At 43.7% G+C, this 72,089-nt stretch overlaps 2 protein-coding genes and 1 long non-coding RNA gene across 3 annotated transcripts; 2 read left to right on the top strand and 1 right to left on the bottom strand.

Annotated features, from left to right (window-relative positions):
* The first annotated feature begins 20,861 nt into the window (after nt 1-20,861).
* Nucleotides 20,862-23,409, top strand: LOC124648912 (serine/threonine protein phosphatase 2A 57 kDa regulatory subunit B' kappa isoform-like). The gene is made up of 2 exons (XM_047188595.1): nt 20,862-22,293; nt 22,836-23,409. The coding sequence occupies exons 1-2, from the start codon at nt 21,193-21,195 to the stop codon at nt 23,199-23,201; spliced, it is 1,467 nt and encodes a 488-aa protein (XP_047044551.1). The 5' UTR covers nt 20,862-21,192; the 3' UTR covers nt 23,202-23,409.
* Nucleotides 23,410-24,368: 959 nt separating this feature from the next.
* Nucleotides 24,369-26,005, top strand: LOC124708245. The gene is made up of 2 exons (XR_007005072.1): nt 24,369-24,482; nt 25,739-26,005. It is a non-coding gene; the product is annotated as an uncharacterized LOC124708245 (long non-coding RNA).
* An 11,281-nt stretch (nt 26,006-37,286) lies between these two features.
* Nucleotides 37,287-41,876, bottom strand: LOC124647276 (coleoptile phototropism protein 1-like). Its single transcript, XM_047187240.1, has 3 exons — nt 40,920-41,876; nt 37,651-37,980; nt 37,287-37,544 (listed from the first exon to the last, which is right to left on the bottom strand). The coding sequence occupies exons 1-3, from the start codon at nt 41,874-41,876 to the stop codon at nt 37,287-37,289; spliced, it is 1,545 nt and encodes a 514-aa protein (XP_047043196.1).
* Between the last annotated feature and the right edge of the window lie 30,213 nt (nt 41,877-72,089).

Genomic DNA, 72,089 nt, shown 5'->3' with positions numbered 1-72,089 from the left:
TCCGGCACCCCGCCGGAGAGGGGAATCATCTCCCGGAGGACTCTACACCGCCATGGTCGCTCCGGAGTGATGAGTGAGTAGTCTACCCCCGGACTATGGGTCCATAGCAGTAGCTAGATGGTTGTCTTCTCCTCATTGTGCTTCATTGTTGGATCTTGTGAGCTGCCTAACATGATCAAGATCATCTATCCGTAATTCTATATGTTGTGTTTGTCGGGATCCGATGGATAGAGAATACTATGTCATGTTAATTATCAAGTTATTATACATGTGTTGTTTATGATCTTGCATGCTCTCCGTTTCTAGTAGAGGCTCGGCCAAGTTTTTACTTTTAACTCCAAGAGGGAGTACTTATGCTCGATAGTGGGTTCATGCCCGCATTGACACCTGGGACAAGTGACAGAAAGTTCTAAGGTTGTGTTGTGCTCGTTGCCACTAGGGATAAAACATTGGCGCTATGTCCGAGGATGTAGTTGTTGATTACATTACGCACCATACTTAATGCAATTGTCTCGTTGTTAGCAACTTAATACCGGAGGGGGTTCGGATGATAACCCGAAGGTGGACTTTTTAGGCATAGATGCAGCTTGGATGGCGGTCTATGTACTTTGTCGTAATGCCCAATTAAATCTCACTATACTTATCATGTCATGTATGTGCATTGTTATGCCCTCTCTATTTGTCAATTGCCCGACCGTAATTTGTTCACCCAACATGCTTTTATCTTATGGGAGAGACACCTCTAGTGAACTGTGGACCCCGGTCCATTCTTTAATACTCGAAATACAAATCTGTCGCAATACTTGTTTTACTATTTTCTCTGCAAACAATCATCTTCCACACAATACGGTTAATCCTTTGTTACAGACAAGCCGGTGAGATTGACAACCTCACTCGTTTCGTTGGGGCAAAGTACTTTGGTTGTGTTGTGCAGGTTCCACGTTGGCGCCGAAATCTCCGGTGTTGCGCCGCACTACATCCCGCCGCCATCAACCTTCAACGTGCTTCTTGGCTCCTCCCGGTTCGATAAACCTTGGTTTCTTTCTGAGGGAAAATTTGCTGCTGTGCGCATCATACCTTCCTCTTGGGGTTGCCCAACGAACGTGTGAAATACACGCCATCAAGCATATTTTCTGGCGCCGTTGCCGGGGAGATCAAGACACGCTGCAAGGGGAGTCTCCACTTCTCAATCTCTTACTTTGTTTTTGTCTTGCTTAGTTTTATTTACTACTTTGTTTGCTGCATTATATCAAAACACAAAAAAATTAGTTGCTAGTTTTACTTTATTTACTGTCTTGTTTGCTATATCAAAAACACAAAAAAATTAGTTTACTTGCATTTACTTTATCTAGTTTGCTTTATTGTCTTGTACTCAATATTAAAAATACAAAAAAATATATTTAGTTACTTTTGTTACCATGTCTAGCTCTGAACCTGTTACTTCTTCGCCCGAAGAATTAGTTTTCACTTTTAAACAAGGGGATGAGGAGAGTTTTAAGGATGCTTGGTCTAGAATTTTTACTTCTTATCGTGAAACTGAACCTCAAATGACTCTAAGTTTGCTCCTTAGTAATTTTTATTTCGGTCTTATGGTTCGCTATAGATATGCTTTGGATACTTTAGTGGGATGAGATTTCCTCCATTGCAATGGGGATCAAGCTTTTAATGCCATAAAGAAGTTGGTTGCATCACATGATTCAGCTAATAATTTTGATTCAGCCCTTATCAGCATTCATAATAGATTAAATACTCTTGAGACAAGTGCATCTCGCTTAAATGAAAATTATGGATACATTCGTAACCGTCTTGATCAAGTTTTAGTGAACTCTGAACTTTCATTATGGGATCCCGTCGTTAAAATTGTTATCGGGGATCGAACTCTTCATGCCTACCGTGATATTATGTATGAATTTTGCCTTATGCCCGAAAGCATTTATAAATCTTTGAAACTTTGGGGAGTCGATGAAGGAGGAGAAGAGATAACTCTCATTGATAACTCTATTATAATTCCTAAGGGAGTAGCTGCAGGTGTGCATACAACCATTCTTGGAAGAACAATATCCATTGATTATCTTGTTATTGAAACAGGAAAAATCATACTTGGGAGATCCCCGTTGAAACTATTGGGAGCAGTCATTGATGTGGGAAAAGGCACTCTGAAATTCACCTCTATGCCAGGGGGAAATCATATATTCCCTAAACCAAAGGGAAGGAAAAACAATAAGAAAGGTAAGGGTAAAGCCCAAGGTAAGGTTGACGCACCACCCTTCGATAACACTTGAGATACACTTTCTGCGCCTAGCTGAAAGGCGTTAAAGAAAAGCGCTTATGGGAGACAACCCATGTTTTTACTCCAGTATTTTTGTTTTATATTTGTGTCTTGGAAGTTGTTTACTACTGTAGCAACCTCTCCTTATCTTAGTTTTATGTTTTGTTGTGCCAAGTAAAGTCTTTGATAGAAAAGTAAGTACTAGATTTGGATTACTGCGCAGAAACGCATTTCTTTGGCTGTCACGAATCTGGGTCTAATTCTCTGTAGGTAACTCAGAAAATTATGCAAATTTACTTGAGTGATCCTCAGATATGTACGCAACTTTCATTCAATTTGAGCATTTTCATTTGAGCAAGTCTGGTGCCATTTTAAAATTCGTCAATACGAACTGTTCTGTTTTGACAGATTCTGCCTTTTATTTCGCATTGCCTCTTTCGCTATGTTGGATGAATTCTTTGATCCATTAATGTCCAGTAGCTTTATGCAATGTCCAGAAGTGTTAAGAATGATTGTGTCACCTCTGAACATGTGAATTTTTATTATGCACTAACCCTCTAATGAGTTGTTTCGAGTTTGGTGTGGAGGAAGTTTTCAAGGATCAAGAGAGGAGTATGATGCAATATGATTAAGGAGAGTGAAAGCTCTAAGCTTGGGGATGCCCCGGTGGTTCACCCCTGCATATATTAAGAAGACTCAAGCGTCTAAGCTTGGGGATGCCCAAGGCATCCCCTTCTTCATCGACAACATTATCGAGTTCCTCCCCTGAAACTATATTTTTATTCGGCCACATCTTATGTACTTTGCTTGGAGCGTCGGTTTGTTTTTGTTTTTTGTTTTGTTTGAATAAAATGAATCCTAGCATTCACTTTGTAGGAGAGAGACACGCTCCGCTGTTGCATATGGACAAATATGTCCTTAGGTTCTACTCATAGTATTCATGGCGAAGTTTCTCCTTCGTTAAATTGTTATATGGTTGGAATTGGAAAATGCTACATGTAGTAACTCTAAAATGTCTTGGATAATTTGATACTTGGCAATTGTTGTGCTCATGTTTAAGCTCTTGCATCATATACTTTGCACCCATTAATGAAGGAATACTTGGAGCTTGCTAATTTGGTTTGCATATTTGGTTTCTCTAGAGTCTAGATAACATCTAGTATTGAGTTTTGAACAACAAGGAAGACGGTATGGAGTCTTATAATGTTTACCATATGTTTTTTATGTGAGTTTTGTCTGTACCGTTCATCCTTGTGTTTGTTTCAAATAGCCTTGCTAGCCTAAACCTTGTATCGAGAGGGAATACTTCTCATGCATCCAAAATACTTGAGCCAACCACTATGCCATTTGTGTCCACCATACCTACCTACTACATGGTATTTATCCGCCATTCCAAAGTAAATTGCTTGAGTGCTACCTTTAAAATTCCATCATTCAGCTTTGCAATATATAGCTCATGGGACAAATAGCTTAAAAACTATTGTAGTATTGAATATGTACTTATGCACTTTATCTCTTATTAAGTTGCTTGTTGAGCGATAACCATGTTTCTGGGACGCCATCAACTATTCCTTGTTGGATATCATGTGAGTTGCTATGCATGTCCGTCTTGTCTGAAGCAAGAGAGATCTACCACCTTCATGGTTGGAGCATGCATATTGTTAGAGAAGAACTTTGGGCCGCTAACTAAAGCTATGATTCATGGTGGAAGTTTCAGTCTTGGACATATATCCTCAATCTCATATGAGAATAAAAATTGTTGCCACATGCTTATGCATTAAAGAGGAGTCCATTATCTGCTGTCCATGTTGTCCCGGTATGGATGTCTAAGTTGAGAATAATCAAAAGCGAGAAATCCAAAATGCGAGCTTTCTCCTTAGACCTTTGTACAGAGCGGCATGGAGGTACCCCATTGTGACACTTGGTCAAAACATGTGCATTGCAAAGATCCGGTAGTCCAAGTTAATTAGGACAAGGTGCGGGCACTATTAGCATACTATGCATGAGACTTGCAACTTGTAAGATATAACTTTCATAACTCATATGCTTTATTACTACCGTTGACAAAATTGTTTCATGTTTTCAAAATAAAAGCTCTAGCACAAATATAGCAATCGATGCTTTCCTCTTTGAAGGACCATTCTCTTTACTTTTATGTTGAGTCAGCTTCACCTATCTCTCTCCACCTCAAGAAGCAAACACTTGTGTGAACCGTGCATTGATTCCTACATACTTGCATATTGTACTTGTTATATTACTCTATGTTGACAATTATCCATGAGATATACATGTTACAAGTTGAAAGCAACCGCTGAAACTTAATCTTCCTTTGTGTTGCTTCAATACCTTTACTTTGATTTATTGCTTTATGAGTTAACTCTTATGCAAGACTTATTAATACTTGTCTTGAAGTACTATTCATGAAAAGTCTTTGCTTTATGATTCACTTGTTTACTCATGTCATCACCATTGTTTTGATCGCTGCATCCACTACATATGTTTACAAATAGTATGATCAAGGTTATGATGGCATATCACTTCGTAAATTATCTTTGTTATCGTTTTACCTCGCTCGGGACGAGCAGTAACTAAGCTTGGGGATGCTTGATACGTCTCCGACGTATCGATAATTTCTTATGTTCTATGCCATATTATTGATGATACCTACATGTTTTATGCACACTTTATGTCATATTCGTGCATTTTCCGGAACTAACCTATTAACAAGATGCCGAAGTGCCAGCTGCTCGTTTTCTGCTGTTTTTGGTTTCGTAAATCCTAGTAACGAAATATTCTCGGAATTGGACGAAATCAAAGCCCAGGGGCCTATTTTTCCACGAAGCTTCCAGAAGTCCGAAGACGAGACGAAGAGGGTCCACGGGGTGGCCAAACCCTAGGGCGGCGCGGCCCCACCCTTGGCCGCGCCGGCCTATGGTGTGGGCCCCCGTGCCGCCTCTTGACTTGCCCTTCCGCCTACTTAAAGCCTCCGTGACGAAACCCCCGGCACCGAGAGCCACGATACGGAAAACCTTACCGAGACGCCGTCGCCGCCGATCCCATCTCGGGGATCCAGAGATCGCCTCCGGCACCCTGCCGGAGAGGGGAATCATCTCCCGGAGGACTCTACACCGCCATGGTCGCCTCCGGAGTGATGAGTGAGTAGTCTACCCCTGGACTATGGGTCCATAGCAGTAGCTAGATGGTTGTCTTCTCCTCATTGTGCTTCATTGTTGGATCTTGTGAGCTGCCTAACATGATCAAGATCATCTATCCGTAATTCTATATGTTGTGTTTGTCGGGATCCGATGGATAGAGAATACTATGTCATGTTAATTATCAAGTTATTATACATGTGTTGTTTATGATCTTGCATGCTCTCCGTTTCTAGTAGAGGCTCGGCCAAGTTTTTACTTTTAACTCCAAGAGGGAGTACTTATGCTCGATAGTGGGTTCATGCCCGCATTGACACTGGGACAAGTGACGTAAAGTTCTAAGGTTGTGTTGTGCTGTTGCCACTAGGGATAAAACATTGGCGCTATGTCCGAGGATGTAGTTGTTGATTACACTACGCACCATACTTAATGCAATTGTCTGTTGTTTGCAACTTAATACTGGAGGGGGTTCGGATGATAACCTGAAGGTGGACTTTTTAGGCATAGATGCGTTGGATGGCGGTCTATGTACTTTGTCGTAATGCCCAATTAAATCTCACTATACTTATCATGTCATGTATGTGCATTGTTATGCCCTCTCTATTTGTCAATTGCCCGACCGTAATTTGTTCACCCAACATGCTTTTATCTTATGGGAGAGACACCTCTAGTGAACTCGTGGACCCCGGTCCATTCTTTAATACCGAAATACAAATCTGCCGCAATACTTGTTTTACTATTTTCTCTCGCAAACAATCATCTTCCACACAATACGGTTAATTCTTTGTTACAAGCAAGCCGGTGAGATTGACAACCTCACTTGTTTCGTTGGGGCAAAGTACTTTGGTTGTGTTGTGCAGGTTCCACGTTGGCGCCGGAATCTCCGGTGTTGCGCCGCACTACATCCCGCCGCCATCAACCTTCAACGTGCTTCTTGGCTCCTCCTGGTTCGATAAACCTTGGTTTCTTTCTGAGGGAAAACTTGCTGCTGTGCGCATCATACCTTCCTCTTGGGGTTGCCCAACGAACGTGTGAAATACACGCCATCAGGAAGTAAAACCCAAATTTATTGATTCGACACAAGGGGAGGTAAAGAATACTTATAAGCCTTCACAACTGAGTTGTCAATTCAGCTGCACCTGGAAAAGCACTAGCAACAGGGGTGATGTGAAAGTAGCGATGATATGAGAGCAATAGTAACAAGTAACACGGCAAGCGAGTAATAGTAATATGAGAGCAATGGCACCAGAAGACAGTTGATACTACTTCTAATGACATGTAGAACGAGTATATGATGATGAAAGATGGACCGGGGTTCCCAGCTATCTACACTAGTGGTAACTCTCCAATAACAAGTGTTGGGTGAACAAATTACAGTCGGGCAATTGATAGGATTGAAATAGCATTAAGACAGAATATCAAGATCATTAATCATGTAGGCATGTTTTCCATATATAGTCATACGTGCTCGCAATGAGAAACTTGTACAACATCTTTTGTCCTACCAGCCGGTGGCAGCCGGGCCTCTAGGGAATCTACTCGGAAATTAAGGTACTCCTTTTAATAGAGCACCGGAGCAAAGCATTAACACTCCATGAAAACATGTGATCCTCATATCTAAGCCTTCCCCTCCAGTTGTCCCAATTTCTGTCACTTTGGGGCCTTTGGTTCCGGACATAGACATGTGCATACAACTTGTAGATACAATCTAAGCAATAAGTATAGAGATTAAATCTAAGATCATTCCACTCGGGCCCTAGTGACAAGCATTAAACGCAACAAGATTGCAGCAACAATAACTTCACAAACTTTGTAGATAGACAATCATAACGTAACAATCCATCGGATCCCGACAAACACAACACCGATTACATCAGATGAATCTCAATCATGTAAGGCAGCTCATGAGATCATTGTATTGAAGTACATGGGAGAGATAATACCAACTAGCTACAGCTAGAACCCGTAGTCCATGGGGGAACTACTCACGGAGCATGATGGAGGCGATGGCGTCGATGGAGATGGCTTCCGGGGGCACTTCCCCGTCCCGGCAGGGTGCCGGAACAGAGACTTCTGTCCCCCGAATTGGAGTTTCGCGATGGTGGTGGCGCCCCTGGAGTCTTTCTGGAGTTTCGTCAATTGGTACTGCGTTTTTAGGTCGAAAGGGCTTAAATAGGCGAAGAGGCGGCGCAGGAGGGGCGACAGGGTGGCCCCACACCAGGCCGGCGCGGCCAGGGTGTGGCCCGCGCGGCCCACCTGTGTGGTGGCCCCTGGCTCTCCTCCGACTCTCCTTCGGTGTTCTGGATGCTTCCGGGAAAAATAGGATCTTTGGCGTTGATTTCGTCCAATTCCGAGAATATTGCCCGAACAGCCTTTCTGGAACAAAAAACAACAGAAAACAGGAACTGGCACTGTGGCATCTTGTTAATAGGTTAGTTCCGGAAAACGCATAAATCATCATAAAGTGCAAGCAAAACATGTAAGTATTGTCATAAAACAAGCATGGAACATCAGAAATTATGGATACGTTGGAGACGTATCATGACGCCGTCGCCGCCAATCCCATCTCGGGGGATTCTGGAGATCGCCTCCGACACCCTGCCGGAGAGGGGAATCATCACCGGAGGGCTCTACATCATCATGCCCGCCTCCGGATTGATGCGTGAGTAGTTCATCCTTGGACTATGGGTCCATATCAGTAGCTACATGGTTGTCTTCTCCTCTTGTGCTATCATGTTTAGATCTTGTGAGCTGCCTATCATGATCAAGATCGTTTATTTGTAATGCTACATGTTGTGTTTGTTGGGATCCGATGAATATGGAATACTATGTCAAGTTGATTATTGATCTATCATATATGTGTTTTTTATGATCTTGCATGCTCTCTGTTGCTAGTAGAGGCTCTGGCCAAGTTGATACTTGTGACTCCAAGAGGGAGTATTTATGCTCAATAGTGGGTTCATGCTCCATTGAATCTGGGACAGTGACAGAAAGTTCTAAGGTTGTGGATGTGCTGTTGCCACTAGGGATAAAACATCGATGCTTTGTCTAAGGATATTTGTGTTGATTACATTACGCACCATACTTAATGCAATTGTCCGTTGTTTGCAACTTAATGCTGGAAGGGGTGCGGATGCTAACCCGAAGGTGGACTTTTTAGGCATAGATGCATGCTGGATAGCGGTCTATGTACTTTGTCGTAATGCCCTAAGTAAATCTCATAGTAGTCATCATGATATGTATGTGCATTGTTATGCCCTCTCTATTTGTCAATTGCCCAACTGCAATTTGTTCACCCAACATGCTATTTATCTTATTGGAGAGACACCACTAGTGAGCTGTGGACCCCGGTCCATTCTTTTACATCTGAAATACAATCAAGCTGCAATCTCCGATCTCTGTTGTTCTTCACAAGCAAACATCATTCTCCACACCATACGTTTAATCCTTTGTTTACAAGCAAGCCGGTGAGATTGACAACCTCACTCGTTAAGTTGGGGCAAAGTATTTTGATTGTGTTGTGCAGGTTCCACGTTGGCGCCGGAATCCCTGGTGTTGCGATGTACTACACTCCTTCACCAACAACCTTCACGTGGCCTTCATCTCCTACTGGTTCGATAACCTTGGTTTCTTACTGAGGGAAAACTTGCTGCTGTACGCATCACACCTTCCTCCTGGGGTTCCCAACGGACGTGTGCTTCACGCGTTATCAGTGTGTAAGACCAAGGACCAAGAAGGACTAGGAGTGGTGAATCTAAACACTCAGAATAAATGTTTGCTTATGAAGAATTTGCACAAATTTTATAATAAAGCCAATCTTCCTTGGGTGAAGTTGCTATGGGAGGTCTACTATGCCAATGCTCTGCCTCCATCTAAGTCAAGAGATATTTCATTTTCGTAGAGAGATTGCTTGAAGAGTTTATCAGATTATAAAGGTTTGGCTAAATGTTCCATTGGAACGGGTTCTTCAGTTCTGCTGTGGACAGATTCTTGGATTAATGTGCCACTAAATATACAGTTTCCACGTTTGTATTCATTTACAGTTAATAAAGTTGTTTCTCTCCATCAAGCAAAATCCTTAGAGCACCTTTCATATTTGTTCCATCTGCCTTTATCCAATGAAGCATTTGCTCAGTTTCAAGCTCTTCAAGATTTTTTGTTGAATATTCCTGATAGTGCTGATTCTGATTCGTGGAACAATACAAACTTCAAAGTTTCTAAGGCATACAAGCACTTTGTTGGGCAACATCTGGTTTGTCCTGTTATCAAGAAACTCTGTAAAACATGCTATCACTCTAAGCACAAAGTTTTCTTCTGGCTACTTTTGCAAGATAGGCTGAATACAAGACAGCTGTTACAAAGAAAGAATTTTTTTCCTGCCTGACTATTCTTGTGCTATGTGTGGCTCCTTGCAGCTGGAATCAAGAACTCACTTGTTCTTCACATGCCCTTTTGCTCTCATGTGTTGGCAATATATTTGTCCAGGATGGTCTATTCCTATGGATTCAGGGCAGCAATCTTTTCATGTAGAAGTCATTGACTCACTCTTGGCTGTTATTGGGAAGTCTTTCTCCTTAGACATTGTTATCCTTAGTTGCTGGTCCATTTGGAGAGTTCGAAATGATTTCCTATTCAAAGACATCACTCCCAATTTATACAGATGCAAGAAATTATTCAAGGAGGAGTTGGCTCTCCTGGTATACAAGGCAAAAAGGAAATCTTATGCAGGGCTTGCAGATTGGGTGAAATTGTTCATCTAAGATTACATTCGAGATTTGGCTCAGTTAGTTCGTTTTGCTGTTTTTCTGGTTTTTGAGCTGCTTTTCTCTAGCACCTCTCTACCTGTAATCTAGACTTTTTTGTACTCTTTTCTTTTTATATAAAATAAATAAAATACACAGTGGGGAAACCCACTGTTTAACCTCAAAAAAAAAGTGAGCTTGATGGTTTCGAGGCATAACCGGGCCATTAAGTGTCTAGGATTTTGTGGAAAGGCCTATGTGTTGTGAGGCCAACGTAGTATAATCATCAGAACATCATTTGTTCCGTCCCGCCCATCTGATTTAACTTGATGTGTTCTCTCAGTAGACAAGATGTGTTCCTCGAACATAATACTCTTATTCCTTGAGTTGACAAATTTGTTCCTCTGACGCTTTATTCTTGTTCCGAGAGTAGATGAGATATGTTTCTCCCACGTAATATTTTTTATTTCCTAAGTAGACTAGTTTTTTTCTTGGACATAATTTTCTTGTTTCCTTTGAGTAGACAAGAAACTGATAGGTTGGACATCTTGATGCATTTGTGTACCTCTCCACAATTAGATAGCCATGAGCCACAATATAAATGTGTTAACTTTGTATATGGTAACATTATTACTGGCTTATTCTTGTCTTCACATTTCGAGTCAACGCCGAACCCTATTTTGTATAGACATCTTTGTATTTGTTTAGGGCCCCTTCCACTTAAATAACATCTTTCACAAAAGTTAAATTCGTGTCACATTATTACTCTCTTATGTCTGTAGGGGATCTGATTCCCATCTAGGAGTAAGTAACTTAAAGAAACTATATGTTCTGATAATTTTCTAAAGGTTTGACCCGAATATTGTGCTGACCTCATATTATAACCTGCCAAATGTTTGTGGAGACTCGCCACCGTATTTGTCTCACGAAAAGCCCCGAGGCTATCAATCTAGGTACATACCCAGAACTCAGTCTTAGTCCAATGAACCTTGTTTTCCAGACTGTAGGTGTACTTAAGTAGCTTCGACGGTTCAGAGTTTTCACAAGAATATCTCACGGCCGTTGTTAGAATCAGAATTCAGTGTTCTTTCAGTAATGCTCTCATCAAGGCAGAATGTAAAATAGGAAATTAAATCATTCTATGTCTTTTTTTAGATTGCAAGTTGGAGGGATTAAGAATCATCTATTATTTGGAAGGGAATTTGCCATTACCGCCATTTAAACACACTTCCAGACCAATATACTTCCGTATTTTTTGTCGTATGTACATATGCTTGGTCACTCGATCTGAATCAGGCAACGGTCAAGCCCATGATCAGACTGCCGACGTGGCCGTAAGTGAGGTCAAAACCCCGGCTCCGCTGCAGTAGAGAGGCCGGCCACGTCGCCATTGACACATGAGAGATGCCGTCGGACAGAGCTTCAGTGACTTAATGCTTCCAAGTCTTATTGTGACTTGGTGTCACCATCTACCATCCATCTGAGATCCAACATTTTAAATATCTCTGATTTTAAACCTAAAAACAAAAATATTCAGAAAATTCTGATTTTTTTTAGTAAAACTAGATGATTCCCCGCGCGTTGCTGCGGACATCTATGGGAACGAAAAGGCATAAACTAAAACACTTTTATTCATAAGAAGCAATGAAATGTATGGATCGATATGCTTTTATTCATAAGAAGCATAGGTTGAAAAAATATTTATATTTTTCAAAATAAACATACATGCGTATTACTTGGTAGATTTATGGGCATGTTTATCCACGACAATGCATTTCCCACTTGCATATGAAAACAAATTTGTTAAACAAATTTCCTATTATTGCCGGTTATGCAAATAATCGTGGCAAAACCTATAATCTTTGTTTCATGTTCCCGGACATGTAGAAGAAACACTTTGCATATTGAGTTTACCACCTAGGATGCAAAATGAATCTTAAACAATAGTAGAACACATGTTTGTCCAGTATAAATCTGAAGCATGATGATGGTAATATCATCAAATCAATATTTCATATGGATAGCACATTATTGTCATAGAGTACGATCTAAAGTTAACACTAAAATAAGCATGGCAAAACAACATTATTCAAAAGAAAAGGTAGACAACAACATGGGTCTACCTATATATATCCACAATCGAGTATTTCAGCCTGCCAAAATATATAAGTTTTGTATTCAAGACAGCAATAAATAACATCTACTTGAGATAATAATACACATATCATGCAAAATACATTTGGTCCTGTAATTCATACCTGAAGAATATGTGCAGTGTAATGGAGTTAATTTGCTCGTATATGGACAAATTGAGCAAAGATGTACCAAAATTTTGTAGGACAACAGTTTATATTTCCATTACCAACAACTCATCTAGGTAGTTCAGGCGGGAATATCTTATCCTGAATCTCAAAAGGCCCCCAATCAAACAACGTGTTAACCAATTCTTTCATATAGCATGCATCCTCAACCATAGAAATAGCAGATATCAGAGCAAAGCCGAAGTGATTGAGTGTGTCTAAGGAGAATAACAGATAGGCTTTCAGAATGTGGGAATACATGATATATAGCCTTGAGGTGTAAGACAAATACATGCTGACATTTGAAGTTCTGAACTTAATTTCGCCTTCATCTATTGATATATAACAATCAAATAATAGCCCTGCAGAATCCGTTTTGAATTGCTTCAAAGATTCTATTAACATGAGCCGTGCGACACCTCATAAATGACAGGTAGTGATCCTAGAAGGAAGTACCTAAGCTGACTGGGAGAATTAGCTAACCAAAATCCAAATGATCTGCATAAATCATATGAAATAGCTCAGTTACAACATCTTATGGGAACTGCAAATCTCAGTTTCGCACATACAGAATAAAATAACCAGGAATCCAGGAATATGCAGACGGATGGCCGGAGACCTAGATGACAGAGATATATGAACCTGTGAATAAGCAAACCATCGTTGAGACTTTGAGAGTAAATGATTCAGACCCAGTAATCGCTATATGAGGGGAGTGGAAGACATGATGCAGGTAGACAAAAGAGATGTACTCAATCAGGGATGGTGGCGTTGCTACCAGGACTGCCCGCATCCATGAGTCGCTATGTACTCGATCCTAGATCCCTTGAAACCAATCAGGGCTGGTGGCGTCCTGGAGACGACGGCTTCTTCCTGACTAACACATCTGTTGTGTGCTGCCCGACCTATGCGAACCGACAAACGGACTGGTGTTGGGCGCGGCATGGCCTGATTTTTATGATGGTGGTGGTGACGGATGAGTTCCATGGAGCAGTTTCCGATGGTAATTGCTACTCCCTCTCTCACAGTTTATTAGGCGTGCACGTACCCCTAGATCGTAAATTTGATCAAGTTAGCATTAGTTATACGTTATAAAAATTATATCATTAAAAAATTTAGATGTTCTATTTTCTAATGATATAATTTTTGCATTATATAATTTAAATTATATAGGTCGAAATAGCGACCTAGGGATACGGGGACGCCTAGTAAACTGAGACAGAGGGAGTAGGATTTATGAGGCGTTTTCATCGGGATTTAGGTCGTGGATGGAATTTTCGTGGGGAGGAGAAAGGAAGGTCGCGGCCGGTCACTTGCGGAAGAGGAACATCGGTTCTGTTTTTCTTCACACTGCAAGCCCACGAGGATTGGTGCCGAGCAATCCTGCAAGCGAGGTTGCGACCCACGAACTGCCAGCGAGTCAACATCGGTCCAGCCCATCTAAGAAGAATCTTGGGGCGACGCAAGAAGAGCCAGATGCGACGATGCTCTCGGTGATTGCACGGGACGGGAGAAAAGGAGGAGCTACCAGCGAACGTGACGGGCGACAACGCTGCGGGAGGAATTTTTTTTAACCGGTGACGTGGCTCGCTGAGAGATCAGCAAAATGGGGCCATCTATTAAGAAAGAGAAGATATAGATGCCTTGTTCTAAAATCTGTGAATATTTCGTCCCATTCGGACGACTAGTTTGTGATAAATAGCTTTTTACGTATTCGGGCACTTGTTTAAATTAAATATATATTTTCTCACAAACCTTTGATTCAAATGTAATGAAATTTCACCAAAATATAAATCGAAATATGCATGATTTACTATAAGTTTTTCAAAATTTCCTAACCAATTATAATTATTAAGTTTAAATTCTAAATCGATTGGGATATGAGATGGATAGTGGCACCAAGTCAGACTTGGAAGCATCAAATCTATCCGATGCCGTCCATGTTACCATCAGCGCAGCAGTGATGTACGCGTTCGGGGTTAGTCGGAAACGCATCTGGGCGCCCATATCCCAACGCATCGGCTGCTGGCCAATCCTTCAACACCCCCGACATCTAGTGGCAACTCCCACACAAACTTTTTTTATGAATGAATCTCGTATAAAAAGAAAAGTCCGCTGGCATCTCCCACACAAGCTCAATTTTTCAGAATGAATCTCGTAAAAAGAGAAGTCCAGTGGCCTCCCCATGCAACTTGGCGTTCCAAATTTTTAAACTTTGTACTCTCTTCAATATCTAAAAGTATAAAATGAGTAAATAGATACACTAAGCTATATCTAGATACACGCGACAATTATATGGATTCAAGGGAGTAACTATACGGGATCTGAACTATAGCATGATGTGATAGTACAAGTCAACTCCGGCAATTGCAGAAGGAATCATCCAAAAGCCCACCTTCATCCCCACGCTACTCGTATATCTAGAGATTATGAATTTCCTACTGTATCATACGAAATCCTCGATGCATGTGGTCGATGCTCTACTTTTCTACAAAATTACTACTCTCTCGTTTTTTATGAGATGAGCGTAATTTTTCTGGCTGACGGATTAAGGATCACTTGTGTGCGCGAGGTCTAAACTGTTTTGCCCCTGATAAAGCTCTCCAATAGCGCCACACTTAAATGCGTGAAATCGCCGCAAAATCTGTTTACCATTTATTAAAGCTTATTCTCTTTTTTTTGCATTGTTGTCCTCCGGTACCGCTTTTTTTAAAGTATTACACATAGTTTAAAAAGAGCTGGCCATAAGTTTGGTCAATAGAATAAGAATTATACAATATGTTGTAAAAATTATACCATGAGATTCATATTCAAAAGATGTTTACGATGGTATAATTTTTTGTGACATAGAATTCATGTGTTGTTGACTAAATTTATGGTTAATTAATTTATTTCATAAACTATATGTAACCTTTATAAACCGGTACGTATGGAGTAGTTAACTTAGACTAATAGTTTAGATGGTAGAATAATAGTCCGCGTCACCAGTGGGTCGATGTGATTCGGATGTATCTATACATATCTGATGTTTATGTTAATGCAAAGGCTGAATCATTAATCAAACCCATTCGGCAACCAGTTCTAGAGCACCAGCAAAACAATATTCAGTACTGTGGCTAAAAGTTGACGCAAATGTGAAGTGTAACTACTTAAGGAATGGAAAATATTTTTGCAACTTCATTGATATTAATAAAGCTCTCAGATATAGCAATTTTAACTTGTCATTGTTTCAGATGGTGCAGACCTTGACACTAGTAGAAACCGGGCATTTAGTCCTTGGTAAGGGCCTTTAGTCCCGGTTTTTTCAACCGGGACTATGGAATTGGGACTAAAGTCTCACTCTTTAGTCCCGGTTGTGTTATAAACTGATACTAAAGGCCGTTCACGTGGGTTGCGGGCGCGCCGGGACGGAGGACCTTTAGTCCCAGTTTGTAACATCACCAACTGGGACTCCCAGTTTGTAACACCACCAACACTGGGATTAAAGGCCCCCATGTCTATTCTTTATTCAAATTTTTTAATTTTTTACCACTCACTTTTTTCTGTTTTTTTCCAGAATTTCTAGTATTTGAGTTATTTGACAAGTTTAGTCTGTAACTACACTTAATCTCTAGTTAAATTACTTACTTGTGGTCAACTTCCCGCCGGGTCATCCATCATCAAACTACTCAAGCACTAGCACACTTAACTTCTGAGTTCCTTCCGTCCCGCTTCCAAGTGCTTTGAGCACACGTTATTGATATTTGTACGTATCATATCAATCGTATTAACCTATTGGTCACAACGTCACACTTTTTTATTGTTTGAATTCCAAATAATTTTTTTAATAAAGTAATGATGTAATAATAATCTTGAATAAACAAATAGCAATTTTTTGCAAAACACAAAATCTGATTTTTTTTCATATTTTCCTTTGACAGTTTAAGAATCTAAAATTTGGCAAACCAGGCACAGCTGGGTGAAATCGGATTTAACTCTTCGCATAGGTAGATTTCATATATTAAACATTTTTTTCGAGTTCGTATGCAAGAGAAATTGCCATTTTACCAAAAAAATACATTTTTTTTGCAAAAAATCAAAAATCATGTTTATTATTTTCTGTAATAACTAGATCACCTACCCTACCTACATCTAAAAGGATTTAAAAAAATTAATTTTCTATCTTTTTTGTATTTTATAAAGCTAAAAATGACGATCCGGGGGACGGGGGGTGTGGAGCCAAATAAAACCCCAGAAAATCTTCAGTCCGGTTTGGTGTCTCCAACCGGGACTAAAGAGGCTCGCACCAACGGGGCCTGCCGCAACCCCTTCAGTGCCGGTTGGTGTCTCCAACCGGAACTAATACCGTGCGACGTCCTAGCCGTTCGAACCAGGACTAATGCTCACATTAGTCTGGATTCATAACGTGACCGGAACTAATGCTCCGGGCAGCTTCAAACAAAAGACATGTTTTCTACTAGTGTGATCACACGTCTCACTTACTGACATGGCGGTCTAGCTAGGCACCATGAAACGTCGGTGTGTGAAACTTGCAGGCAGCATGAGATCCTAGACGTACGATCCGGATGTGCATGTGATCAAATGGTACTAGGTTATAGGAAGTCAACCGTTTAGGGTGTTAGACACGGCGGTCTGGCCAGACACCATCTCTCTCTATATATGGAGAGGTAGGTCAGGCTCGATGGAGAAGAAGAGCTGTAGCAAGTAGGTTGCAGCTGGTCTGTAGTCCAGCATATTCACATTTATCTCGATCGTTCAGAGGTAGCTGGCTAGCGGCGAACATGGCCACCATGGTGAAGCTGGGCGTCCTTATCTTGGTCGTCGCCGCTGTCGCCGGCACCGGCAACGGCGCCGGTGTCCTCATCCCTGGCAGCGAGGTATGCGACTACAAGTTCGAAATCAAGACAGGAAACGGGGGCACCGACGCGACCGTCACAGTCGGTGCGTACGGCTGGAACAACGCCGGCTGGACGGTAGCGCAGGGCGGCAGCGGCGAGGCGTTCAACCCGGGCAACACCTACACATTCTTCGTCTACGGCAAGGCATGCATGGACCCTTGCCGCCTCACCCTCGCAATTTCCGCAGGATCCCCCTGGTACCCTGAGTACGTCTCAATCTCCGGCATGCCGGCAGGGTATTATCCTGGCGGCAGCGTGGCGGGCGGCGGACAACCGTTCCTGAAATATTTCCGGTCTTTTGGTGTGCGCCAGTGGGTCTATGGTGGCTACCCCGCCATCCAATTCCTCAAGTGTTAGTGGGCCAAGTGCAAGCAGCAGTACCAATGTCTTGTTGCCGCAGCCGCGCGTGGGTCTTTTGCTTTCATTGTTGCTTACTTGTTTGTGGGTGTGTTTTACTTGTTTCTCGTATCATTTTGTTTACCCCATATAGCGATCGAGTCGTCGGTTTTTTTAACCACCACTCGCACATGAATAAAACTACGCGGATGGGCAGTTGTTTATGTGTCTTTCTTCTTGTTGCTCCAAGCTATTTCCTTTATTCCATATTAATTGACTTAGTTTTGTTAGATACACATGCATCACTAAAACTTCATGTATCTGGATAAAGTTAAGTCAATTAATTTAAGAGCGTGAACAGTATTATCACTTTGTTACCTTCAAGATGATAAGACATGACCGGGCACTACTAGAAATTAAATCTTTGCCGAGTGGGCAAAAGATTCAGCAAAACTTCTTCAGAACTCGACAAAGGCTTTGCCGGCAAAAGGAGACGACAACAATCTTGTTGGGAAACAAGGTTTGTTGTTGCCAGGCACATCGTCTCGTTCCGACAAACTATATCATGGGTTAAGGTCCTCATTTGCCTTCAAAGTCATGTATCTTTCGTACGTGCTAGCTTATTTTTGTGAAGGTTATTTGATATAATTGTCATTTTCAAAAAAAAAAATTCCTCGCAATTACGTCACATAAAATGACAATGTGTGAATGTTTTCCTTTCTTTTTTGACTTTTTTGAATTAGCTGTACTCAAATTGGGACTCACATTTAGGACGCAACGCTGGAACTAGCGCCGGGAGGCGCGCCTGAAGGAATATCGCGAAACTAGCATCATATCTCCATTGAATAACACACACCTAAAAATGATTTTATGCAAAAAAAAATATGGAATAATCGAAATATGTCTTGCAGTTCAAATTTGGCCTGGTTCCTACTAAATCCTAAAGTAAGTACGAGAAATTCCAAGAAAGGTTGAGTCATCAGCAAGTATATGAACCGCTGTACAAAAGTGCTCTACTATTTTTTATTGATAGAGTTTGCACAAGTCCGCATTGCACTTCTTGTAGTTGCTTCACAAAAAACCATGTTTTGGCACTTTGAAAATGAAAGAATTATTTTTTATGCAAAGAAATTCAAACTTCCTCCTTCAACATTGTTCGCCATTCCAAGCTACACATGTGTGCACAATATGGGATTGTTCCGACAAAGTACTATGCCATTGTTAAAGCCATGTGTCTTCGTACGTGGTAGATCATTTATGTGAAACGTTTTTTTAAGAATAACCTTCGTATTTTAAGTTTGTTAGTTTATCCTGCAACTAAGTCACGCAAAATGTCAATGTGTGACCTTTTCCATTTTTTTAATTAATTTTGCTCAAATTGGGACTCACATGTAATGACGCAACGCCAGAACGAGTGTTGTGGGGCATACCGGAGGGGGAGGGAATAGTACGAAACTAACATCCTATCTCCGTTGAAATAACATACTGTGCACATAATAATGATTTTAGAGTAAATAGAACAAACGAAAAATGATTGTAGTTTTAATTTGGCCTACTTTAAGTCGGCAAGAAACCGTACAAAATACGAGAAATTCCTAGAAAGCTAGCATCATCAGCGCATATTTGAACCGTCGTATAAAACTGGTCTACTATTTTTCATAATAGGGCTTGCACAAGCTCAGATTAAGCTCCACCCGGTGGCGCTGGAACATGGCGGAGTGGTGGCGGCGGTGGTTCCGTGCACTTGTAGTCACATAATATATTAGGGGCAAAAGAGACTTTTCACCTTCTTATGTAGCACCATTAGGGCATGTACAACGGGGTGACGTCATACTTTCCTTACGGTCACCACGTCGATTTTTGCTTTGTTGAAAGAGAGAGAATGAAGAAAGAGAATGTTGCCTTCCTAATGGATGATACCTTAGAAACTAAGAGACGACTATTTTCTCAATTGAACCATGTCTCTTCCCTTATCATCACAGTGTTTTACTAAAAAATAATTGATTCTCATTAATTACTAGAGATGACAAGTAAGAGATAACACATCGTACTACTTATATTTAGTGTCTCCTCTAAATGACGTGGACTGCTTAGAGAAGAAGATGATATTTATCTACCATTGTACATGCCCTTAGTGCTAAAAATGCACCATATACTATTATATTGGAGTTGGTTATTGGTCACTCAACGTATTTGATTATCGTTATTGGGATCATACAGACCATCCAATCACCTAGCATATCCCCCTCATTGTTTGATTGCTTTTGGCGTTTGGAAGGCACCCTATGTTCCGTCATTAGCGCTAACTAACAATTGTATTAATCAAATAATACTTGCCAATTATTATATGTTTTGTCTCCATTTCCTGCTCTATCTCTTTCCTCACTAGGGCTAATTAAGGGCATGTACAATGGGGTGATGTTAGCCTTCCCTTACGCTTGTCACGTCAGATTTTTTGCTTAATTGGAGGAGAGAGAATGAAGGAAGAGAAGATTGTCTTCCCTTAGCTAAGTGATGATCTCTTATGATATAAGAGAAGACTATTTTCCCCATTGTACGACTTGTCTTCCCTTATTCACATAATTTCCTACTAAAAATAATTAATTATCATTTATTGTAAAGGATGATAATAAGAGATAATGCATTGTACCAATTATATTTATCATCCTTTCTAGATGACATGGACTGCTAAGAAAAGACGCGCCTTCCCTACCATTGTACATGCCCTAAGGACTGCATAAAATCAAATAACATTTGCCAACTATTATCTAATTTGTTTCCTTACTTTGTTATTTTATCCATTTATATTGCACGTGAAAAATAAGGACCTTATTATTTTGAAAATATTATATGGTTATCTATTTCTATACACGTGAATTTTTACATATACTATGTTTATATGTGTGATAAAAAAATAAAAACTATAGCAACACACGGTCATTTAACTAGTAGTGTTAATGTATGAAAAAATATCTAAATTTATATGTTAAGTTGGAAAGAAAAAATTCTAAAATCAAATAGTAGTAGGAAAGATAATTTTAAAGTAGTGTGTCAACCAAGGAATTTTCTCCAAAACCTTCCAACGGCCGATACAATCACAATTGACCCCGCAACCGACGGCCCTGATGCGTCCTTCCACCCCCTTCCTCTTCCGGTGGCCATCTCTCCTCCCCCACTGCGTTTCCGCCCACGCTTTTGTGCTCCCCTCCTCCTGCTCCCCGCCCCCAAGATCCCATCCATGGTGGCGGCCTCGACGCCTCTCTTCCGGATCTGAAATCCTCCGCAGCCATTGCGGGATCTGTACCTAGCGCCCCGACCGCCGCACGGGCTGCGGCGACCAACCCGGTTCGTTCGTTGCCTTGCAAGATTTGCTTTGCCGCTGCGTGTCCTGTGTGGGTGGTAGGTAGTGGGTTACTTCTCCCTGCTCCGTCCTTGCCTCCTTGAAATGGGTGCCTGACGCTCGGGGGTCTGCGCCACGAGGTGTTTGCTGCCGCCATGTGGAAGGGCTTCATTGGCAAGCTCTCGGGGAAGGCGCCCAAATCCGGCGGAGGCGGGGGCGGAGGGTGGGGCTCCCCTCCTTCCAAGTCCCCGACGTCGTACGGCGCCAACGGGGGGCAGTGGGACCCGATGAGGTCGTCGCCGCCGCTCCCGGTTGTCGCCGGGGCAGAGGGGGATACCAGGGAGGACGTGTTCCTCCGGAAGGTGACCGTCTGCTGCGTGCTGTTCGACTTCTCCACTGACCGGGTAGGCCGAGACTCTCCCGAGAGGGAGAGGAAGCGGCAGGTGCTGATGTCGCTCGTTGACTGCGTCGGCGCGGCGGAGGAGCCCCTCACGGAGGCGATGGTCTCGGCATGCGTGGGCATGTTCGCCATCAACCTGTTCAGGGTCTTCCCGCCCAAGGTCCGGCCAGGCGCCGGGGGAGCTGCGGAGGCTGACGAGGACGATCCATTCTTTGACCCCTCATGGTACCACCTACAGGTCTTGTACGAGCTGCTCCTCCGGTTCGTCATGTCTCCGGTTGTCGATGTCAAGGTGGCTCGCAAGTACGTGGACAATTCCTTCATCTCTAGGCTGCTTGATTTGTTAGATTCCGATGATCCTAGAGAAAGGGATTGCTTGAAGACAGTCTTGCATAGGATATATGGGAAATTCATGGGCAATAGGCCGTTCATCCGCAAGGCCGTGAGCAATATCCTATATAGGTTTGTGTCCGAAGACGATCATCACAATGGGATTGCCGAACTCTTGGAGGTGTTTGGGAGCGTGATTAGCGGGTTTGCAAAGCCACTCAAGGAGGAGCACAAGTTATTTCTGTGCAAGGCATTGATTCCTCTTCATAAGCCAAAGGCAGTAGGCATGTATCTGCCGCAGTTGACATACTGCATTACACAGTTTATCGACAAGGAACCAAAGCTCTCAGGTACTGTGATCAGAGGCCTGTTGAAGTACTGGCCAGTGACCAACAGTCAGAAGGAGATGATGTTCTTGGGGGAGTTGGAGGAGGTGCTGGAATTGACAGAAATGCCTGAGTTCCAGAAGTGTATGATTCCATTGTTTCGCAGGGTTGCGCACTGCCTCAATAGCTCTCATTTTCAGGTAAAATTTCGTCCAGATTTATCAATAAGCAATAGTCTATTGTCCAACACAATTTTGTTTCTGCAAGTTTCTATCATAGCTCATAGCTCTCTTTGCTGGTTGTCAAAACACTAATTTAGTTCAGGAAGTTATTCCAATCGAGAATCTGTTGATTCATTACATTTTGTGTGTGACATCTGTATTTGGAAACCTGTACCTCATTTACAGCCAAAGTGATTTTTGAAACTAGTGTTTGATCACAGAATTCCATATGGCCATTTGCTCTCTAGAAATGAATGTAGCTGCAAGTTAATTGGTCACAAAGGGAAATGCTAATTAATCACACCAATGTAAATAGTACATTATTTGCCTTTTCCTTTTGGTGTCCATTTAAGATTGTTTTCGTTCATATGCCTATATAAAGCTCTACACTTGTATGTGTCATTCAACAACGTGGGATTTGATGAATGGAGAAATCTGGTGCTGTTTGTCACATTGTTTACTCTATAATTTGTACACCCCTGGTTATCCTATAAGCTCAAGAATATTGCTCTTGCTAACAGGTTGCTGAAAGGGCCTTGTACCTGTGGAACAATGAACACGTGTTCAATTTGATCTCTCGAAACCACCAAGTTATCTTGCCAATCATATATCCAGCCCTGGAAAGAAATGCTCGTTTACACTGGAACCAATCGGTTCTGAATGTTACAATGAATGTCAGGAAAATGTTCTTTGACATGGATCAGAAATTGCTGTTGGCTTGTCAGAAAAAATTTCAAGAGGAGGAAGAGAAGCAGGCCGAATCTGAGGAGCGGAGAAGGCTTATATGGGAGCACCTTGAGAGGAATGCCGCGTTCCATCCAGTAGCTGGAGACATCAGCTTTGCTGTTACTAAATCTGCTCCTCTGGTAGCTCCCACTATGACATGATATGTTAATGTGCTCAAATGTTCTCCATTCCACTCGATCCATAGCGCTATGGGCACTTGTGCAGGGCATTTTATTAACTTTGTGCCCCTTGTTCCAAAGTCTGTAATTAATATTTTCTTGTCTGAGGATAAACCTTGATTCTTTCATGGTGTACTCTCAAGTGATGGACATTTCACTATTTGAAAAGATAATGCCCAATTAAAGTCAAGTTGATTCAGTTAAAAGAAAAGGTCAAGTTGATTGTTCCATGAAACAGCTGCGGAGATGGGAGACTGAAAATTCAGCTGGTGTCATGTAGATGACATGATGTTTTGCTGTTTACAGATTCTGATGAATCTGTTCTCCAAGCTTGATGTATGAACAGGTCAGTCCACAGTGCTTTCCATGATTTGATAACTCAACTACATTGTCTCTTTGCCTGCTCAGACTAGCAAATTTGAACTTCACACACAAGGCGTTGCTAGATGATTTTGATATTGGGCATCTTACCAATTCATGACAAGATCATCACTGAATAATTAAGGAGTATCAGTCTTGGTACTTGTATGTGTGCTTATGGTCCCTGGTGCAACTAGCAACCACCTACTAATGAATGCAAGGGGGACCTAAGACACTTAAATATTCAATGTAAATCAATTCCATCCAGCTACAAGTTCAGTGCACATTTCAGTCAGATGGATACTCTATATGAAAGATGTCTGATCATGGCACCGCTATGGATTTGGTCCCATCCAGTTATGATGTAACCTGACTAGTTATCCACAAAAAGGTACTCTTTCAGGTTTTGTGTGATAAGCTTGATAGTCAGTACAGTACTTAATACTAATGTCATTGACTTGAGTACTGATTCCAAGGATCTAAAAGTACATATACTGATAAAATCAAGAGATATTTTATGACGGTATTTTCCATACATTTACTTATTGAAAAAGAACTGTATTATATAAGACTGTTTACTATTAAAAAAATTGTGCTATATCTATTGCACTGACAAATAACATATCAACCACCACAATTTTGTTTCAAGTCCTTGCTGTTTCCACTGGTGCTTGCAAGTGAATCTGACACTTTGCGAGCTCTAGTTTGGACTCTATAAAAGAAGGCCTCACAGGCTTACACCCAGACAGATAACTGCTGTCCACTCCATATATCTTCCTGCTTTGTTCTCCAGATACTTGTGCAGAGATAGATCAACATGTACAACCCTCCGAGTACGCAGGACATGTCCTACTATGGTCATGTTCAGAAGCGCCATGAGGAGAAAGGTTGCTTATATGCATGGTAACCTTTCTGTTATGATATAGTTCTGGATAGCTTTCGTTACTCTATTCTTTATGTTGACATATTTTGCAATGCACACATGAGAAATCACAAAGTTTTAAACTTGCCTTGACCACCCGGGTATCTGAATGGAGTAATTTTCATGATATTGCTTGTTTTGGTTGGTGCAACAAACGTGATATAATCTCAAAATTCTTTACAATGAAGTATATGAATAACGACTTGTCACTAATCTATTTGAAGTAACATAGACAAGACTTGTGTCAAAAGGGTCATTCTAGCATATGCATGATGACTAATATGTAGTCAGTTTGCATCGTGTAATTTCTCATAATTTCTGAGTTTCTCATCTTGTTATTAAATCTACACTTAGCGGTACCTATCTGTTGGACAAATATCCTATGAACCCAACTTTTACTACAACATATTTCTATGTTTTAAATTCCTGTAGAGTTCAACATGGCATGGCAGCCAATTCCTTTAGTTTTTTTTGAATTCGTAAGTTTTTAAATCATACGTACCAAAGAGGCCCTAGTAGACGCCACTCATTAATTCAAAACTTTTCAAGTTCTCAACTGCAAATTTCAGTATTTTGTTTTTCTCAGTCTTTTAGGATTCAGAACACAGTGAAAATGATTAGGGTATGATTCTGATGTAAGGGAGGAGATGGTTTCCTTAACTTTAGTCCTTACAAAGCTTTGTTCCTATAAGGAAACTAATTAGCCCAATTGCTCAACTCTTCCTTCATCATTCACTTCCTCTTTGGCATGGCTTTCTTTTGACAAAGTTAATTCTTACTTTCTGTGAGGATGAGCAACAAAAAGCTTCCAGCATCTGTATCATCTTGAAGCCTTCTGTTTGGTGAGAGATTGCGATTCGTGGAGGTAGCTAGTGATATTTTCCTTTATTCCTGAAAGGGATATCTACCAAACATGTGACCCAACTATATGATACCTTTGGCTTGTTTTATCATTTGGAAAATGACATGCTGTGGGCAAGTGGTAGTTAGTAGTTACGGGTCGTCTTCATGTAACTTTTCCTGGACCTTGTCTTTCACACTCCAGCACGTTGAATCTAATGACATCATCGAATCAGGTTGGGATTCGCTCCAACATGAAAGTAGTTTTCAGATATTTCACTAGTAAAAGTGACCCTCAGTTAAGTTTACGAGCCGGTTCTGATGCGCTTTGTCACTTTTGCGTCATTTTTGGTTAAAGAAATATGTGGATTTTACATTGGATGCTTGTTGTTTGCAGCCTCTTTACGCTGTGCTGCTGCTTCTGCTGCTACGAGACTTGCGAGTGTTGCATGGAGTCCATCTGCTGCTGCGGCTAGTTTAGCTCGACGGAGTCATCATGGAGATGTATGGCAAGCTCAAAATTCATCGCTATCCTGTAGATGATGCCCGTGTCGTTGCGCCCTCGGTAAACAGCCAGTATTGCTTGCTCAAATAAAAACTGCCGACTGTTGTTGTGTGTTTCCCTTTGATGGTGAAATGCTCTGCCAAGTGCTATTGTTTGTAAGTGCTCAGCTCCTGCTTTCTTGGTCCACCATCGAACACAAATTCCACACCGCTTACATGCGAACAGCTTGCATTTCACCAGAGACCATGAATCCACCATTTCTTCCCCAAGTCCTGGGCCAAGCCATTGTCGAGAGTTGCATACGCGACTGACTCCCGCCTGTCGGTTAGGCATACATATCTCACAAATGCACACATATGCATGGAGAGAATATATACGATTTGGAAACTATTTGAACTCATATATGTTCATTGTCTTTGTTGTTTAAACTTGCATCCAAAATTGATATAAAATCTTATAGAGATACACATGTCACTAAATGCCACAAAATAAGATTTGCATTTTGTTTATTTATTTTCTTTCCAGCCAAAGAAATACAAAAAAAAATTAAATAAGAAAAAAGATGGCACATAGCATGAGATGGGCTTGTTTCAGACCGACACAACGACACCACTCTATGTTTGGTCTGAAAGGATCAAAATGCTTGCCGGGATGCTTGCATCATCATCTTCAGGGCTGCTGCCCTCCTCGCCTGAAAAGCTTCCACCCATACTGAGAGAATTGATGGTGCTGCAAACACCACAATGCACCTTACAACAAAGGTGGTCCCAGCTTCATCTGTCCCACTAATGACAACGACAGTCACCGCTTCCCTCAATCTAGTACAATATATATAACTAGAACAATGCCCGCGCGTTGCTGCGGAAGAGAAAAATAGGATAACTTTAAAATAGAAAACAAAAAAAATTCTTTAGCAAAATAGAAATCTATTGACCAGAGATAATTTGCTGCAGAATCATAAATATGGTACAACAACTTAAAAAATCAAAATCAAAACTAAAGCATTTTCAATGACGGAACAAATGCATCACCATTATTACTTTCGTCACCCCTATTACCGTTGTCGTCATCGCTAAGATTGACTTGATCGAAACATTTACAGCATGGCACCTTTTTCTGCTTGAGGTCGACGTGCTGAACGCGGCCGCCTCCACGAATTCAGGAACTAAACCTGTGATGCAATCCTTAAACTGAGACTTCACGGCGTCGCCGGTGTCTCGGCGTTGAAGGCCAGCAACAACGCGTCGTCTTCTCTGGTGAGCATGTATTCCTGCTGTTCCTGCACGGGGGTCTTTACCTCTCCCGCCGTCGTGGGTGAGGCCCTCGTGTGGCAGAACCCCAATAGGAAGATGGCGAGTCCGGCACCGGTCGACCGAGGGGAGGCAGCCGAGGACGCAGTCGTACTGCCGTACTGGGTGAGCTGGGATTACGGGCCGGCTGTGAGGATCTCTTCGTTGTCAACTTCGTCCCAGGTGTCAGACTCGAGGTAGCGGTGGCTTTCCGGAGGCAGCATGCCACAGTTCACGCGTGAGAGCCGATTGAATTGTCCAGGCACTGTGATTATTCGATGTCAGATCATTTTTCCGATAAGAGACGCTTTATTACTCAAAAAGTTTTAAGTATTACATCCAGCCTCTGCATAAGCAGGATGTACACAGCCGTTCTGAAGTCTAGTAGCCATCAAAATGCGATAAAAAAGAGATAAAGGCCAACTACTATGACGCTTCGTTGGTTTCAATTCTCCTACTATGTAGCCACCCATGTTGGGAAATAAAGTCCGTGGCCGTGTTCTCCAATCGTGTAGACACCTCCATAAAGAGGTCGCGATCCTCCAAACGCTGGAGTGGCGATCATGAACGGAGCAAAGCCGTACATCGGTAGATGACCTGCATAAGAGAAGATTTTTTGTCATTAAAAACCTTGTCATTCCTACATAGCCAAAGCGACCATGCAACCGCAATCGCTCACACTCTGATAATCGTTTTGTACCTAGAATTCACCCCATTAAGCCAATTGCCGAAAATGTTTGCAATGCTACGAGGAGGATATAAGGTAGAACCTATCTGAATGATTGACCATATGGATCTAGCAACACGACAGTCGAAGAAAGGGTGTTTTATTGTCTCTTCCTCGTGACAAAACACACATTTCGTACAGCCTTGACAGTTGCGCTTAACAAGGTTATCTTAGTAAGAATCACACCTCTACGAAGATACCACGCAAAGACCTTTGTTTTGGGAGGTATCTTCATCTTCCAGATGTATTTATTATTTAAAACCGGTTGTGTAGATAGGCATAGAGCTTTGTACATGGAGCTAACCGAAAATATGCCATTTTTGGTGAGACTCCAACGAAATTCATCCGTCCCCTGAACCAGCTGGATAGAACCTAACCGCTGTAGCAGTTCATTCCAGGAATCTAGCCGAGGACCGACAAGATCACGCCTGAACGTCATAGAGGGGGGAGAAGATTCCATCACCTTCTGCAAAGTATCCCCTTTGTGAAGAACAATAGTGTACAAGGCCGGATACTGTTCACGAAGAGTGGTTGTTCCCAACCATATGTCCTCCCAGAAACGTATCTCCGCCCCATTCTTAATGGAGAATGAGCCAAATGAGAAAAAGTACTTCTTTGTTGCCATTATGCCATCCCAAAAGTGTGAATCTCCAGGTTTCCATAGATATCGCCTTTGAGCCACCGTACTTTTTCCGCAAAAGTTGTTGCCATACCCCATCCTCTGTTAACAACCTGGCTAGCCATTTACCGAGCAAATCCCTGTTCTTAACTTCAAGATCGTGAACACCAAGTCCACCTTGATCTTTTGGACGACATACAACACTCCATTTAGTTAACCGGTATTTTTCTTCTTACTATCCCCTTGCCAAAAGAATCTTGATCGGAAATAGTCCAATCTATGCAAGACTCCTTTTGGTAATTGGAAGAAAGAACTCATATACAGTACCATGTTTGTGAGTACCGAATTAATGAGAACTAATCTTCCACCAAGGGATAGTAATTTTCCATTCCAACTAGTACGGCGTTTTTGAAGTCTTTCTTCAACAATTTTCCATTCAGCCAAAGTGAGTCTCCGATAATGAATCGGAATGCCCAGGTAGCTAATTGGAAAAGAACCAATCCCACAGCCAAATATTCCAGCATATGAGTTGGCTTCATCAACGGCTTCACCGAAGCATAACAATTCACTCTTATGGAAATTAATCTTAAGACCGGACAACTGCTCAAATGCTGAAAGAATTAATTTCAGATTTCGTGCCTTTTCCAAGTCATGATCCATAAATAGAATTGTGTCATCGGCGTACTGAAGGATGGATAAGCCGCCATCCACTAAGTGGGGGACTACACCTTCAATTTGACCATCAATCTTAGCACGCTCTATAATAATTGCAAGCATATCCGCCACAATGTTAAATAACATTGGGGATAGTGGATCACCTTGCCTCAACCCTTTTCTGGTCTGAAAGTATTTACCAATGTCATCATTGACTTTAATGGCAACACTCCCACCAAAAACAAAGTTATTAATTAGAGCACGCCAATCCTCAGAAAAACCTTTCATTCTAAGGGTCTGTTGAAGAAAAAACCATTTGACTTTATCATAGGCTTTTCAAAATCGATCTTGAGGATTGCCCCATTCAACTTTTTACGATGCATCTCATGAATTGTCTCATGTAAGGTTACCACCCCATTCGATGTCAGATCATGATGTATAACATTTTTTGTTCATCTAAGACTGAGATTCTCCCTGATCATATCACATCCGGCAGAGTTCCCATCTATTATATACTAAAAGCACAATACAGGGGTCTAAAATAGAGACACTACGTTGATCCACATCATCAGAATTAATTTAACCGTTAGATCTATAATTTTAATGTACAAGATATAAAGATTTTAGGTAACCGACATAAACATATATTTTATAGACATATGTGATATGTCACGTGTCAACTTTCAATGGAAAGAAAAATAAAAGGAGTAGTCTTGAGGCATTATATGTACACCCATGACGTGTTCCCCACAAAAGAAAGACCCACGTTAATTATATATGGAAGGAACCATTAGCTTTCCTGTTAGTATTCTAAGAACCATCACGTTATGTTTATTGCACATAAAATAATAATATATACTGAAATTGGTTTCCAATTATGATTTAACTTTGAACTAATTATATGGCTATAATTTGATGGTAAAAAAGTACGAATGTTAATAGGAATGTAGAGTGGCCAAAATATACATAACTATTATCTCAACGGCAGGAATTTCCGGAAAATGGATCTGATCAATATCCAGTTATCCACATACGTACGATGAGGCTACAAAAAATGGATTCGCGCTTTACTTAAACCATAGACACGTGGCATGATGTAGGGCCCCGTCGGTGTACACATGTATGGTGTACAGTCTCATAGGCCAAACGCTCGAAAATAGTTGTCGGTAAAACCGGTTTGTCACCATATAGGTGGGCATGTAGGGGGGTTTCTGGGATGGGCCATCGACAAAATATGACCACCGTCATACATGCCATTATGATGAAGCTTCCCGTCGGCAAAATCACAGTTGTCAGCATAGATTCCAGCTATGTGGCATGCAGTTCCATCCACAGACGGAAGCTGACGGCAGTAGGTGTATGCCTAGGACCACGTTAGAGGCTCTCGACATATACGGTATGCCGAGGGTGGTCGTCGGCGGACCATTTTTATTTTACTTAAATCATAGACATGTGGAATGATGTAGGGGGCCGTCGGTGTACAGTCTGACATGCCAAGCTCTCGACAATGGTTGTCGGCAAAACCGGTTTGTCACCATATAGGTGGGCATGTATGGGGTTTATTGGATGAGTCATCAACAAAATATGACCGCCGTCATACATGCCATTATGTTGAAGCTTCCCGTCGGCAAAAACATAGATGTCGCCATAGATTCCAGCTATGTGGCATGCAGTTCCGTCCACCGACGTAAACCTGGCGGCAGTAGGTGTATGCCTAGAGCCACTTTACAGGCCCTCGAAATATACGGTATGCCGAGGGTGGCCGTCAACAGACCATTTTTTTTTATATTTCCGACTACTTAGTTGTGCTTCAAAAAAAGTGGTTCGAATAAAATAATTTACAATCTTACAATAGAAATCATAATGGCACAACTATTTTTGTATTTAGGTGGACTATAGAACTATGCACAAGGTAATGTGAATATATTTGAAACTATGAGTTGATTTCATTCTACTTTTGGCATAATAAGGATGATAAACAAAATAATTTAAAATAGTAGAATGGAAATCATAATAAGGATTTGTGTTTGTATTTACCTAGACTACAGAACCGTATATAATGTAATGTGAATATCTTTAAAATTATGAGTTGATTTCACAGTATTGACACAACAAGGATAATGCCATCGCATTTGCGAGCGACACCCTTCTAGGAAATTTCATCGTATTTCTTTATAATACACGGAACATACCCTATATTAAAGTAAAGAAGAGAAAGTAAGGCTAGAAAATTCTATGGTAAGCAAACCACGTACATCAATGATACATGTATCAATCTTATACTTAGTTAAGTGTGGTTGATTGATCTTCATGTTTGTCATAAACACATCCGGTAATTGCTCCAGTGGATATATTAGTTCGCTACACCATGTTGATATTGACCTATTTTTATCTTTGAGTGTAGGTTTAATGCCACTTATAGAATAGCTAGCTAGGGAATTTTTTGTTTTTTGAGTCATTAATAACATGTGCTGATGACCATACAATAAGTTATTAGTATACATACAAATTTATTTTGGAGCAGAGAGAGTATATGTTTATTTTATAAATCACACAATGATCATTAGTCTACAAATTTATGTTCCCATGATTATCATATTATATGCGATGTATTATAAATAGGGGCTATGGAATCAAAATAGTGATGTTCAATCAGGTAGCATGATAATATGAAAATTTTAATTTATAGAAAACACTTTCAGTGGAGTAAAGACCGCCTGCTTGCGAGGGCCACTGTGCTAGTTCCTCCTAAATATAGTTTTGATGATGAACGCGTCCCAGGTCTTCCCGACGGCCAGCGCGTGCACTCTTTTCCTTAGCAGCCACCTGTGGGACATACTTGAACTGGGCGGCGTTGCCTTGAGACTGCTCATAGTGGGAGTAACATAACTAGTAACATCACACATCTCAAGGCATTTTGGTGACATGGCATGCAAATAAATGAAGAAAGAGAGTGAGGTGGTAACTAGCTATGTTACCATAACATCACACACCCCAAGGCAAAATGAGTCTACAACATAATAAATGACACAATGCATGACACCACATATAAGTTACTACCCACTATGAAGGTAGTAACCTAGACTAGTACATGGTATGTTGACACCGACCACGAGGCAACACGTACAGCAGGTAGACGGCGGCGGTTGCAAAGCACTGTGGCCTAGGGAGCTCGCCCCTGCCTCGAAGAAACATCTGCCCATGGTCATGGAGATCGGTCGACGGAGAACTCGAGTCGCTAGCACGCGTCCCTCGATTATATTGCTATCAATTTGAGAACGGAAGTGGAAGTCGATTGCTCCCAGTACGGCAATCTACTCGCAATCTGTCTGCTCATGATGTCCTTCTTAGACAAGCCATAGTACGGTACTTACCATTTTTATTCTCTTAATTCTTTGACATTACTCTCACAATCTCCTCAAATCTGGGTCAAATCCACAGCGGCTTCTTCACCCATTGTTCCATCGTTGGCAGACGTGGAAGATGCGGTAGCTCGCACCTGCTTTGAGAAGATGGAAACGATGCAAACGACGGCCGCCGGAGTCCGGGAAAACAGTCTCGATTCTCTCGGGTCAGCGCAAATCCATTGGATTCCTTCGGCGTGGACGTGTTCGGTGAGGTGGCGGAGGTCGTTGTCGACTCTAGGTACGGCGCCGCCGGCGACAGAGACAGTAGCGGCTAGGGCTTTCTCTGGTAGGGAAAAGGAATCGAGATGGAGCTGTCGGCGAGTTTCTCCGTCCCCTTTTATCTCGCCTCACATTGGTTGCCAGTTTGATTGGGAATTGGTGTCCTACTCTTCTTATATTTCGCGTGTAGAAAGATGGTTTCCTTTCTTTGTCGAGCACGAACGGATTGCAAGCTAACACCTACTGCTTTCCTTTGCAAACGCCGACAGATCGTGAGGGGGCTGGCCGGAGGGGCGACCGACGGAAGCTTATAAAAACTCAGATCGGTTTTTTTGACGGACGAAAATTTGTTCGGTTTTTTGATCTACCAACACCACCTATCCGTAACTTAGTAGTAGAGATTATACTAACTTTTATAACTTTTAACATTTTAACAATTAATATTGATCATATCGTGGTATTACCAAATAAATATTGTATATCATTTAGTTCTCTTTATTAGCCACACAAATGTTTGGTAAAGGTTAATTGTTGTTTTCTTTGTTATATAGTTCCAATATATAGCATTGGGATTGTAAACGAAAGTTGTCCTTCCTGAGACATTGCCACTTAACAAGAGAGTGAAATTAAACAACTTAAATGTAGAAAAAAGGTCGGAAAGCTTGCAAGCCTCTATGAATATTTTTACAGTTTATGAATTGCGTTTTGCACATGTATATTTTGATGGAAATATTCTTCTCTATTTGAACATGGCAACGCAGCCTAAAAATATCTTAACAGAGATTTGTAGCGCCTGGTTTGGTAAATAAATTTGTTGTAACTTTTAGAGTATAAATTGAACGGTTGTCATAGACTCCCTACACCATGGCGGTCTCTCCTTGTGGAGCCTACTAGCATCCATCGAAACCATTGCTCTAGAACTCACTCGTTGATTCCTGGGATTTATCGATGGTTTGACCTACTAGCATCCATCGAAACCATTGCTCTAGAAATCACTCTTCTTGGGATTTATCGATGGTCTGACCTACGTTACCTATGCGACGTATGGTGGAGTGTATGTATTTGTGTGGCATTCTTCTTTAGCACCCTTATCGGTGGCTTTGTAGTTGTGGTCGGGGTGGTAGTTGTGCACCTTAACTTGTCGAATGGTAGTAATGTGAAGCAATCAAACTCGATAAGGGTACGGTCTTTGTGCTTACAGTGTTAGTCTCTGGAACGACTCACTAGCAAAAAGTTAAAAAGATGTAATAGAATGAAACGAATATCCTAAGCTATTACACCGATAATCTAGTAATTTAAATATGAGAATACAACTTCCGTATCCTAAAGGCTAACTTAACACAAATCAAATTCAGCAGCTGAAAGCAAATAAACATATGGAGTCTCATTTAGGGCTATAGGAGAAACATATTGAGTACAGACCTATGACCGTACAATAAACTCACTTGTCGTCGGTGCTAACAACATTACATGTTCTAGGCAATATTTTGAATGTATTGGGAAGTATCACTACCAAAGTATAAAAGACCTATTTTGTACGTGCATATTTTGCTAAGGGGAGTTTAGGATTTTTTTTTGTTGCGAAAAGCAATTATAGTTTTGTCCTACCGTCTTCCAAAGTTGTTTAGCTTTCAAACTCTACTAGTGTACACCCATGTTAGTAAGTTAGGTCCAAGGCTCCTACCATGCCACTCATCAATCAACTATTCTCCATCGTTTCACATGTGCACATGTTAGTAAGTTAGACTCAAGGCCCTTACCATGTTACTCGTCAATCATCTGATCTAAGCTCCACCTTCCACTATTACACGAGTCTGTAAGTTAGGCTCAAGGCTCTTACCATGTCACTCATCAACCAACTAAGCTATATTGCCGACTAGTGCACATGAATGTTGTCGGGCCTAAGGCCCCGTGCCATGTCACTAAACCTAAAATCTTCGCTACCAATCCACCCAAGATTTCATTAATTCAAGTAGCTTCGGTCAAATTAAAATATACGTTTCCACCAAGGTATAATCATGACCGATTTCCACCCACTTCTCTAATTACTATATCTAAGCAAACATAAAGTACATTGGCCACAAAGGAATCATGTCATGGAAGCATACAACTATCTTAATTGGGTTTCATACACTACAAAAAAAAAGCCATCCTTGTTTTGGACAACACAAGTCGTAGTTGCCTACAAAAAAAAATTTGGCTGGCGAATAAGCATTCCTGGCGGCAAGCAAGGCCAACACATAGAATTTTGCCGTGCTTGATACCATGCCGGTGAACATATATGCCATGCAAGGTGGCATGCAAGACCGACACCCGGTAATGCCATGTTACATTAAGGAATGCATTTAGCAAACAACGTCTATTGTAAGCATTGTTAAAAGTTATTCCAAAACTGGAGAATGGTCAAGCACGTTTCGATGGCTTGTCAACAATGTGTCCTATGTCCCGGTCTGGCATAGCCTCTGCATCGCAGTCCTCTATCTTCATTTCCGGTTCTAAAGTATGGTCTTCATCTCTTGTATAAACCGTGTTGCATCTCATTATTTCACTTCCATCTCCGTCCTGAGTCTAATCTATCTTTTGCACCTTTCAGATCCAAGTGTGCACGTGGGATGGTGGGCATCTAGACGTCATCATCCGTGTTCAGTGCACGGATGATGGTCGGCATCTGGCGTGCATGGAGGAAGCCATCCATGTCGGTCATAGTACCGTGTGTGGATGAAGCCAAACATTTCGCTGCCGTTGTCATAGTACTGTGTGCTATATGTTGTCCATGTCTCCGCCACCGTCATAGTACTGTGCATGTAGAATCTCACAGAATAGCGAGATGCTCATGATTAGATAAGAAATCTAGAAGGATAAGTGGAGAAATCTATCAGATTTGTTTGCATTGTAATCTTGGAACATTATGAAATTGGCATCTTGATGAAATCGAAATTACAAAATCAAAACTGATGTCTTGATGTCGAAATTGACCACTTGATTATAAATGATTGATTATGATTAATTTAGGTGTCGTAAAAGATATACCAAACGACGGAATAATTTTGCGCTGCACATTCTCCCTTGCCACGACATTAAACGATATGTTGTATATTCATGTACCAAGATGTTTCAGTCATGGTGTCACGTACGATAGAGCGTGTGTAAGGGTACATTGCCCCTATGTGTATTTTTGGTAAATAATGATAATCCTTACAGACTAATGTTTTCATTGAGTTTATATTAAGGAATATTTCATAGGTAATTTTTGTAGTCCGTATGTTGAATTCAAGTGTAGATGCCATGAAGATAAAGATACTCCCTCCGTTCTTTTTTAATTGACTCGAATTTAGTACAAACTTGTACTAAATTTGAGTCAATTAAAAAAGAACGGAGGTAGTACACCTTAGGTATTGGCATCAAGATTATCGATTTAAAGAGAATAATATTATATAATCAAAATCTTGAGATATTGATTTCAAGAGAAGAATTTAAGATATGGCTCTAAGCCGGTGTCATGATAGTCTCATGAGTGAAGCTACTAAGGTTTAGCGCATGCAATCAAATAAAGAGTTCTTTGTGTACCTCAAAATATTATGATAGAGCATGAGGAGATACAAGGTTGACCGAGGCTAAAAGTGAATATTGAACTTAAGTTGGTCAACACATGAAGCCACTTTGAATCATATGACCGTGTGGTTGGGTAAGCTTTGTAAATTATGCTTTGCGAACTAACCCATTGTATATGATGCTTTATGAACTAACCCATCGTATATGTGTGTTTGTATTGTCTATGTGGTTAGGTATCCCGAGAACTTATACTTGAAATGTTGTTAAGCTGAAAAAGTGGAGGCAGCAGCGTGCATTGAGAGTTCATCTTTACGGGTGATAGCCGGTTTATCCTCGAAATGGATAATTCCGGAGTAGCTGCTGTTATAAACACTCTGATCAAGATATCAATCGGCTTTGTGGTATCTGTTCGGTTAAGAGTTAGAAGAAGCTGCGCATGTTTGCAGGGTTACCTACAGTTGTAGAAGTTGTAACCAAGAATCTGCGCATGATTTTCGTCAACTCCTTCCTTCGTGTTGGAGGTGGCCTTGCAAGACAGTAATGAGATTTTTCAGCTATCAACATATCTCCTCTGTTCAAACTATTCGGAAATTGAACAGCTGCTATATACGTTGCAGGTTGCAGTATTTCAGTGTCGTACTTTGGGATAATTTAGGGTACTCTGATAATTTAGGATTTTTGCATCGGAGACGGTTTAGGCAGACCGTATACAGCCGCCGACATCTCAGCTGTGGAACGAGTGAACGAGCAATTTCATACTTCCACAGCTAGATTCGAGTTAAAACAAACAGTAGATTCGTCAAGACCCCAAACCAAATAAAACGAGTCCCGCTCAAAGCAAAACCAAGCCAGACACCCCTTCAAAAAAAAAAAAAAAAACCAAGCCAGACACACATTTTACATTTTTCGCTTTACCAGATGACCCATGATGCGTAGCCTTTTCTACAGGTCTGGTCCCCACGCATTCAGGCTTTCAGGAGTGCGACCTGCGCCACCTGGCCACCGTCGGCGTGCCCGTCACCGGCACCGACCCCGCGGCGGCAGCGGCGGCGCGGGCCTTCTTGGTCCCGCTGAGCGGCGTCCTCTCCATGCCGCTGTCGGAGTCGTCCACCCTCGCCGCGTCCGCGCCTATGCCGCCGCCGAACAGGAAGGCGCCCCACTTGAACAGCCCCCGCCGCCGCCTCTCGGAGCCCAGCCGCTCCACCTGCGCCTGCAGCGCGTGGCACTGCACCTGCACGCGCGTACGCATCAACATGTCAGCAGTCAGCACAGCAACGTCGATCCTAGATCGATCACTGATTTAATGCTGCAGTATGCAGAAGATTATGGTCACGGACCTGGAGCCTGGCGACGTCCTCGCGGAGGCGGCGCATTTCCTGGTGCTGCGAGACGACCTCTCGCTTGGAGGGGCACCGGGCGGCGGCGGCGGCCGCGGAAGAGAGGTCGAGGGCGGCGGGGCTCCTGCTCTGCAGGGACCGGAAGGAGCCGCTCCAGTCTGCGAGGCGGCTGAGCTTGCTGCCGTGCTCCGAGAAGAGCACCTGGACCACGCAACGCACCGGCAGGCGGTCGTTCTGCACGGCGTGCGCCGCCGCCTCCGCCGACAGCTTGCGCGCGTCGATCACCCGGCACAGCGACCGCCGCTCCTCCTTGCTCGCCTGCGGGTGCGCCTGCATGCACGCCATACGTGTCACAAACGTTAACGGTCGTTCCCGTAGGTGCCCAAATGTTAGCCATCAGAATCGACGTGCACCACGCCCACAACGTACGTGTACCACCAACAACACAATCAGGTCCGATCTCCATATGCAAGGACAAGACATGTAAGTTTTTTTTTTGGAGGGAAACAAACAAGGACAGGTAGGTTTTTGTTGTCTTGCGTTTGTAGATCATGCAACAGGTAGCTCACGTGATCACTGTTCTTTCGTTTGTAGATGCAAATATACCTACACCTTTCAGAAAAAAAAACCTACACATACTCTCATGTGGCTACTAAACATAGTCACTTGCAGGCAAAAGAACAAGGCTCACATTTCAGTTTATTTAATTTCTGACGTGACTGGACTACGTGAATTTGGGAAGGATCCAAATACATTTTTAGTTTCCGATGTGACTAGAGTATGTGAATTTGGAATGGATCCAAATATGTAGGTGTAGATTTGAACTGCTGGACCTTACTCCCATCGTGCAAAGGACAAAGGAAGAGAATGATCCCACGGGAACGGGTCGGTGTTGTTGGTGTCTCATTTATTCACTTGCTTTGATGATTCAGCTGGTGCAAAGGACAAATGAATCGCAAGAATGATCAAATTCACGCCTTGCTTGGTTGGCAGGATTCTTGGAACAGAGGGGCAGAAAAACTCTAGAATTAGAATGTCATGATTAATTGAATTTTATCGTATTTTGAACTTACAAGAAAATTTTCTGTGGGAATTTTCTAATTATGAATTGTAGGAATTCCAGAAGGATGAAAATCGTATTTTCTAAGAATGCAATCCTACAAGTCAAACGGTGCATTTAGAAAAAGGTCTAAGGGTGAAAATCCTAAAAATATTTATTGCATTCTTTTAAATCAAACAAGCCCTTGCCTCTTAACAAAAAGTACAACAACGAAATTCACATGCTCCTAAGGGCATGTATAATGGAATGGAAGGTGCATAAAGAAGTGCTTAGAAAAATAACCAACTGTATCTAAATATTGGTGCTCATTTGTACATGAGAGGTGTCTAGTTATGGCATGTACAATAGAAGGTGCTTAAAGAGATGCTTCGAAAAATAAACCGATTTTGTCTAAACACTTTCGATGCTGCAGAAGATTACTGTGCAAAAGAATTAGAAAACCAACAACACCCGTGCTTATTTGTACTAGACAGGTGTCTAACTAAGCATCTTCTTCTTGCGGAGACTAAGTGTAATTGGTATCTCTCGATATTAATACATTCTCTTTATTGAAAAAAATTAAGCATCTTTCATGTACAAATAAGCACTAATACTTAGTAATAAGCTTGATTTATTTTTCTAAACATCTCCCTAAACACTTTCCATTGTATATACGCATGAGCCTAATCATGTGCGTAGCAAAAAACTTTATTTCTCTAAACACCCCTCTAAACATCTTGCACTATACATGGCCTAATAACTACTGAATAGAGCGCGAATTCTAGTGCTCCTATGCAAATGATTCGGTCCAAGCTGAATTACCATGGTCAAACGCACAGAAACATGTGTGTACTGCCTCTCTTACTTCGATGGATTGTTTACCTGCAGCGTCGCAATGCGTCCAACACAATCACATCGGCCAACGTACACAGTTCCTATGCATGAAACCACGTGCGCTCAGAAAAGCTGCCTTGCCCTTTTTGGCCTATCGCATCGACAAAGCCAACGGTGAGTGGAAAGGGGCATCACAAACTTGCACGTACGCTGTATGATTGCCACGCTCGAATGATATGTAACGTTTTGCCAAAGAGAATGATTTGTATCTCGATCAGCGACACATTTCCCGTTACCAAATTTTGACCTGTCGGTCTCAATCTTTCTGAGACATTGACAATCACAAAAACTAAATGTGTACAAGAAAGAGTTTCAAGACCTTAAAGAATTTTTTTCATACTTTATTTTATAATAGTTGAAAGCTAGCTAGTATCTCATTACCATATACAATTTTTTTATTATAAATATAGCAATGATGAGTAGAGGTGGGCAAACTCAAACAATCAAAACCGTCCAAATCAAACTAAATCAAAACTTCCTATCTAATTTAAAAAATGAAGTAGATGAAACCTGCTAAACCAGTCAAACCGTGTTCCCCCACCCTTAACGATGAGCATGCGAGTTAGACTAGGGCCAGGCAGGTGTAGATCTGGCAGCTGATTTGCGGTCTCGTTCTGGCCTCAGCTCTAAGGTCGTTGCGCCGGCGTGATAACCCTCCTATTACGACCGCTTCGTCCATCACCTATGTGCAGCAGCCTCACGAGCTTATTGGCGTCCGCAGGCATCTCCATTCCTCATTCAAGGGCGTAACGCTCTGTTGTTAGTGTCACGGAAAACCCTAGGACTAGCTTGCTTATCTGAGAAATAGCGGCATGGATGTCGCATCCCTTCTTGACAATGCTGCCTTGATACTCTTTGATCCGTGATCTTTAAGTGTGGTGGTGGGAGAAGTTTGGAGGGCACAATGGAAGTTGGATTCTGCTGATCTGTGATTTTCTTTGTTGTTGGGCATGTTTGTGTTGTTGCCTCAATATTTTCTTGCTTTTGAAATTTATGTACGGTCATGGTTGCCTTATTTGCAAAGCGGGCAAATGTCTGAATTGTACTATTCATCCAACAAATTGTTGGTGGCTCTACTGGTTTGTTCTAATCTTTAGTAACGCTGTAGTTCTGCATGCTGGAATACTGCTTTTTATCAGCATGGCAATGATTCTCCAGTTTCCCTGATCATTCTAAAGATCAAAGGCACGCGTGAACAGTCTGCACGCATGCACAACCCACGGCATGATGGGATAGCACTACTGCCATGAGCCCATGACGATGTACGGTCGGGATTAACTAACCGATCACAGCGTAAACATCCATCTTTAACCGAGCGCAATTGCATTGTACTGACCTTGAGGTAGGTGTCGACGGCGCGGTACAGCCCGTCGTCGGCGGCGCGTGCGTGCGCCGGCACGGCGCGCGCGAGCTCCTCGAACTCCGCCGGCCGCAGCCCGGCCTCCAGCGCCGCCTCGGCGAGGTACGCGTCCACCAGCTTCGCCACCCTGGCGGCCGCCGCGCCGCCACCACCCGCCTTGGCGCCCTCCCGTAGGAACCCGCGCACCAGGCGGAGCACGAGGTGCACGTCCAGCAGCGTCGTTGTCATCGCTCCGTGGTGGTGGTCGCGGGCGGCGGCGGCGCCTCCGTTGCCGAACGCCGGGATCATCACGGCGCCCAGCGACGCCTGGTCGAGCCGCCGCGCCGCGCGGGCCTCGAGGTCGCCCAGAAGCGCCGCGTCGGCGCCCACCATGCTCCCCGCGCGGAGCAGGCGGAGGAGGAAGTCGCACGCGATGCCGTCGTCCCGGTCGTCGCCGTCATCGGGCGGGAGCGCGGCGACGAGGGACTCGAGGAGGAGCCGCTTCTTGAGCCACGTGGCGGTGGGGCTCTCCGGTGGCGGCAGGAAGCGCCCTGAAGGGGACGACGCGACGACGTCCGGGAGCCACCTTGCCGCGTAGTGGGACAGCACGGAGGCGAGGTGGTCCGAGGAGGAGGGCGAGGTCGCCGCCGCGGGGGGCTTGGACCGGATGGCGGCGATGGTGCGCGCGAAGGCGTCGACGTCGTTGATGACGACGCACGCGTCGTCGCTGGCGCCCCGCGGGGGAGTAGTGCCGGCGGTGGCAGCGGAGGTACGGCGTGGGTCCGGCGAGGAATAGTGGGTGCCCGTAGGATCGCCGGCGACGCGCGGGGGCGTGCCGACGAGGCCAGAAGAGGAGCGCCGTGGGTCCGGCGAGGAATAATGCGCTCCGGCAGGCTCAGCTGTGGCGGGTAGGGACGGAGAGCTGGGGCATTGGGCTGGCGACGGAGGCTTCATCACTTTGCTTGGCGTGCTCCGAGTCCGAGCTGAAGCTGAGCTCGAGCTCTTGTGTTGGAACTTGGAGCAAGTGTGCAATGTGCAACCACGCTGCCAAGGCGAGGTGCCATAAAGCTTCTTGTAGTAGCAGCATGGTGTGGTACATGGAGGTACAGAGTGGAGAGGGCGACGGGCATGCCGATGGTCCAAAAGTTGCTCGCTGACAAACACATTACATCGAAGGGGGGAAAGTTCTCAGTAGATTCTACCTCAAAACAAATACGGAATAACGTGTATATTCATTTTCACCACATTACGCTACGGTTAAATTTCCAAATACAATGTGTTATAGGGCATCTTCACCGTTGACCCCAAACGATCGGGGCTATCCATTTCGGTTCGCATGGATAGAAGGACACAAAAATCCGGCCCATTCCAATCCAAATGGGCACGAGGGTGTGGATGTTTGCATTGTTTGGCTAAATTTAGGTTTTGAAATGCGGCAGCGTGGATGCACCCAGACTGCCCGGCTATCCATGTTAGGCTCGTAAGTCAGCGAAAAAAAAGATAGTAGGTAGATTTAAACTTAGAAATAATTTATTACAGGGATTTCAAATCTAAATTATGTATCTACTCGTCACCCTGCGCCCTATGACAACACATCTTTTCCTCGCCATTGCCCGCTCGGACGTGCCCGGAGGGGCTGCCCTCGTCGATGTGCGCCTCTACCACACGACACGTCGCTGCTAAGGTGGCACGTCGACGCTCGATCTTGCACATCTTTCAAGCTCTATCCTCCTACTCACCCTCCTCCTTCTAGCGTTGCAACGCTGCAGCCATTTCGGCGTCCTAGCGGGCTATATTCCTCATTGCACCATGTCGGCGTCGAAGCGGGCTCTGTCTCGACCTTCTCCTACCAGCCTTGCCTCGCCTTCACCTCCGCCTTGCACGCCTAATGGGGCTCTGCCGCTTGGGAGCCGATGTCTCCCTGTCATGGTTGGTAGCTAGCTAGGGTTTGTCAGTCCACGCCGCAACGTGCCCTTCTTATTTCCCACGCGCATGGCTAGAAACGAGCTCTGGCCTATGTTCTTCACTTCATTTGGCAACCTAGCTTGCATCACTAGGGCAAAAAACGCCCCGGTGATTGGTTGGTTGCACGCAATCAACGATTGTGGTCACTTCTTATTTCTACAAGTGGATCTTATCATACCACCTCGCCACCATACACAAGCAAGCAAATAGCAGTTCATCAGTTCACCGATAGCTACTATGGGTACTTAATTAAAACGGTCTCTAATAAGAATGATAGTTCATCATTTTTGTTCCTAGCTACTACGAATAGCGGTTTATCAGTTGGAAGATCTATAGCATACGTGTGGTGGTTTTTTATTCCTAAGAAATAAGGTTACAATCAGCTAAAACAAGTTGTGAAGCACAGTCGGGTATTTGGCATAACCAACAAGCGGTACTGTCATCCGATCTACCATAATTTGCTAGACAATGTGCAACCTTATTTTGTTCCCGGTCTATTTTCACGAGGACAAAAACTCGAAGACTCAACAGACGCTTCACCTCATCAAATACGTGGTCATAGCTTGATCTATTACGTACTGGATCCTTCAATACTGAGAGTATCGAAGCACAGTCAGTCTGAACAATAATCGGCAAGTCAGAGCATTCCAGAGCAAGAGATATTCCTTCCATTAGAGCGCATCCTTCAGAAATTGATAGCACCATTATCATCTCTCAAGATCATCCCTGCCCCAGCGCGGCCATCTGCATCAAAAGAGCCATCCACACAGATAAGGCGGCCCATCCTTGCTGCGGCTTTGGCCAAAGAGGGTATGGCGGTCTCGATGTTTCCCCTCGAGGCTTGACAGCAGTAACACACGGTCCCTTTCCCTTCATAATTTCTGACACCAAGCGTTGTTGGATTTGAAACAGAGTTTCGAAATAACTACATAGGAAGTTCCGTGTCACCTCAGCCGGTGGGATTAATTTGTCATTCCGCAGTTGCCAGATTCTCCACAATATCATAATGATCATGTCTCTCGTTTCTGCTGCTACTGTATCCAGTAGATCAAACAACCGTTCATTGCCATTGTTCTGGATGGATTTATAATCAGGAATCGGCCAAACCTCCCCTAGACACTCCCACACCTTCACAACATTCACAACATTAGAGCATCTCCAGCCGCACCCCAAAGCATCCTCCAAATATATTTTGGGTGTATCAGACGTTTTTTCATTCCCAGCAACGCGTCCTAAAGGCTCTTTCCGTCCGACGAGGTCCAATACGGCGTTCGGCCTCCCAAGCTCGTCCCGGTTCACCGGGGACGCTCCGGGCACGCTGAACACAACGAGAAGCGAGGTGAGAAATGGCGGGTCTGACGCGTCAGTGACACACGAACGAACCGTCGCAACTTTGCCTTAATGGCGAGGGGGGGGGGCGGAGCTGCGCAACCTCCACGCATCGCCGGCGTTCGCACGCCACTGCGCGTTCTCGCGCTTTCTTCCCGCTGCTTCTAGCCTCTTCCCGCGCTATCTTCCCGCCTCTTATGGCGACGTCAGCGTCTATAAAAGGCCTCCCTCGCTCAATGGTAGCCACCACAGCCGCCGGCACCCCTTTTTCCGCCGCAAGCACATCCCTCGTCACATACACACCACCTACGCAATGATGAACCGTGCCGATGATACGTCTCCGACGTATCGATAATTTCTTATGTTCCATGCCACATTATTGATGATATCTACATGTTTTATACACATTATATGTCGTATTTATGCATTTTCCGGCACTAACCTATTAACAAGATGCCGAAGAGCCGATTCTTTGTTTTCTGCGTTTTTGGTTTCGAAAGCCTACAAAGGAAATATTCTCGGAATTGGACGAAATCAACGCCCGGGGTCCTATTTTTGCACGAAGCTTCCGGAAGACCGAGGGGGAAAGGAAGTGGGGCCACGAGGCGCCGCCACACTAGGGCGGCGCGGCCCGAGTCTTGGCCGCGCGGCCCTAGCGTGTGGGGCCCTCGTGTGGCCCCCGCGTTGCCCTTCCGCCTACTTAAAGCCTTCGTCGCGAAACCCCCAGTACCGAGAGCCACGATACGAAAAACCTTACTGAGACGCCGCCGCCGCCAATCCCATCTCGGGGGATTTTGGAGATCGCCTCCGGCACCCTGCCGGAGAGGGGAATCATCTCCCGGAGGACTCTTCACCGCCATGATCGCCTTCGGAGTGATGAGTGAGTAGTTCACCCCTGGACTATGGGTCCATAGCAGTAGCTAGATGGTCGTCTTCTCCTTATGTGCTTCATTGTTGGATCTTGTGAGCTGTCTAACATGATCAAGATCATCTATCCGTAATGCTATATGTTGTGTTTGTCGGGATCCGATGGATAGAGAATACTATGTTATGTTAATTATCAATCTATTACCTATGTGTTGTTTATGATCTTGCATGCTCTCCGTTATTAGTAGAGGCTCCGGCCAAGTTTTTGCTCTTAACTCCAAGAGGGAGTATTTATGCTCGATAGTGGGTTCATGCCTCCATTAAATCTGGGACGATGTGACGAAAGTTCTAAGGTTGTGGATGTGCTTGTTGCCACTAGGGATAAAACATTGATGCTATGTCCAAGGATGTAGTTATTGATTACATTACGCACCATACTTAATGCAATTGTCCGTTGTTTGCAACTTAATACCGGAAGGGGTTCGGATGATAACTCTGAAGGTGGACTTTTTAGGCATAGATGCATGCTGGATAGCGGTCTATGTACTTTGTCGTAATGCCCAATTAAATCTCACAATATTTATCATATCATGTATGTGCATTGTCATGCCCTCTCTATTTGTCAATTGCCCGACTGTAATTTGTTCACCCAACATGCTATTTATCTAATGGGAGAGACACCTCTAGTGAACTGTGGACCCCGGTCCTATTCTTTACATCGCATACAATCTACGCAATTGTTCTTTACTTGTTTTCTGCAAACAATCATCTTCTACACAATACGGTTAATCCTTTGTTACAGACAAGCCGGTGAGATTGACAACCTCACTTTGTTACGTTGGGGCAAAGTACTTTGGTTGTGTTGTGCAGGTTCCACGTTGGCGCCGGAATCATCGGTGTTGCGCCGCACTACATCCCTCCGCCATCAACCTTCAACGTGCTTCTTGGCTCCTCCTGGTTCGATAAACCTTGGTTTCTTTACGAGGGAAAACTTACTCGCTGTGCACATCACACCTTCCTCTTGGGGTTCCCAACGGACGTGTGTTTCACGCGCATCAGCCGACACCGGCCTGTTCCCTACACCACCGTCTCCACCACCACCTCCACCACCTCCAACACCACAGGAGTTCGACGTCGACCCAGAAGCTGCAGAGAATGAAGCGTTGGAGGAGGCCGCGCTGGCGGACACCATATTGGTGTTCGACGCCGCCACGACAGAAGAGGCGCGGCGGTGGCAGGCGGAGGAGATGGGCGAGCGGTGGCGTGCAGAGCGGGAGCGCCTGCGCATTGAGCGGGAGCTCCAGAACCGTCAGCGGCGGGAGGCGATTGAGAAGCAGCGGTGGGAGGCGCTGGAGCGTCAGTGGCGGGAGGAGGAGGCGGCAGCAGAGGCGGCTTGGGGGCGGAGGCGGATGCGTTGGCGGCGGCTATGGTGGCGCAAATGGAGGAGGAGGACGACGAGGCGGAGGCGGCGGAGGAGGAGAACGACGACGACTTCGACTAGTCCGACGATGACGGGCCGGATCCGGACTGTTGTGAAATGTATATGTGGATTGCCTAGCCATTTCCATCAGTTCGGACTTTTGGTTCAAGTGGCTAGTGCATGAAGCTTAACATGGTATCAGAGCCCCAAGTCTCGAGTTCAAATCCTGGCTTTCACATGGTTTTCGCAATTAAGCCTAAAAATTGCTGTTGCCCCCCTCTTTAGCCACCGCTGATGCCCTGTTTCGGTGTGCTCTTCTTCTTTCACGTGTTGACTTTCTCTTCTCCCGTCACACGCGAGTGGGGGTGTTTTGAAATGTATATGTGGATTGCCTAGCCATTTCCATCGGTTCGGACTTTTGGTTCAAGTGGCTAGTGCATGAAGCTTAACACGGACGAGGTGGCGGATCAGTAACGAGCGCTCGTCGAGTCGTTGGAGTCGCAGAAGAAGCTGCAGGACGATGCCCGTGCCCACGAAGACGAGCAGATTCGCCGCGCAGTCGAACTCTCCCTCTGATAAGGGGTTGCCCCGATCTTCTCAGTAAGCGAGGTGGATGGTGATGAACTCACGATGAACACAGCGGAGATACACGATGATGAACTGGAGATAACTTGTATGACGCCGAGGAAGACTCTCGATTGATTCCTGTCGCCAATAAAATAGCTCTCAACCCTGCAAGATATTCGCAACTCCACACACTTGCGCACATAGCCGCCGACCACGAAGCGGTAAATTGCAATATTCTAATCTCCAATGGAACATTAGATCACACAAATTTTCAGTAGTAAAACACCAGATCGATGCGAAGTGGTGTATAGAATTCAATAGAGTTGCGTAGCAATCAACTATGAACTAGGGTTTATCTTAAACATGGTCTATGTCTATTTTGGGGGCGTCCTGGACACTTATATAGGGGTTCAGTACGACCAGAAGTCGAAAATAACGAGTACAAACCGACCCAGATCGGGATCTGGTCGAGACTGACACGGACTCGGTCAGCGTGGGGGCTGATCGGACCGGGCCAGGGTCTGGGCGGGCCAGTCAGAACCGGACCAGGCGACGGGCCGGATCCGGACGGGGGTTCCAGGGTCCCTGGATTGCGCCCGAATGGCACCGGTGCGGGAGCCAGCGGGCGCCGGGCTCATCCGGCGTAGGAGCCAGTGTGGCCGGACGTGGGGCCGGGCCGGCCGACATGACTGCCGGTTCGCCGAGCGTGGCGCCGGCCTGGACTTCTTCTCCCTCCTTCGCGCATGCCTCCCTCTCCTCCCTCGCACGTCCATGGGATGTCTTCATGTCCAGCTCCATGTCCAGCTGTTCTCCTCCTCCTCCAACAAACATCATCTTCCACACTATACATCTAATCCTTTGTTTACAGCAAGCCGGTGAGATTGACAACCTCAATGTTACGTTGGGGCAAAGTACTTTGGTTGTGTTGTGCAGGTTCCACGTTGGCGCCGGAATCACTGGTGTTGCGCCGCACTACATCCCTCCGCCATCAACCTTCAACGTGCTTCTTGGCTCCTCCTGGTTCGATAAACCTTGGTTTCTTTTTGAGGGAAAACTTACTGCTGTGCACATCACACCTTCCTCTTGGGGTTCCCAACGGACGTGTGTTTCACGTGCATCAAGGCTCGTTTTACGGCGCCGTTGCCGGGGAGATCAAGACACGCTGCAAGGGGAGTCTCCACAATCCAATCTCTTTACTTTGTTTTTTGTCTTGCTTTATTTTATTTACTTTGTTTGCTGCACTTAAAACAAAACACAAAAAAAATTAGTTGCTAGCTTTACTTTATTTATTGTCTTGTTCTCTATATCAAAAACACAAAAAAATTAGTTACTTGCATTTAGTTTACTTTTGTTATCATGTCTAGCTCTGCACCTGTTACTTCTTCACCTGAGGAATTAGTTTTTACTTTTAAACAAGGGGATGAGGAGAGTTTTAAGGATGCTTGGTCGAGAATTTTTACTTCTTATCGTAAAGCTGAACCTCAAATGACGCTAAGTTTGCTCCTTAGTAATTTTTATTTTGGTCTTATGATTCGCTATAGATATGCCTTGGATGCTGTGTAGTGGGAGGAGATTTCCTTCATTGCAATGGGGATCAAGCTTTTAATGCCATAAAAAAGTTGGTTGCATCACATGATTCAGCTAATAACTTTGATTCAGCCCTTATTAGCATTTATAATAGATTAAACACTCTTGAGACAAGCGCATCTCGCTTGAATGAAAATTATAGATATGTTCGTAACCGTCTTGATCAAGTTTTAGTGAACTCTGAACCTTCATTATGGGATCCTACTATTAAAATTGTTATAGGTGATCAAACTCTTCATGCCAATTGTGATATTATGTCTGAATTTTGCTTAATGCCTAAGAGTATTCATGAATCTTTGCAACTTTGGGGATTCATTGAAGGGGGAGAAGGAATAACTCTTATTGATAACTCTGTTATAATTCCTAAAGGAATAGCTGCGGGTGTGCATACAACCATTCTTGGAAGAACAATATCCATTGATTATCTTGTTATTGAATGTGCAGGGACATGACAAATCACACTCGGAAGATCCCTGCTGAAACTATTGGGAGCAGTCATAGATATGGGAGAAGGCACCCTAAAATTCACCTCTACACCCGGGGGTAGACACATATTTCCTAAATCAAAGAGTAAGAAAAAGAACAATAAAGGTAAGGGTAAAGCCCAAGGTAATGCCGATGCTTCATCTCTTGATAACACTTCATATACACTTTCTGCGCCTAGCTGAAAGGCGTTAAAGAAAAGCGCTTATGGGAGACAACCCATGTTTTTACTACAGTATTTTGTTTTATATTTGAGTCTTGGAAGTTGTTTACTACTGTAGCAACCTCTCCTTATCATGTTTTTGTGCCAAGTAAAGTCTCTATGGTAAAGTTGATGCTAGATTTGGATTGCTGCACAGAAACAGCATTGCTGTCTGTCACGAATTCGGGCAGAAGTCTCTGTAAAAAAATCAAAAAAATCTGCAAATTTACGTGTGTGATACACATATGTACGCAACTTTCATTAGTTTTGAGTTTTTCCGCTTGAGCAAGTTAAGTGCCCCTTCCAGGTTCGTCTTTACGGACTGTTCTGTTTTTGACAGATTCTGCCTTTTATTTCGCATTGCCTCTTTTGCTATGTTGGATGAATTTCTTTGATCCATTAATGTCCAGTAGCTTTGTGCAATGTCCGAAGTATTAATAATGATTGTGTCACCTCTGAACATGTGAATTTTTGATTGTGCACTAACCCTCTAACGAGTTTGCTTGAAGTTTGGTGTGAAGGAAGTTTTCAAGGGTCAAGAGAGGAGTATGATATACTAAGATCAAGAGGAGTGAAAGCTCTAAGCTTGGGGATGCCCCGGTGGTTCACCCCTGCATATTTTAAGAAGACTCAAGCGTCTAAGCTTGGGGATGCCCAAGGCATCCCCTTCTTCATCGACAACATCATCAGGTTCCTCCCCTGAAACTATATTTTTATTCAGTCACATCTTATGTACTTTGCTTGGAGCGTCGGTTTGTTTTTGTTTTTGTTTTTGTTTGAATAAAATGGATCCTAGCATTCATTGTGTGGGAGAGAGACACGCTCCGCTGTTGCATATGGACAAATATGTCCTTAGGCTTTACTCATAGTATTCATGGCGAAGGTTGAATCTTCTTCGTTAAATTGTTATATGGTTGGAATCGGGAAATGCTACATATAGTAATTCTAAAATGTCTTGGATAATTTGATACTTGGCAATTGTTGTGCTCATATTTAAGCTCTTGCATCATATACTTTGCACCCATTAATGAAGAAATACATAGAGCTTGCTAAATTTTGGTTTGCATATTTGGTCTCTCTAAAGTCTAGATAATTTCTAGTATTGAGTTTTGAACAACAAGGAAGACGGTGTAGAGTCTTATAATGTTTACAATATGTCTTTTATGTGAGTTTTGTTGCACCGGTTCATCCTTGTGTTTGTTTCAAATAACCTTGCTAGCCTAAACCTTGTGTCGAGAGGGAATACTTCTCATGCATCCAAAATCCTTGAGCCAACCACTATGCCATTTGTGTCCACCATACCTACCTACTACATGGTATTTCTCCGCCATTCCAAAGTAAATTGCTTGAGTGCTACCTTTAAATTTCCATCATTCTCCTTGCAATATATAGCTCATGGGACAAAATAGCCTTAAAAACTATTGTGGTATTGAATATGTACTTATGCACTTTATCTCTTATTAAGTTGCTTGTTGTGCGATAACCATGTTCCTGGGGACGCCATCAACTACTCTTTGTTGAATATCATGTGAGTTGCTATGCATGTCCGTCTTGTCTGAAGTAAGGGAGATCTACCACTTAATGGTTAGAGCATGCATATTGTTAGAGAAGAACATTGGGCCGCTAACTAAAACCATGAATCATGGTGGAAGTTTCAGTTTTGGACATACATCCTCAATCTCATATGAGAACACTAATTGTTGCTACATGCTTATGCATTAAAGAGGAGTCCATTATCTGTTGTCCATGTTGTCCCGGTATGGATGTCTAAGTTGAGAATAATCAAAAGCGAGAAATCCAAAATGCGAGCTTTCTCCTTAGACCTTTGTACGAGCGGCATGGAGGTACCCCTTTGTGACACTTGGTTAAAACATGTGTATTGCGATGATCCCGGTAGTCCAAGCTAATTAGGACAAGGTGCGGGCACTATTAGTATACTATGCATGAGGCTTGCAACTTGTAAGATATAATTTACATGATACATATGCTTTATTACTACCGTTGACAAAATTGTTTCATGTTTTCAAAATAAAAGCTCTAGCACAAATATAGCAATCGATGCTTTCCTCTTTGAAGGACCTTTATTTTACTTTTATGTTGAGTCCGTTCACCTATCTCTCTCCACCTCAAGAAGCAAACACTTGTGTGAACTGTGCATTGATTCCTACATACTTGCATATTGCACTTGTTATATTACTTTACATTGACAATATCCATGAGATATACATGTTATAAGTTGAAAGCAACCGCTGAAACTTAATCTTCTTTTGTGTTGCTTCAATACCTTTACTTTTATTTATTGCTTTATGAGTTAACTCTTATGCAAGACTTATTGATGCTTGTCTTGAAGTACTATTCATGAAAAGTCTTTGCTTTATGATTCATTTGTTTACTCATGTCATTACCATTGTTTTAATCGCTGCATTCATTACATATGCTTACAATAGTATGATCAAGGTTATGATGGCATGTCACTCCAGAAATTATCTTTGTTATCGTTTACCTGCTCGGGACGAGCAGGAACTAAGCTTGGGGATGCTGATACGTCTCCGACGTATCGATAATTTCTTATGTTCCATGCCACATTATTGATGATATCTACATGTTTTATACACATTATATGTCGTATTTATGCATTTTCCGGCACTAACCTATTAACAAGATGCCGAAGAGCCGATTCTTGTTTTCTGCTGTTTTTGGTTTCAGAAATCCTACAAAGGAAATATTCTCGGAATTGGACGAAATCAACGCCCAGGGTCCTATTTTTGCACGAAGCTTCCAGAAGACCGAGGGGAAAGGAAGTGGGGCCACGAGGCGCCGCCACACTAGGGCGGCGCGGCCCAGGTCTTGGCCGCGCGGCCCTAGCGTGTGGGGCCCTCGTGTGGCCCCCGCGTTGCCCGTCCGCCTACTTAAAGCCTTCGTCGCGAAACCCCGGTACCGAGAGCCACGATACGAAAAACCTTACCGAGACGCCGCCGCCGCCAATCCCATCTCGGGGGATTCCGGAGATCGCCTCCGGCACCTGCCGGAGAGGGGAATCATCTCCCGGAGGACTCTTCACCGCCATGATCGCCTCCGGAGTGATGAGTGAGTAGTTCACCCCTGGACTATGGGTCCATAGCAGTAGCTAGATGGTCGTCTTCTCCTTATGTGCTTCATTGTTGGATCTTGTGAGCTGTCTAACATGATCAAGATCATCTATCTGTAATGCTATATGTTGTGTTTGTCGGGATCCGATGGATAGAGAATACTATGTTATGTTAATTATCAATCTATTACCTATGTGTTGTTTATGATCTTGCATGCTCTCCGTTATTAGTAGAGGCTCCGGCCAAGTTTTTGCTCTTAACTCCAAGAGGGAGTATTTATGCTCGATAGTGGGTTCATGCCTCCATTAAATGCTGGGACGAGTGACGAGAAAGTTCTAAGGTTGTGGATGTGCTTGTTGCCACTAGGGATAAAACATTGATGCTATGTCCAAGGATGTAGTTATTGATTATATTACGCACCATACTTAATGCAATTGTGCTGTTGTTTGCAACTTAATACCGGAAGGGGTTCGGATGATAACCTCGAAGGTGGACTTTTTAGGCATAGATGCATGCTGGATAGCGGTCTATGTACTTTGTCGTAATGCCCAATTAAATCTCACAATATTTATCATATCATGTATGTGCATTGTCATGCCCTCTCTATTTGTCAATTGCCCGACTGTAATTTGTTCACCCAACATGCTATTTATCTTATGGGAGAGACACCTCTAGTGAACTGTGGACCCCGGTCCTATTCTTTACATCGCATACAATCTACTGCAATTGTTCTTTACTGTTTTATGCAAACAATCATCTTCTACACAATACGGTTAATCCTTTGTTACAGCAAGCCGGTGAGATTGACAACCTCACCGTTACGTTGGGGCAAAGTACTTTGGTTGTGTTGTGCAGGTTCCACGTTGGCGCCGGAATCACCGGTGTTGCGCCGCACTACATCCCTCCGCCATCAACCTTCAACGTGCTTCTTGGCTCCTCCTGGTTCGATAAACCTTGGTTTCTTTCTGAGGGAAAACTTACTGCTGTGCACATCACACCTTCCTCTTGGGGTTCCCAACGGACGTGTGTTTCACGCGCATCAGCCGACACCGGCCTGTTCCCTACACCACCGTATCCACCACCACCTCCACCACCTCCAACACCACAGGAGTTCGACGTCGACCCAGAAGCTGCAGAGAATGAAGCGTTGGAGGAGGCCGCGCTGGCGGACACCATATTGGTGTTCGACGCCGCCACGACAGAAGAGGCGCGGCGGTGGCGGGCGGAGGAGATGGGCGAGCGGTGGCGTGCAGAGCGGGAGCGCCTGCGCATTGAGCGGGAGCTCCAGAACCGTCAGCGGCGGGAGGCGATTGAGAAGCGGCGGCGGGAGGCGCTGGAGCGTCAGTGGCGGGAGGAGGAGGCGGCAGCAGAGGCGGCTTGGGGGCGGAGGCGGATGCGTTGGTGGCGGCTATGGTGGCGCAAATGGAGGAGGAGGACGACGAGGCGGAGGCGGCGGAGGAGGAGAACGACGACGACTTCGACTAGTCCGACGATGACGGGCCGGATCCGGACTGTTGTGAAATGTATATGTGGATTGCCTAGCCATTTCCATCAGTTCGGACTTTTGGTTCAAGTGGCTAGTGCATGAAGCTTAACATGGTATCGAGCCCCAAGTCTCGAGTTCAAATCCTCGGCTTTCACATGGTTTTCGCAATTAAGCCTAAAAATTGTTGTTGCCCCCTCTTTAGCCACCGCTGATGCCCTGTTTCGGTGTGCTCTTCTTCTTTCACGTGTTGACTTTCTCTTCTCCCGTCACACGCGAGTGGGGGTGTTGTGAAATGTATATGTGGATTGCCTAGCCATTTCCATCGGTTCGGACTTTTGGTTCAAGTGGCTAGTGTCAACACCCGGATTTTTAAGTCCGGATGCCTATTATGTCATACATCGCAATCCCAGGAATATTGTTGTTGCGAGGCATAATAGTTAAGTATCACAGTCATCATTCATTACATACCATAAGTCTTACAATCTTGGAATCACATGATCCATATTACACGAATAGTTGATCTATCGATCAACGAACAAACACAAGTTCATAGTTCAACATAGCGGAAACGTAAGATACAAGGACTCTCTAGTCCACAGGCCAACGCTTGACGTCGGAAGGCGCTTAGTTGTCGTAGGCGTCCTGCTGGTCATCTCCTTGTTCATCCTCATACTCTGGCCATTTGAATAGCCAGGGACAAAGCCGTGAGTACTTTAAGTACTCGCAAACTAATACTAAAGTAAGTGCTAGACATTCTAGTATGGTTTGCTAAGCTCTAGTTTATTTGCGTAAAGCTAGTTTTAGTTCACAAAGTTTGAGAAAAGCTTATTCAAGTGCTAACTAACTCAAGTGGGAACATTAGTGTCATTCCCACCCTTCAAGTGGTGATTTCAATTCAATTCACCACAAGTCATTTCACCATCACCTTTCAACATCATTTTCAAAAATATGACATCGGAAACTGTATGGCCTTTCCAACCGTCCGTAACCGTGGACGCGGCTATTCGAATAGGTTTACACTCTGCAGAGGTTGCACACTTGTGCCACAACATTTGATTTCATCCGTCGGGATTTCCCCGAATAATCGTAACACGATGACGCGGATCATCAACCATAACCTTTCACTTACGAACCCTAGTATGAGCACCTCTCCCCATGAGCTTGGCCTCCCAGGTGAAGACAGACAGTCAGCCCGGGAACCGCACGAGGCTTGGGCCGGACATTCACCTCATTTCGCATCATATCGTATCGTTTCTTTTGTGGTAGAGGCAGCTTTCGGCATAACCCCGATGACGCTTGTTTAGAGGGAACCCATACTAAGACACATAAACTTCCGGTTAAGCCCTACCCATAATCGGGTATTGTGGGGGTACTTGATAATTGGAAAGGTATCGCATTCAAACCAACATCATTGTTTTATCAAAAATCACCATCTTCTCTTGTTCATATTCACCTTCAAAAATCCTTCAATGGAATGCATCATCATTCCAAGGTTTCAAATTCGTTTCAAATTCACATTGTTCCCATCTAGAGTAGTCAAGTTTTTAATTCATTAGCACTAGCTCTAATCCATGAGGGGTGCTATCTTGCTTTGCTTGGAAGAGACTAACTCACTACTCTAGTAACCAACTTGTACTTTGACCAAAGTTAACTATAAAAGTAACTCATTTAGAAATCAAGTAAAAACTTGTAAAGTAAAAACTTGGGATGGGTTCATGTAAGAAAAGATAAGAGACATGGTGCCTTGCCCCAAGGGGCTTTGCACTTTGCAAGAATATTAGCTTGCCTTGATAGTTCTCAAACTGTTCCTCCTCCTCCTCTTGGTAGTATCCTTCTTCTTCGGCGTACTCTCCGGTGCTACCGTCTAAATTTGAATACGAGTATAATTACTCACTAATTCAATGGCTATTCCATACATCACATATAATCACACAAACTACTCTATGCACACAAGTAAATTAACTAGAGTGCATGGGTTGTGGGGTTTAAAAGGAATTCACTTCTTTGTATTTTATATGTAAATGATAGTTTCCTTAGGGTTCTTGAGAAATAAATTCCTCTCATTGAAATCTTCTTAAGATTTAATTTCTCAAACAATTATACATGAAATGGGTATTGACCTAGGTCAACCATTCATCATCGATATTTGAGAAAATGATTTAAATGAGGTAGGTCACCTCATACCATTTAAATACTACTACCATGATTTAAATCTCAAGCCATTCATATAAGAGAGTTTGGACCAGAGGTACAAACATCCCATGAATGCATGTGAGACAAGTTTAAATGAAGTATAAGACTTCACACAATTTACTTTAATAGTTTTGGACAATATCAACTAGTTAAACTAGTCAAATTATCCCTTCCATTAACTATGGCATGATCATGCAAAGTGACCACACCATTTTCTTGCAGAAACAATTAGTGTAAGTCAAAAGTGAGCTATTAGAGTTGGAATTAACTTAATATCTATTTTGGTTGATTTTTAAGAATTATTTGAATAGGGAAAAGTCCCTGTCTTGTTATTTTTATCATAATTATTCTACAAAGAATCTGACCATGGGGCCAGTGGCATGTTGTAGAGAATTTCAGTGGCTTTCTAACAACATAAGATTCACTAAATTTGGTTTAGCCAATTTGAATCTATTGAATTTCAAAGTTTGTGCAGTATTGGAAATGTTTGGAAATGTTTAAATCAATTTTGAATTAAACAGGCCGGCGGGAAACCAACGTGGGCCGAAATGGTTTAAACAGGCCCAAGGCCAGCCCAGCCACGGTCCAGCGCCGCGCGGGCTGCCTGACAGGGTGGGGTCCGCCTGTCAGCCTCCTTTAAAACCCGAAACGGTATGGGGCGACGTGGAGCGTAGGATTAGAATCTAATCTAACGGCTCTAGTTCATCGTCCCGCCGGCGAGAGAGGGGTTCACCGGCGGCTCAGGTAGGGGGTGGGAGAGCTTACGGCGGCTCCAGCAAGGGATGGCAATATGCGCGAGGTAGATGTGGACGACGGCGGTTCTCCTGGTACCGGCGGCTCGTCCTGGGGCGGCTCCAATCGACGGCGAGCTTCGGCGGCGGTCACGGGCAGTGAGGTAGAAATTGGGCGGCGTCAGTGGCTAATGTTGACAGTGGAGTGGTTCTGGTGGTCGAGTGAGAAGAGGGGAAGGCGATAGTGTGCTCAGATCGACGAGGAGAGGTCTCCTTTTATAGGGACGCGAGGGTGCTGCGGGGCCGTGAAGAAGTCGACCATGGCGCGGCTTCTCCGGCGAGCGGTCGAGCTAGGCGAGGTGGTGGCAGTGTTCTACGGCTCCTGGCGATGCTATTGGCGGCGACAGCGGGGTCGGGCGGTGGCTAGGTTGGTCGCATTGCTTCCGCGTCTGTCGCGCCCGCGGCGGAGCAGGGTTCCCTTCTCCGGCGACGGCGGGCACGGGTCGTGGTCGAGGTCATGTCTGGGAGCTGCGTGGCGACACGGTGATGCTCCAACCGCAGCTAGGTGGTCCAGGGCGTGCGCGAGGGTGCCGGGCGTGAGGTGGCCGGGCGTGTACGGCGCGACGTGAGCGGCATATCGGCGGTCCGGGCGCGTGCTGGGCGCGCTGTCTCCGGCGACTCCACGGCGTCTACGGCGAGCCGGTGAGTGCTAGGCGGGGTAGAGAGGCGTGCTGGCGATGTTGGACACCAGGGCCAAGGTTGGAGAGTGAGGGGGAGAGGGGTGGCTCGACATGGCCGGCATGGCCATGTCATGCATGCTAGGGTTTGCCTCCCTAGGTTACTATGGGGTATTAAGTGATAGAGGGGACCAGGGGACCATGTAGGTTAGTGTAGAGCAGGTTAGGGTTGGTTAGGGTTAGGTTAGGTCACTATTTGAAATAGTGTGTAATAGTGCCATATTTGGAAATTGCAAAATTCTCCAAATTTGAAAATATTCCAATTGTGAAAGTTTTTGAAATGTGAGTGTTGACACCAGTTGTAAATGACCAGAGGGGATTTGAGGTGGTGGTGGAAAAGTTTGAATTCAAGAATTGCAAAAATTGACAAGTGTGAGATTGTTCCACTTGTTAAAATGTTGCAACTTTGGATGAGCATAGCTAATGATCAAAGATGAATTTGGCAGGGTGATCTTCATCAAAGTTGTTCACCTTGATGTTGACTTTGAAATGGTGCAAAGAGTTAGCAAGAATTGGTTTGAGAAAATTGAATGGCAATGGCTCAAAGTGGTGATCAGACTAGAATTGTCAAAATTGACCATTATCATATGTGAGTGGAATTTGTGTTTGGATTTCATTTGAATGGTGATTCTTTGATTCCCAAAAGTGGTAATAAGTGTTAATAACATTATTCAACTAATGGTGAAGACCAAATAGGTCTAGGGTCAAAATTTATAAAAATGGCATAAGCCTTATGTGAGGGTTTTGTGACTTTCTAATTTTTATTTATTTTATTTTTCTTTGCTTCACTTTGACAAGGGTGAGGTTTATTTGGTGCTAGATTGAGTTGGATGAAAGGTTCAAACCATTTTGAGGCAATAGAAGTGGCTAGGTCAAGATTGGATAATTTGGCTAAGTGCCACATATGCCTCTATGCATATGTTGGATTTTCTTTTGTTTCTGACTTGCAAAGGGTTGGTAAGTGCTTGGTTAAGTGTGTGGAGGTATTTCAATTCATCTCTTTAAAGTAGACAAAGCAAAGCTCATCATTTCTAAAAAGTAGCCATAGGCTTGCATATGCCTTTTTCTTAAATAAGATCTTTTCTTTTTATTTTATTTTTCAAAGATTGATGACAAGAGGGATGAGGTTTAGGGTTTAGTAAGTTTTGCAATGGTTCACCACCATTTATCAAAGTAAGAAAGGTAGAGTTTAAAATTTTACTCATTAGGGCCACACGCCCACATATGTCTTTTTCTTCTATTTTGGGTTTCTCAAAATAGATCCCAAAAGATTTTGAGAAGGTTAGGGTTTAGGGTTTTTCTTATTTGATTTCTTTCTCCTCTATTTTATTGGGTTTGTGATCTTCACTTGATCACTTTAAAGTTTTTAGGGTTTATCACATAAGCATAACTACACTCATCATGGCAAAAACACAAGTAAAAGGTATGAGCACTAAACATAGCACTCTATGTAAGAAAAGTTTTTGTTGGTTCACATTTTTGGAAAAAGGAAATTCATTTTCTCTTTGTTTTGAAATTTGGGGTGTTACAAACCCTTCCCCCTTAAACAAATCTCGTCCCGAGATTTTAAGAAAAGTTAGGTTCCTAAGAGAGATTGGGTGATATGATTTCACAGGAAGACATACTTGGCATAGCCTGAGGTGCTTCTTGGGCTTCAGTGGCAGTCATGTGGTAGTAGCGGCCGTTGTTGTTCTGGTTCTTTCTTGCGGCAAAGCGGCGTTGGTTCTGAGCAGGTGCAGCGGTGTTGCCGGCAATCTTGGCGAGTCTCTTGGGGCACTCATTGGAGTAATGCCCAACCACTCCACACTCATAACAAGTGATGGTTGACTTGTCCTTGGGGTTGAGGGGCACAGTGTTGCTTCCAGTCTTTGGACCAGTGTTGTTGTTGTTGTTGTTGTTGTTGTTGTTCCCGTTGGTGTGGTTGTTGTTGTTGTTGCCTCCGGGCTTCGGGGGTCCTCCTTGGTTGTTGGTGTAGTTTGGGCGGTAATTCTGGGCAGTGGGCTTGTTGTTTTTGGGAGTAAATCCTCCAGATGAGTTGTTGCGGTACTTCTGGGTATTGCTGGACCCATGCTGGTTCATCATCCGGCGTTTGCGGTTCTCGTTGGCTTGGTGAAGCTTCCCTTCCATCTGGATGGCGGAGTCCACCAGGGATTCTAAGTCAGCAAAGGGAATGTTGACCGATACAGTACCGCATCTCGTCGTGGAGTCCGTTCGAAATCTTTCCTTCCTCTTCTCATTGGTGTCGGTTTCGTCCGGGCGTACCTTGACGAGTAAGGAATCTGTCGCGGTATTCCACCACGGACATTCTGCCTTGCTTGAGTTCGCGGAACTCGTCTCTCATCATCTTGATCGGTCCTTGGGGCACATGATACTTGCTAAACTTCAGCTTGAAGTCTTCCCGGGTCATCATCTCGTCCAGCATTCATTGCGCGGACGCCGGTCCACCGGGCTCGTGCAGGTCCCGACGGATAGTGGGTGGCGAACGAGTACTTTCTCTGTGGCTTCAACTTGCGCAACTTCGAGGTTGTTCTCCATTGTCTGGAGCCAGTCATCAGCATCGAGGGGCTCTTCGGTTTTGCTGAAAATAGGTGGGTTGGTGTTTTGAAAGTTCTTCAGTTTTGACCCCGGGTGGTCATGATTTCCATGGCCTTGGTTGGCGATGTTCTGCAAGGCGATGAGGTTGGCTTGACGTTCGGCTCTTTCTGTCTCTCTGTCGGCAAGCATGGTTTCCAACAGTTGCAGCATCGCTTCGTTGGTGCGATTTGGAGGGGCCATCCGGAGATATAGAAGATCATGAGATAAGAGGGAACATTCGATGGTTCTTTTTGGTTAAGTTTGAAAAACATTTGAAAACTTGTAAACTTTTCATGACAAACATAACATTCATTCATTCATGCAACACATGGTACAAACTAACACCCATACTACCATGGTTTTAAGAACCATTTTCTTGCTACGATACAAGGGACTGGATACAACTCACACCTACTATAAGTGAGACTAGTGCAACTACTCCTCATCATCAACATCGATCGGGACGTAGTCATCGAGTCCTGCCTCCGGAAACTCGTAGTCTTCCTCCTCGGTGTTCTCATCGTCCTCAAAGTCGTCGTCGTCGCTCGGGAAGGCGTCTCCTCCCTGAATGTCGATGCCTCCATCGTCATCCTCCAGCTCGACGAATCTGATCCTCCCGGGCCTTGACGGTGGCCTCAAGTGACGCGATCCTGGCGCGAAGGCGACGAATCGTAGCGTCCTTCTTGGCGCGCTGTCGGCGAAGGCTCCTGCGGTCGTTGTTGAGTAGCTTGATTGCCTCGCCCTGCTCGGTGATGTGAGCATGGGTCCGGTTCGCGTAGCGCGAGAGGCGTCGAGGTCCTTCTGAGTCTGGTAGAGCATAAAGTCCAGGTGCTCAGCATGGTGCCTCAACTCCGGGTGCGGCTGCAGCTCCATGGGCACTCCTGCAGCATCACGCCTCACAAGGTGTGCGTAGCGAGACGCAAGCGTGCGTACCACATTCCGGCCACAAAGACGAGCAAGTGCCTCCTGAAGAGCACGTGCAAGTCCATCTAACCAGTTGCTCTCCCGGAACGAGAACAGGATCCTCTCCGAGGTGGGAGGCTCCATCTTGCCCCTTAAGTCGGCAGTGATCACCCACTGCAACTCTCCCCCGGGCGTGTCGTCCAGCTGAACCCCGTGGAACTCGGGGTGTGGGCGCCCAAGGAATTCAGAGACGGCGTCGAGGTCGTTCTCGAAGATCAAGCTCCCTCCGTTCCCAAGTTGATAAAACTTGGTGTTGATGGGTTCATTGGGCTCCATCCGAAAGAGAATTGGTTGAGTAAGTTAGAGAGTGCAAAGTGTGGCAAAATTTTAAGTTGATTCAAATAAGATAGAACATGATTCATCAAATTTTTGCAAAGTCTCAAGACAAGAGTGTAGTAAGTTTTCACAAATACTTGCTTTCATTTGATTTCAAAGTTAAGTTTTCGAACGCCCATTCTAACTAAGGTCTTCTAAGGTCAAACAATGGCTTGATACCAACTTGTCAACACCCGGATTTTTAAGTCCGGATGCCTATTATGTCATACATCGCAATCCCAGGAATATTGTTGTTGCGAGGCATAATAGTTAAGTATCACAGTCATCATTCATTACATACCATAAGTCTTACAATCTTGGAATCACATGATCCATATTACACGAATAGTTGATCTATCGATCAACGAACAAACACAAGTTCATAGTTCAACATAGCGGAAACGTAAGATACAAGGACTCTCTAGTCCACAGGCCAACGCTTGACGTCGGAAGGCGCTTAGTTGTCGTAGGCGTCCTGCTGGTCATCTCCTTGTTCATCCTCATACTCTGGCCATTTGAATAGCCAGGGACAAAGCCGTGAGTACTTTAAGTACTCGCAAACTAATACTAAAGTAAGTGCTAGACATTCTAGTATGGTTTGCTAAGCTCTAGTTTATTTGCGTAAAGCTAGTTTTAGTTCACAAAGTTTGAGAAAAGCTTATTCAAGTGCTAACTAACTCAAGTGGGAACATTAGTGTCATTCCCACCCTTCAAGTGGTGATTTCAATTCAATTCACCACAAGTCATTTCACCATCACCTTTCAACATCATTTTCAAAAATATGACATCGGAAACCGTATGGCCTTTCCAACCGTCCGTAACCGTGGACGCGGCTATTCGAATAGGTTTACACTCTGCAGAGGTTGCACACTTGTGCCACAACATTTGATTTCATCCGTCGGGATTTCCCCGAATAATCGTAACACAGTACGCGGATCATCAACCATAACCTTTCACTTACGAACCCTAGTATGAGCACCTCTCCCCATGAGCTTGGCCTCCCAGGTGAAGACAGACAGATCCAGCACTGGGAACCGCACGAGGGCTTGGGCCGGACATTCACCTCATTTCGCATCATATCGTATCGTTTCTTTTGTGGTAGAGGCAGCTTTCGGCATAACCCCGATGACGCTTGTTTAGAGGGAACCCATACTAAGACACATAAACTTCCAGCTTAAGCCCTACCCATAATCGGGTATTGTGGGGGTACTTGATAATTGGAAAGGTATCGCATTCAAACCAACATCATTGTTTTATCAAAAATCACCATCTTCTCTTGTTCATATTCACCTTCAAAAATCCTTCAATGGAATGCATCATCATTCCAAGGTTTCAAATTCGTTTCAAATTCACATTGTTCCCATCTAGAGTAGTCAAGTTTTTAATTCATTAGCACTAGCTCTAATCCATGAGGGGTGCTATCTTGCTTTGCTTGGAAGAGACTAACTCACTACTCTAGTAACCAACTTGTACTTTGACCAAAGTTAACTATAAAAGTAACTCATTTAGAAATCAAGTAAAAACTTGTAAAGTAAAAACTTGGGATGGGTTCATGTAAGAAAAGATAAGAGACATGGTGCCTTGCCCCAAGGGGCTTTGCACTTTGCAAGAATATTAGCTTGCCTTGATAGTTCTCAAACTGTTCCTCCTCCTCCTCTTGGTAGTATCCTTCTTCTTCGGCGTACTCTCCGGTGCTACCGTCTAAATTTGAATACGAGTATAATTACTCACTAATTCAATGGCTATTCCATACATCACATATAATCACACAAACTACTCTATGCACACAAGTAAATTAACTAGAGTGCATGGGTTGTGGGGTTTAAAAGGAATTCACTTCTTTGTATTTTATATGTAAATGATAGTTTCCTTAGGGTTCTTGAGAAATAAATTCCTCTCATTGAAATCTTCTTAAGATTTAATTTCTCAAACAATTATACATGAAATGGGTATTGACCTAGGTCAACCATTCATCATCGATATTTGAGAAAATGATTTAAATGAGGTAGGTCACCTCATACCATTTAAATACTACTACCATGATTTAAATCTCAAGCCATTCATATAAGAGAGTTTGGACCAGAGGTACAAACATCCCATGAATGCATGTGAGACAAGTTTAAATGAAGTATAAGACTTCACACAATTTACTTTAATAGTTTTGGACAATATCAACTAGTTAAACTAGTCAAATTATCCCTTCCATTAACTATGGCATGATCATGCAAAGTGACCACACCATTTTCTTGCAGAAACAATTAGTGTAAGTCAAAAGTGAGCTATTAGAGTTGGAATTAACTTAATATCTATTTTGGTTGATTTTTAAGAATTATTTGAATAGGGAAAAGTCCCTGTCTTGTTATTTTTATCATAATTATTCTACAAAGAATCTGACCATGGGGCCAGTGGCATGTTGTAGAGAATTTCAGTGGCTTTCTAACAACATAAGATTCACTAAATTTGGTTTAGCCAATTTGAATCTATTGAATTTCAAAGTTTGTGCAGTATTGGAAATGTTTGGAAATGTTTAAATCAATTTTGAATTAAACGGGCCGGCGGGAAACCAACGTGGGCCGAAATGGTTTAAACAGGCCCAAGGCCAGCCCAGCCACGGTCCGGCGCCGCGCGGGCTGCCCGACAGGGTGGGGTCCGCCTGTCAGCCTCCTTTAAAACCCGAAACGGTATGGGGCGACGTGGAGCGTAGGATTAGAATCTAATCTAACGGCTCTAGTTCATCGTCCCGCCGGCGAGAGAGGGGTTCACCGGCGGCTAGGTAGGGGGTGGGAGAGCTTACGGCGGCTCCAGCAAGGGATGGCAATATGCGCGAGGTAGATGTGGACGACGGCGGTTCTCCTGGTACCGGCGGCTCGTCCTGGGGCGGCTCCAATCGACGGCGAGCTTCGGCGGCGGTCACGGGCAGTGAGGTAGAAATTGGGCGGCGTCAGTGGCTAATGTTGACAGGTGGAGTGGTTCCGGTGGTCGAGTGAGAAGAGGGAAGGCGATAGTGTGCTCAGATCGACGAGGAGAGGTCTCCTTTTATAGGGACGCGAGGGTGCTGCGGGGCCGTGAAGAAGTCGACCATGGCGCGGCTTCTCCGGCGAGCGGTCGAGCTAGGCGAGGTGGTGGCAGTGTTCTACGGCTCCTGGCGATGCTATTGGCGGCGACGGCGGGTCGGGCGGTGGCTAGGTTGGTCGCATTGCTCCGCGTCTGTCGCGCCCGCGGCGGAGCAGGGTTCCCTTCTCCGGCGACGGCGGGCACGGGTCGTGGTCGAGGTCATGTCTGGGAGCTGCGTGGCGACACGGTGATGCTCCAACCGCAGCTAGGTGGTCCAGGGCGTGCGCGAGGGTGCCAGGCGTGAGGTGGCCGGGGCGTGTCTGGCGCGACGTGAGCGGCATACTGGCGGTCTGGGCGCGTGCTGGGCGCGCTGTCTCCGGCGACTCCACGGCGTCTACGGCGAGCTGGTGAGTGCTAGGCGGGGTAGAGAGGCGTGCTGGCGATGTTGGACACCAGGGCCAAGGTTGGAGAGTGAGGGGAGAGGGGTGGCTCGACATGGCCGGCATGGCCATGTCATGCATGCTAGGGTTTGCCTCCCTAGGTTACTATGGGGTATTAAGTGATAGAGGGGACCAGGGGACCATGTAGGTTAGTGTAGAGCAGGTTAGGGTTGGTTAGGGTTAGGTTAGGTCACTATTTGAAATAGTGTGTAATAGTGCCATATTTGGAAATTGCAAAATTCTCCAAATTTGAAAATATTCCAATTGTGAAAGTTTTTGAAATGTGAGTGTTGACACCAGTTGTAAATGACCGGAGGGGATTTGAGGTGGTGGTGGAAAAGTTTGAATTCAAGAATTGCAAAAATTGACAAGTGTGAGATTGTTCCACTTGTTAAAATGTTGCAACTTTGGATGAGCATAGCTAATGATCAAAGATGAATTTGGCAGGGTGATCTTCATCAAAGTTGTTCACCTTGATGTTGACTTTGAAATGGTGCAAAGAGTTAGCAAGAATTGGTTTGAGAAAATTGAATGGCAATGGCTCAAAGTGGTGATCAGACTAGAATTGTCAAAATTGACCATTATCATATGTGAGTGGAATTTGTGTTTGGATTTCATTTGAATGGTGATTCTTTGATTCCCAAAAGTGGTAATAAGTGTTAATAACATTATTCAACTAATGGTGAAGACCAAATAGGTCTAGGGTCAAAATTTATAAAAATGGCATAAGCCTTATGTGAGGGTTTTGTGACTTTCTAATTTTTATTTATTTTATTTTTCTTTGCTTCACTTTGACAAGGGTGAGGTTTATTTGGTGCTAGATTGAGTTGGATGAAAGGTTCAAACCATTTTGAGGCAATAGAAGTGGCTAGGTCAAGATTGGATAATTTGGCTAAGTGCCACATATGCCTCTATGCATATGTTGGATTTTCTTTTGTTTCGACTTGCAAAGGGTTGGTAAGTGCTTGGTTAAGTGTGTGGAGGTATTTCAATTCATCTCTTTAAAGTAGACAAAGCAAAGCTCATCATTTCTAAAAAGTAGCCATAGGCTTGCATATGCCTTTTTCTTAAATAAGATCTTTTCTTTTTATTTTATTTTTCAAAGATTGATGACAAGAGGGATGAGGTTTAGGGTTTAGTAAGTTTTGCAATGGTTCACCACCATTTATCAAAGTAAGAAAGGTAGAGTTTAAAATTTTACTCATTAGGGCCACACGCCCACATATGTCTTTTTCTTCTATTTTGGGTTTCTCAAAATAGATCCCAAAAGATTTTGAGAAGGTTAGGGTTTAGGGTTTTTCTTATTTGATTTCTTTCTCCTCTATTTTATTGGGTTTGTGATCTTCACTTGATCACTTTAAAGTTTTTAGGGTTTATCACATAAGCATAACTACACTCATCATGGCAAAAACACAAGTAAAAGGTATGAGCACTAAACATAGCACTCTATGTAAGAAAAGTTTTTGTTGGTTCACATTTTTGGAAAAAGGAAATTCATTTTCTCTTTGTTTTGAAATTTGGGGTGTTACAGCTAGTGCATGAAGCTTAACACGGACGAGGTGGCGGATCAGTAACGAGCGCTCGTCGAGTCGTTGGAGTCGCAGAAGAAGCTGCAGGACGATGCCCGTGCCCACGAAGACGAGCAGATTTGCCGCGCAGTCGAACTCTCCCTCTGATAAGGGGTTGCCCCGATCTTCTCAGTAAGAGAGGTGGATGGTGATGAACTCACGATGAACACAGCGGAGATACACGATGATGAACTGGAGATAACTTGTATGACGCCGAAGAAGACTCTCGATTGATTCCTGTCGCCAATAAAATAGCTCTCAACCCTGCAAGATATTCGCAACTCCACACACTTGCGCACGTAGCCGCCGACCACGGAGCGGTAAATTGCAATATTCTAATCTCCAATGGAACATTAGATCACACAAATATTCAGTAGTAAAACACCAGATCAATGCGAAGTGGTGTATAGAATTCAATAGAGCTGCGTAGCAATCAACTATGAACTAGGGTTTATCTTAAACATGGTCTAAGTCTATTTTGGGGGCGTCCTGGACACTTATATAGGGGTTCAGTACGACCAGAAGTCGAAAATAACGAGTACAAACCGACCCAGATCGGGATCTGGTCGAGACTGACACGGACTCGGTCGGCGTGGGGGCCGATCGGACCGGGCCAGGGTCCGGGCGGGCCAGTCAGAACCGGACCAGGCGACGGGCCGGATCCGGACGGGGGTTCCAGGGTCCCTGGATTGCGCCCGGATGGCACCGGTGCGGGAGCCGGGCTCATCCGGCGTAGGAGCCAGTGTGGCCGGACGTGGGGCCGGGCTGGCCGACATGACTGCCCGTTCGCCGAGCGTGGCGCCGGCCTGGACTTCTTCTCCCTCCTTCGCGCATGCCTCCCTCTCCTCCCTCGCACGTCCATGGGATGTCTTCATGTCCAGCTCCATGTTCAGCTGTTCTCCTCCTCCTCGTGCGATGCTTCCTTTATCCTCGTACCTGATCATACACAAGTCAAAGGACTTAGGCAGTATAAAATTCTCATCAATCAAAGTATCATTTAAGAACAAGTTCACATGTTGTTTTAGTAGCTTCGCACGAGCTCTTGTCATAGGTCCAATCCTAACTTCATTGGACTTGAGCTTCACAAAAACATCGTCTTTATCTTGCAATGACGGAGGTAGTAGTTTTTGGTTGGGATGTCCTCATCATCTCCCCCCTTCAAAAGGCGTCGACCTCGACGCTCAAAGGTCTTTTCCGTTATATGGTGTCAAATTAGCAACATTGAAAGAATTACTGACACCAAACTCATCAGTTGGAAGATCTATAGCATATGCATTGTCATTGATCTTGGCAAGCACTTTGTAAGGACCAGCACCACGAGGAAGCAACTTGAACTTCCGTAGCTTGGGGAACCTGTCCTTGCGAAAATGAACCCATACCATATCACTAGGTTTGAACAACATCTCTTTGCGCTTCTTGTTCATCCTTGCAGCATTGTTCTTGCCTTTCTTCTCTATTAACTCTTTAGTCTTCTCATGTATCTCCCGTACAAAATTTGCCCTCTTTGATGCCTCTATATTGACTCTCTCATGTATGGGTAGAGGCAACAAGTCAAGTGGAGTAATGGGTTTAAAATCATACACCACCTCAAACGGACACAGCTCTGTGGTAGAATGTACCGCCCTGTTGTATGCAAACTCCACAAGCGGAAAACAATCTTCCCACTCCTTCAAGTTCTTCTTGATCATGGATCTCAACAGTTGTGACAATGTTCGGTTCACCACCTTAGTTTGACCATCAGTTTGAGGATGACAAGTAGTGCTGAAAAGTAGCTCATGAACTTGACGTCACGATCAGAAACAATAGTCTTTGGGACTCTATATAGACGTACAATCTCCCTGAAAAAATAGGTTAGCAATATGCGACGGATCATCGCTCTTGTGGCAGGCAATAAAGTGTGACATCTTAGAAAATCTATCCACTACCACAAATATAGAATCATGGCCTCTCTTAGTACGCGGAAAACCCAACACAAAATTCATACTAATATCTTCCCATGGTGTGGTAGGTGCCGGTAAAGGAGTATACAAACCATGAGGCTTCAGCTTGGACTTGGACTTGTTGCGAGTAATGCATATTTTCACATACCTGTCCACATCCTGCCTCATCTTTGGCCAATAAAAGTGATCAGCGAGCATGAGTAGCGTCTTCTCACGCCCAAAGTGACCCATCAAACCTCCAGCATGTGATTCCTGCAATATGAGCAAATGCACAGACGATTCTGGAACACATAATTTGTTAGCTCTAAACAAGAATCCATCATGTATGTGATATTTTTCCCATGCTTTACCATAGCACACAAACGATATGGTTCAGCAAAATCATGATCAGTAGCATAAAAATCACATAGAATCTCTAATCTTGGAATTTTAACATCAAGTTGAGTTAATAGCATGTTCTTCCTAGATAAAGCATCAACAACAATATTATATTTTCCCTTCTTATGCTTAATAATGTATGGAAAAGACTCAATGAACTCAACCCACTTAGCAAGACGCCTATGCAAGTTAGATTGAGTTTTCATATATTTCAAAGCTTTATGATCAGAATGTACGATAAAAAAATTTGGCCACAAATAATGTTGTCAAACCTCAAGAACTCTAATTAAAGCATACAATTATTTATCATAGATAGTTTAGTTCAACTTAGCACCAGAAAGTTTCTCAGAAAAATATGCAATTGGGCGACCCTGTTACATCAACACACCACCAATTCCAATACCACTAGCATCACATGCAATCTCAAATTGCTTATTGAAATCAGGAAGTGCAAGCAACGGTTCAGAAGTTAACAATCGTTTCAGTTCATCAAAAGCATGATCTTTGGCTGCGCCTGATGTCTACGTGTGCTTCTATTGTTATAGACAATGTTGGGCCTCCAAGAGCAGAGGTTTGTCGAACAGCAGCAAGTTTCCCTTAAGTGAATCACCCAAGGTTTATCGAACTAAGGGAGGTAGAGGTCAAAGATATTCCTCTCAAGCAATCCTGCAATTAAGATACAAGAAGTCTCTTGTGTCCCCAACACACCTAATACACTTGTCAGATGTATAGGTGCACTAGTTCGGCGAAGAGATATTAAAACGCAGATGGTATAGATGGTGGTAAACGGTAATTGCGATCTGAAGTAAAATATTGCAGGAAGTAAAGATGCAGTAAAACAGTAAATAAGCGATGTTTGCAGTATTTGGAAACAAGGCCTAGGGATCGTACTTTCACTAGTGGCCACTCTCAACATTGCAATCATAATTGAATATAAATATAAGCACTTCATCATACTACTCTCCTGTTGGATAAAGAACTCAAATTCATTGGGCTAGTGTGCAAAAGCACACCTCAAAGACGTATTCCCAAGTACTAATAAACACCCCACACTGTCACCGTGAGCATTCATAGGAGGTACTAACACACCACAATTCATAAGGGAGTTACACACGGCGCACACACTGTCACCATTACACCGAGGTCACGATAACTCCAAAGTTCACATAATAAAACACTTGAATAGCATATGACATCTAGATTGCAAAGCCTATGATCACATAGATGAGCAAATAAGTGCTACTCTCAAACACTCTCTTGTTGGATAACAAACACCATTCATTGTGTAGGGCTACAAGAACACACCTCAAGCCGGAGTAAACAAGCTCCACAACATCCGAAGTTCATATTAAAGTAACCTCTAGAGTGCATAATAGACAAGAGTAACATCTACATATTCATAAATATCACACCATGGGAGAGAGAGATGAACCACATAGCTACCGGTAGAGCCCTCAGCCTCGGGGGAGAACTACTCCCTCCTCATCATGGGAGACAGCAACGGCGATGAAGATGGCGGTGGTGTCGATGGAGATGACTCCGGGGGCAATTCCCCGTCCCGGCAGCGTGCCGGAACAGAGATTCTGTCCCCCGAAACTTGTCTTCGCGATGGCAGCGGCTACGGAACTCTTCGTGGAATATGACTGTATTATTTAGGGTTTTCGCGATGGAGAGAATATATAGGTGAAGGGGCGATGTCGGTGGAGTCCCGAGGGGCCCACACCCTAGGGGGGCGTGCCCCCCCTCTTGGCCGCGCCGCCAGGTGGTGTGGGGCCCCTGCTGGCCGCCTTCGACTCTCCTTCGATGTTCTGGAACCCTCCGTGGAAAATAGGGCCATGGGCTTTTGTTTCGTCCAATTCCGAGAATATTTCCTGTGTAAGATTTCTGAAACCAAAAACAGCAGAAAACAGGAACTGACACTTCGGCATCTTGTTAATAGGTTAGTCCCGAAAAATGCATAAAAACATTATAAAGTGTGAATAAAACATGTAGGTATTGTCATAAAACTAGCATGGAACATAAGAAATTATAGATACGTTGGAGACGTATCAAGCATCCCCAAGCTTAGTTCCTACTCGCCCTCGAGTAGGTAAACGATAAAAAGAATAATTTCTGAAGTGACATGCTACCAACATAATCTTAATCATACTATTGTAAAGCATATGAGATGAATGAAGTGATTCAAAGCAATGGTAAAGATGATGATTAAACAACTGAATCATATAGCAAAGACTTTTCATGAATAGTACTTTCAAGACAAGCATCAATAAGTCTTGCATAAGAGTTAACTCATAAAGCAATAGATTCTTAATAGAAGGTTTTGAAGCAACACAAAGGAAGATTTAAGTTTCAGCAGTTGCTTTCAACTTTCAACATGTATATCTCATGGATAATTGTCAATACAAAGTAATATGATGAGTGCAAATAAGCAAGTGTGTAAGAATCAATGCACACAGTTGACACAAGTGTTTGCTTCTAAGATAGAAAGAAGTAGGTAAACTGACTCAACATAAAGTAAAAGAAAGGCCCTTCGCAGAGGGAAGCATGGATTACTCATGTGCTAGAGCTTTTTATTTTGAAAACATGGAAACAATTTTGTCAACGGCAGTAATAATTCATATGTGTTATGCATAAAACCTCCTATAAGTTGCAAGCCTCATGCATCGAATACCAATAATGCCCGCACCTTGTCCTAATTAGCTCGGATTTTCATGGATTATCATTGCATTACATATGTTTCAACCAAGTGTCACAAAGGGGTACCTCTATGCCGCCTGTACAAAGGTCCAAGGAGATAGATCGCATTTGATTTCTCAGTTTTGATAGATCTCAACTTGAGGACATCCATACCGGGACAACATAGAAAACAGATAATGGACTCCTCTTTAATGCTTAAGCATTCAACAACATATAATATTCTCATAAGAGATTGAGGATTAATGTCCAACTGAAACTTCCACCATGATACATGGCTTTGGTTGGCGGCCCAATGTTCTTCTCTAACAATATACATACTCAAACCATTTAATCATGATAAATCACCCTTACTTCAGACAAGACGAACATGCATAGCAACTCACATGATATTCAACAAAGGTGTAAAAAGTTGATGGCGTCCCCAGAAACATGGTTACCGCTCAACAAGCAACTTATAATAAATAAGATACATGAACAACATATTCAATACCACAATAGTTTTTAAGCTATTTTCCCATGAGCTATGTATTGCAAAGACAAGGAATGAAATTTTAAAGGTAGCACACAAGCAATTTACTTTGG

The sequence above is a fragment of the Lolium rigidum genome, chromosome 4, assembly GCF_022539505.1.
Source record: "Lolium rigidum isolate FL_2022 chromosome 4, APGP_CSIRO_Lrig_0.1, whole genome shotgun sequence".
NCBI lineage: Eukaryota > Viridiplantae > Streptophyta > Magnoliopsida > Poales > Poaceae > Lolium > Lolium rigidum.
This window is presented reverse-complemented; position numbering and strand designations above follow the sequence as displayed.

What these genes read in the sequence shown, in the direction of transcription:
- LOC124648912 (XM_047188595.1), top strand. Translation starts at nt 21,193, where the DNA reads ATGTGGAAGGGCTTCATTGGCAAGCTCTCGGGGAAGGCGCCCAAATCC. An exon ending in TCAATAGCTCTCATTTTCAG is followed by an intron (nt 22,294 to 22,835) that starts GTAAAATTTCGT and finishes TCTTGCTAACAG; the next exon opens with GTTGCTGAAAGGGCCTTGTA.
- LOC124647276 (XM_047187240.1), bottom strand. Translation starts at nt 41,876, where the DNA reads ATGAAGCCTCCGTCGCCAGCCCAATGCCCCAGCTCTCCGTCCCTACCC. An exon ending in CCGTCGACACCTACCTCAAG is followed by an intron (nt 37,981 to 40,919) that starts GTCAGTACAATG and finishes GCGTGCATGCAG; the next exon opens with GCGCACCCGCAGGCGAGCAA. An exon ending in AGGACGTCGCCAGGCTCCAG is followed by an intron (nt 37,545 to 37,650) that starts GTCCGTGACCAT and finishes ACGCGCGTGCAG; the next exon opens with GTGCAGTGCCACGCGCTGCA.